At 40.6% G+C, this 64643-nt stretch overlaps 6 protein-coding genes across 18 annotated transcripts; 4 read left to right on the top strand and 2 right to left on the bottom strand.

Annotated features, from left to right (window-relative positions):
- The first annotated feature begins 590 nt into the window (after positions 1-590).
- Positions 591-7458, top strand: LOC135584619 (BEL1-like homeodomain protein 7). 6 transcript variants are annotated; one of them, XM_065083704.1, is made up of 5 exons: positions 591-1224; positions 2582-3649; positions 5402-5775; positions 5866-5926; positions 6509-7458. In XM_065083704.1, the coding sequence occupies exons 2-5, from the start codon at positions 2720-2722 to the stop codon at positions 7148-7150; spliced, it is 2007 nt and encodes a 668-aa protein (XP_064939776.1). In that variant the 5' UTR covers positions 591-1224; positions 2582-2719; the 3' UTR covers positions 7151-7458. The 6 variants fall into 6 exon arrangements, with proteins under 6 accessions (XP_064939776.1, XP_064939778.1, XP_064939774.1 ...); XM_065083706.1 differs by having other exon boundaries at positions 2602-3649; XM_065083702.1 differs by having other exon boundaries at positions 592-1224; positions 2585-3649.
- A 374-nt stretch (positions 7459-7832) lies between these two features.
- LOC135584623 (serine/threonine-protein kinase/endoribonuclease IRE1a-like) lies at positions 7833-15928 on the bottom strand. 5 transcript variants are annotated; one of them, XM_065083709.1, is made up of 8 exons: positions 15460-15928; positions 14435-14523; positions 14322-14359; positions 11603-13179; positions 10551-10723; positions 10200-10446; positions 9808-10105; positions 7833-8195 (listed from the first exon to the last, which is right to left on the bottom strand). In XM_065083709.1, exons 1-8 carry the CDS (start codon positions 15720-15722, stop codon positions 8049-8051), a joined length of 2832 nt encoding a protein of 943 aa, XP_064939781.1. In that variant the 5' UTR covers positions 15723-15928; the 3' UTR covers positions 7833-8048. The 5 variants fall into 5 exon arrangements, with proteins under 5 accessions (XP_064939781.1, XP_064939784.1, XP_064939782.1 ...); XM_065083712.1 differs by having other exon boundaries at positions 14322-14364; positions 15460-15512; XM_065083710.1 differs by lacking the exon at positions 14435-14523 and having other exon boundaries at positions 14322-14364; positions 15460-15927.
- A 2633-nt stretch (positions 15929-18561) lies between these two features.
- LOC103998616 (beta-galactosidase 5-like) lies at positions 18562-25957 on the bottom strand. Of its 2 annotated transcripts, none has more exons than XM_009420129.3 (19): positions 25464-25957; positions 25248-25343; positions 25008-25120; positions 24834-24900; positions 24563-24655; positions 24242-24385; positions 23394-23482; positions 23053-23158; positions 22866-22953; positions 22274-22431; positions 22002-22166; positions 21603-21781; positions 21307-21416; positions 21102-21211; positions 20888-20998; positions 20684-20797; positions 20397-20602; positions 19603-19939; positions 18562-19070 (listed from the first exon to the last, which is right to left on the bottom strand). In XM_009420129.3, exons 1-19 carry the CDS (start codon positions 25626-25628, stop codon positions 18939-18941), a joined length of 2583 nt encoding a protein of 860 aa, XP_009418404.2. In that variant the 5' UTR covers positions 25629-25957; the 3' UTR covers positions 18562-18938. The 2 variants fall into 2 exon arrangements, with proteins under 2 accessions (XP_009418404.2, XP_009418405.2); XM_009420130.3 differs by having other exon boundaries at positions 22274-22392; positions 25464-25955.
- A 2198-nt stretch (positions 25958-28155) lies between these two features.
- LOC135593568 (uncharacterized) lies at positions 28156-33103 on the top strand. Of its 3 annotated transcripts, none has more exons than XM_065083714.1 (8): positions 28156-28431; positions 30248-30328; positions 30411-30499; positions 30622-30696; positions 30795-30922; positions 30995-31183; positions 31446-31514; positions 32731-33103. In XM_065083714.1, the coding sequence occupies exons 1-8, from the start codon at positions 28306-28308 to the stop codon at positions 32826-32828; spliced, it is 855 nt and encodes a 284-aa protein (XP_064939786.1). In that variant the 5' UTR covers positions 28156-28305; the 3' UTR covers positions 32829-33103. The 3 variants fall into 3 exon arrangements, with proteins under 3 accessions (XP_064939786.1, XP_064939787.1, XP_064939785.1); XM_065083713.1 differs by having other exon boundaries at positions 28157-28431; positions 32725-33103; XM_065083715.1 differs by lacking the exon at positions 31446-31514 and having other exon boundaries at positions 32725-33103.
- Positions 32908-34826, top strand: LOC103998619 (thaumatin-like protein). Its single transcript, XM_065083716.1, has 4 exons — positions 32908-33035; positions 33666-33844; positions 33953-34248; positions 34354-34826. The coding sequence occupies exons 2-4, from the start codon at positions 33796-33798 to the stop codon at positions 34774-34776; spliced, it is 768 nt and encodes a 255-aa protein (XP_064939788.1). The 5' UTR covers positions 32908-33035; positions 33666-33795; the 3' UTR covers positions 34777-34826.
- A 315-nt stretch (positions 34827-35141) lies between these two features.
- Positions 35142-36305, top strand: LOC103998620 (non-specific lipid transfer protein GPI-anchored 14-like). Its single transcript, XM_009420135.3, has 3 exons — positions 35142-35603; positions 35678-35746; positions 35903-36305. Exons 1-3 carry the CDS (start codon positions 35195-35197, stop codon positions 36067-36069), a joined length of 645 nt encoding a protein of 214 aa, XP_009418410.2. The 5' UTR covers positions 35142-35194; the 3' UTR covers positions 36070-36305.
- Positions 36306-64643: the final 28338 nt, after the last annotated feature.

Consider the following 64643-nt stretch of genomic DNA (forward strand, 5'->3'; position numbering starts at 1 on the left):
TCCTCTTCATGATCGAACTACCATGGCCGAATGATATAGTCCTGTACTGTAAATTTCCTGCTGGTTGAGTTCAAACGAGGAAGGTGAATCTAGATAACGCAATCCCTCCAATTGCGGCGCGACACGCGGCCATTTCATCACCTAATTCCAATGATGATCTGCCAGGAAGATTGCACTCACAGTAGTAAAATATTAATGAGGCATGCAGAAACAGTTAGCACGGTCATATTCTAAGCAGCTGAGCACAGAGGAGTAGGTTGAGACAAAGAGGAAAGGGAGGGAGGGAGGGAGGGAGAGGGAGGAGAAGGGTGGATTGTGTCAACACATGTCACGACACACACAAGCAACAAAGCTGGGGGACCAAGGAAAAGGGTGCCTACAGTGGTGGGGAAACCCCCACAAGCTCACCAATCAACCTGATGGGGTGTCATTATTCTACATCAAGCGGTCACACACCATATTGCTTAATGGAGATGATCACAGAGGAAAATGGCTTTTATCTTCTGTGGTCTGGACTGTGAGATGTCAGCATCTTCCCCATGCTTAGGAACCCAAGATGGCATATTTCTACTTGCACCAAAGAAAGAAAGAAGGGATCAGAGTAAAATGGTGGACAAATTGGTGTTTGGGAGATTTAAGTGCAGGTTTAGGTCTACCAACTGGTGGTTAGGAGATTGAACACCTTAACAATCCTCATCACCAACTCCCAGGAAGAAGAAGAAGGAAGTAACCTCTGAAGACTTACAGATAAAGAGATAAGGAGGGAGAGATGGGGAGGGGAAGAGAGAGAAAGATTTGTCATTTATCATGGCTTCCTTTTAGAGGGTGAGGACTGGAGGGAAAGAGGGGGAAGTACTCTCACGTGCAAGATGGAATTTTGGGGTCTGATGATGGTAATCTGAGATGAGAAGGAGAGAGAGAGAGAGAGAGGGAGGGAGAAGGGTTTAAAAACTGGTCGTCGAATTTAATATTGGCAATTGGGGAAGCTGCCGAAGGAGGCGAGGGAGAATTAAATATGCATGTAAAACAAGGGAGGAAGGGAAAGGGGGGAGCTTTGTGTATTTTGAATTGAGGCCTTGGGATCGGTTTGTCCCCGAACTGGGAGGATTTTGCTCGGCCGATCGGCTGCGAGTTCTTTGCTTTCTTGCTCCCCACGAGGCGCGCAGCAGGCGGCGGTAGCTGCCATCCCACCCTCATCTTTCTTCCTCTTTCTTTATCCCTCAGGTACTAGAAATTTGTTCTCACTTGTATCCCCTCTTTCTTCAGCTCTCTCTCTCTCTCTCTCCGTATCTTTCTTCTTTCAACCAGCACATATATGACTGTTATGTAGTGTGTGTCATTCTTGGTTCTTCGAGTGAACCAGTTCTTCTTCCTGTGCGTCTCCCTCCGCCTCTCTCTTTCTGTCTCTATCTCTCCATCTGATTTTTAGTTTTGACGATTTTGGAGTTGGATGGTGGGTTCAAGAAGCGGTTTTTGCCTTGTTGTTTTCTGTTCTCCACAAAAGAAGCTCTGTTCTGGAAAATCCATTGCCTTCTTTGTTAGTTTCATTAGCTTGGGTAAGATATTAGTTTTGGATCGTTCTTCTGTTCTTCTTTTTCTCAGGTTTGATGAGTTGTGGCGTGCTCTTTTCTCTATCCATATCATGCTTTAATTTCGGGATGCAAGATCCTTCCTTTTCCCCCTCTCTTGTTGGTTGGCTTTGTGAATTATGCTATGTTGAGATCACTTGTTGGTTGGCTAGGGTAAAGAATATGGAGATTTTGTTGTTGGGTATTGGATTACATGGGTGCATATGGGGGTTCTATTTTGTTCTTCGGGATTCTGGACCAAAGTCCTTTTCCTCACGGATCCTAAAGAGATCAACAGGGGACAGCTGTTTGGGTTCTTTTTATCCTTTTCCCTTCTTTTTTATTGCCCCTTTTGCTGTGGGTTGGCATAAATTGGTTTTGTTTGTGGTTCAAAGAGCTAGAAAAGTAGAACTGGATTCACATAATAAAGGTCTATTAGTTATCTAATCTTTGGACATTGGCAAACATGTAGCAACAGAACAAAGCCATGGTTTTATTGATTATTTGTCCTGGTTGATTGAGAATGTGTGTATTGCATGAGTGGATAAACAAAGAAATCCTAGCAGGGTATCACTGGTTACTGCTTTCATCGATCAAGTAAAACGTAACTCTGAGCTCTGACTGTTGCCCTTTCTATTCGTCCATTTTGATCTCCATCTGTTTTTTTATTTACTTTTAACTTGTTTGCCGTTCTCCAGATTGTGTGCAATTATATCCTCACAAAACATCAGTTTGATGAGCAGTATAGGTTGATAAGTATGAATGATCAGTGGTATATAAAGAAACTTCACGTAAATTTTCGGTGTGAGCCTTGCTTTGTGTTTCTATTGGTATAAAAACATATTTTGATTCGGAATGCAGCGATTTGAACGCATATGTGTTCCCATTGCTCTGCTATTGCTTCTTCTGATCATTTGTTATTCATTAATTGTTCTCGGTGGAAGCATTTGATCTCTGTTGAATCCTTCCGATTGTTTATTTTCGTATCTTCGCTGTATTCCTGACTGTTGCAGCAGACTACATTTCTTCTTAGGGTTGGAGCTTTCTGTGTCAAGTTCGTCCAGTTACTATTTTGTAGCAGAATCTGGCAATGAGTTATCATCCTTCCACTTCCAAAGACCTTGCCAAGTTTAAAATCAAGGAAAAGAAAAATGTCCACGTTCTTTATGATGTCTAACAACCAATGCGACACAACTCCAGATCTTTGTCTGAAGGATCAAGGACATCCCCCATATTCTGAATCATCAGTTCCTGCCGACATGATGTACCTTAGTTTTTCGAATTCTGGTGCGTATGCAGATGCATCAGCTGGCAGTACTCAGACACAGCAGAATCACAATGAGCTTCCTGTTGCCACTACCATTATTTCGCAAGGCTTGACTGCAGGGAATTCTGATATACTCAACTCATATCCTGGGGATCATGCTTATAATGCTTGGAAGGATGGAAGAAACGAGATGTTATTTATGCAGACAATTGATGGGTCCATAAATGTTATGGAAGATCAACAACATGCTGATGATCCTCGGATGAGTCTGCGGTCACAGTTGGGCATCATAAATAGGCAGAGCTTGTCTCTACAGCAGTCCAGTGTTTCAGCCATGCAAAATCAAGGATTATCACTCAGCCTTAGCACACAAATGCCAGTTCCTTCAATCCAGTACCAGCCTAATAGCTCAGATATATCTTTCATTGGTTCTCATCAGTCAACTTCTGGAAATGTTAGGCCATTCAGAGAGGAAGGCTTTCAGAATAAAAGTGTGCATGGAAATATCTCCCCTTATGGACTTTCAAGTCTTGCAAGCTCAATTTCAAATTCTAAGTACCTCAGGGCAGCACAAGAATTACTTGATGAAGTCATTAATGTCAGGAAGGCTCTGAGGCAAAAAGCAGAAAAGAACCAATGTCTCTATACTTCTGCTGGTTCCATGACGTGTAACGATGCCACTGGGGGATCAAAAGGTGAAGGGATGACTCCAAACCCTCAAGACGCCTCTGCTAATTCTTCCAGTGAGCTCTCACCTTCTGAAAGGCAGGATCTTCAAAACAAGGTCTCAAATCTGTTGGGGATGTTGGATGAGGTTCTTTTCCTTGCCTTTTCTTCTTGTTTCATTAAGCCATATTCGCTATTGTAGTTAAAGAGTTTAAATGAACATAAGATCATTTACAGAAAATTTATTTTGGTTGGCATGACTCAGCTTGGTGTTTCTGGTCACCTGTACCTTGATAAAGGTGACTCGAACTGGAAGTAAATTTCATTGAAATCAGAGCATGGTATCTAGAATACCTATTGAACTGTAATCAGTTCAGATCTGTGAAATTGAACTTATAAGGTAAATTACTTCTGTGAACATCTTTTGCTCGTAAGAAATGAATCCTGTCGTTCACCACCTGTAATTAGCATTTGTTCAAGTGACTACAAATGGTTTAATGTTTCTTCAGAAATTTACAAAATCATAAGCATACCTGTGGATCACAAAATTAAAAGAGAAAATTATGTTTAGTGTCTGTATTCGTCAAATTTTTAATTGATGGAATTTTTTGGAAGAGAAGATTTGTCTAGCATTTCCTTCAATAGGAACCTCTTCTTGTTTTACTTTTGTAGTTAACTCCTTTTTCTTGCTATGATCTAAAAATAATTATAGAGATAAAGGAAAATATCTAGTTGACTTAGAGAAAATTTCTTCCTTTCTCTACTATTATACGATTGTCCTTGAATTCTTTGAGAAAAATATAATAAACTGGGAAATCTATGGTATGATTTCAGTCAAAAGGAGATGACACTATACAAATTATTAGATCTTAGAAGCATGTTATTTGATGGACCTTTCCAAATACCAGCTGTTCTGTGCTTCTGTCTCAACTTCCATTGATTTCTTTGCTCCTATGGGCTTCTTTTCCTGATACACTCGCAGATTTGCAGAGCTCAACAGCAAACTGCTGTTCAGAGCTTCGGCTATTATCCTCACACTGAAAACTACGGACATTATTTATTAGTACATCAATGCATCTAAATTCTCTATACCCTGGTACCATTTTCTGCCGTTTTTCATTTTGCTGAATAAATGTTTATGAAATCGCCTTAATAGCATTTAAAATATATCATGTTCTAGCAGCTTCTGATAAGACACTAAACCTAATAATTGCTAATCATACATGGATGATTGGCCTGTGACTTCTATCATTTTTCTCATGATCCTTAAAGTCGTACATATGCTAAGAAAATGATATAACTAAAATCATTACTGTAATTGGCCCCTTAGTAGTGATTGCTGCTCTAGATTCATGGCAGAGTGCTTGCTTAGATATATTTGAGGAAACCATTTGTTGATGGTAAATTATTTGATGTGACCATGATGTGGATGTCCAAGGTGTTGTCTCTTGGGTTATCGACAAAGATCTATCCAAATAAGTAAGAGAAGTTTTGTTAACTGTGAGTATGATGGTGTTGATGATATTTGACATGGGAGGAGCATGTAAATAAGATGAATAGGTAATAAATATGATGGTGCCATAGAGGAAGCAACTATGTCACTTCTATGCAGTAAAGGATTGTTTGGTTTCATATAGACATTGTGTTATGCTGAAAATTATTTAGAATTTATGAAAACAGCTATGGTCATTTTCTTTTTTCTTTTTTCTTTTTTTTTACATCTGATGCATTATACACCTAAGATAGAGATAAAAGTTTCAATAGTATTGGTTTGTTCGAGTGGAATAATGGCAATAATGGCACTATTATGCGATCAGCTGTATCAATGACAAGTTATTTGAGAACTGATACATCATCTTTCATCTTAACACATACATATTTCATTTCATTTCAATTGCAGGTTGATAGACGGTACAAACAGTACCACAATCAAATGCAGATAATAGTGTCATGTTTTGATGCAATTGCTGGTTGTGGGGCTGCTAAACCATATACGGCCCTTGCCCTTCAAACCATTTCTCGGCATTTTCGCTGCCTGAGGGATGCCATCAGTGGCCAAATTCGAGCTACAAGGAAAAGTCTTGGAGAACCAGACAGTTCTAGTAAGAGTGTTGGGCTGTCTCGCCTTCGGTACATAGATCAGCAGTTAAGGCAACAGAGGGCCATGCAGCAATTTGGTATGATGCAACAGCATGCTTGGAGACCACAGAGGGGTTTGCCAGAGTCATCTGTCTCAGTTCTTCGTGCTTGGCTGTTTGAGCACTTCCTTCATCCGTAAGATCCTACTACATTTCTTTTTTTCACCTAGTACTTTTATGTATACAAAGAATAATTCTTCATACGAACACTTACATGTTTTGCCAGCTATCCAAAGGATTCGGAGAAGCTAATGCTTGCAAGACAGACAGGCTTGACAAGAAGTCAGGTATACTTACTATTGTTTTTAACTATATGACTGTTGCTGGTCAGCCATGGTTGCTCTCTTTTAATGCTAATGACAGCAGAACTTACATTGCTTAAATGGCAAGCGAAACTATGATCTTTTTTTTTTTTTCACCCAAAAGGTATCTCTTGTGACTCTCTTTTTGTTCCCCTTCTCATATTTTCTCTTTCAAGTCTCATCATCTCATGTCCAATTTTTGTTTCTTTCTCATCTTATCATGAAGAAATTGTTACTAAGATTGGAATGCCATATGCTTCAATATTAACTATCTTTCTGATTGAAACTGATAACAGGTTCTGGTAAATCCCATGTCTTGCTTGATGTTTCTGATATGTAAATGTATGGATATGCATAGAACTTTTCCTGATTCAACTTGGGTCTTCCATGAAGCAAACTTTGACATTCACATAGTATTTATTATTTACACAAAGGGCAAATCAAATCTGCATAGCCATAAAATTTTTAGGCTAAAGCAGTCTGCATCCAAGAAACAGGTTACTTTAGTGCATATACTTTAGTGTTTGTTTATTGTATTTTTTCCTCATTGAATGTCCTAACATTCAGGTTTCGAACTGGTTCATAAATGCACGAGTTCGTCTTTGGAAGCCTATGATCGAAGACATGTACAAAGAAGAATTTGGTGATGTTGAGATTGACTCAAACTCTTCTTCAGAAAATCCACCAAAACTGAAGGAAGACATTCAATCCTCGGAGGATCATGAAGACTTGCAAAACCATGCAACTGGAAGATGCCAAACAAGCCAGATGAGTGACTCTTCAAGACCCAATATCATCCCAGCCATGGATGTGGATGAGTCAGCTGCTGGTTTCCAGAATGGAACAGCTACACAAGACTCCTTTATGAATCTGAAAGCCAATGACCAAAGATCAATTGGACAAGATGCCAGCTTCTTACAAGATGCTCTTGCACACCCAGACGGCAATGGCAGATTTTTAGCTTATCAGATGGCTGAGTTAGGCTGCTATGGAAATGGCGGGGTGTCCCTCACACTGGGACTGCAGCACTGCGATGTCGGCCTTCCTATATCGGACAATCAGCAGAGCCTTCTTGCCATGAGAGGGAATGATGCTTACAGTGCTGCTGCTCCAGCTGGGGCTGATACAGCTGATTATGATTACGCGAACATGGGAGATCAGCGACACCGGTTCGGGTCAGCACATTTGCTGCATGATTTTGTCGCTTGAATTGATTTGTGTTGGTGATGATTGCTAATGAAGTTTCTGAACCAGAATAATTTGTTCCAAATTGCCTTCCTAGGCATTGCTTGCAACTCTATAGGAGAAAGTGAGTTAGCATGGTGATGTAACATAAGAGGTGGTGGGATTATAGGGTAGCATATTGTAAAGATAGAAGCATAATTTTTGTGTAATCTAATTAATCCTTGTGTTTTGTATACTATATGGATGGCTTTGGCTCTGCATACAATTACACAATTGTAAGAATATTTGATTGTAAGAATTGTGAGAAATGTGGTATTTTATTTAAATTCTCAGTAGCAGTTCACCATGCTTTGAAAAGAGGAAGTTAATCTGGTTTTTTATGTGATTGCAATGACACTTCCTATCTTGATTGTCATCTTTTTTGGTTAGAACTTAATAATTGTTGTAAGCAATTAATCATATTATATAGTCCACTATGAAAATCTAAGTCTTGATTTTCCTTGTGGAGAATGTGAGCTTGATTTGCTACCATTGCAAATTTTGCAAACTTGACACTTGATAGCAAGGCTGATATAGATATCTATATATTTTGTACGAGATGATGAAGCTTTCTGGTAAAAAAATAATCCTGCTTTTCATTGGATACTGGCATTTCAACCATCATGAGATCCAAACAGGATAAGGCATTGTTTCAACATGCACAAGATTACTAAACCAGTATGCATTGGATTATAGAACATGGTGATTACAAGTTTACAACTTTAGAGGGGCATATACAGGGTGAAGTCTTTTTGTTGTATAATAAGGTACAGAACAGACTTAATTCATATTAGTTTTAAAACATGAAGTTATTTACAACAATGATCAGCTTTGTCAAGTCAATCAGTTGCATCGAGATTCCGGAGTAGTAGACCTGACAACACTATAGAAGACTGCTTCTAAAATATTTGCCAAGAGAGTCCTCTTCCTTACAGTATCGGCAAACCACTTTGTAGACTTCGATCAGAAGCTTTGGGAATAGACTTCTAAAGTACATATCAAATCCTTCAGGAACAGGTCCAAGTGTTTCCTGGAAATGATGGGAATGACTTGAGCAAGATATTGGGGTAATAAAAAATACTAGAGTATAAAAAATGACCAAACTTGCTTTTATTCAGCACTACTGTTTATCTGAGACTGGATCCATGAAGTACACAACACAATATAGAACAATGTCAACTAGTTTATCACCATTAAGTGATTCAGCAGAATTAAAATTAGTATAAAATGATAAAAGATATAATGGGATGATGAATGTTACCCATTTCTGAACCAAGCATAATACAATGTTCTATTTGAAGGTGGAATTCAAGGGACAATTAAAGATGTTATATTTGAAGGTGGAATTCAAGATAATAAGCCAAGAGACAGTAAAAAATAACTCCCAGTGAGATACTACTCAAGACAAGTCAATCTGCCAGACAATGGAAAGGCCATCATCTAATATTAATGCACCATCCATTTTCCATTGTAAAAAATGGAAATATATAAGCATTAGCTATGAGATGCACGTGCAAGAAGCACAGCTTATCAAGAATGATAATAGGTAAAAGATGGGAAAGTTCAGCGTAACAGAATAAAGAACATATTTCCTTTCACCAAAATAGCATCCCAACTATGAACCAAATACATAAAACCAAAATGCTAGAGACAAGTCATTTGTACACCTACGCTGTTCTAATGAAAACTATGGCACCAAATAAGAATATTTTTTAAATACAACTCTTTATGTTAAGCTAGCAGACAACTTGAGAATGAAAAATTTTCAGGGTCAGCTGTAAGATTTTAAGATCAGAAATGACCTTTATATTTCAGAGCCAAATACAATCATGGGATCAGGCTGGCTAAAAAGATTAAATTTGCCAAACAAAATCAACCAGAAGAAATAATAGGACTAAGCCACAAATTAGCTGAAATTGGGTGGAACAAGCAGGAATCAGCCAAAACCAGTCAAAAATAGCAGCAATCAGCTGGAAATCCTCTGGAATCAGCAAGAAACATTAAGGACTTGACCAGAACAGACTAAAACTACTTTGAGGCAGGATCATATTCCCAATTAAACTTGTCTGTCTGATATAGCTAGCCAGAACCAGGCACACCAACCAAGGATCAACAGAAATTAGTCAGAACTGACTGGTATTTACCGACCATAGTTGTGCTAGATGAACCAAACCTATAGTTGTGTTGCACCATATAAGTGGGCCTATCACCAACCACCATATAATTGTGTTGCACAACAAGAAAAGATAACAAGATAACAAGAAAAGATATAGTTGTGTTGCACAACAAGAAAAGATATAGTTGTGTTGCACAACAACCAAACCTATAGTTGTGTTGCACAACAAGAAAAGATAACAAGATAACAAGGAAGTCAAAAGTGGCAAAAGCATAATGAATTTTCTGCAAGACACATGCAATCAACAAGCTATATTGCTGCATCTAACCTGGAATGAAGTCTGGAGCAAGAAGTACAGTTTATATTGATTGCTTCAGTAAAGGGATAATATAAATAAATTGTCTACATAAGATAACCATAAAAGATATTAACTGAAGTAAGTTATGCACACAGAACATACTGATTTCAAGGTTATAAGAAAAATATAACATTATTATATCTAAGAAAAGGGATGGGAGAAGCAAACCTGGAGTTCTTTTGGAAGTTCCCTATAATGATTTAACTTGTTTCTTATTACTCGTAGGAGGTCACGAACGCAATTAAAACGATATTTTCTATAACGACCCATGTCTGTAATGAATGCAGCATCTAACTTTTCATCCCATTTCCCACCAAATGCAAGAGGTGCAATATTTTCTAACGCTTTTAAAATATCTGATCCTCTGTCTTCCAATTCAACTCGATCGCTTACATCTCGTAAAAATGAAAGCCGTGTCTCAGAACTCCAAAAAAGTGGTTGATGCAATACTTCTACTGCATTTGGCCTGTTAACATATAATATGCATGTACTTCATAATGCAAAGAGAAAAAGAAGAAAAGAGGGAATGACACTGCAAATTATGAAAATGTTTTGCTTGCCTCATCTTTGGGTCAGGTTGCAACAATTGGCAAAGTAGATGCTCAGCTTCTGGTATATGATCCACCAAGAACAGGTCCATGCAATTGTTAATAATGTTTGCATCTCGTTCAAAGAATTTGCCAAATGGATGTTTCCCCTTGGTAATACAAAAGAATAGTATGCATCCCAAACTGAATAAATCCACAGCTCGTGTTTGGCGTTCATGAAGAATTTGCTCAGGTGCTTGCCAACCAGAGCTACCATATCCTATGGAAAATTTAGACGAGCTTGAACTTAGTCCATTTCTATTTATAACAATAAAAAGGTTTTTTATTGGAGGGGATCAATTATTAGTGTTAGGAAGTCATTACCAGTTGCATTACAACTCAAAGAAGACATGTCTTCAAGGAGGCGTTTGCTTATACCCATATCAGAAAGTTTGGCATAAAGATATCTGTCATTGCTTATTAGCACATTTTGAGGCTTTAGATCCCGATGTATGATTCCAAGTTCATGTAGATGTGCAACGCCAGAAACTATATCTCTGTATATAAACAAGAGCAAAGTTTTAAAAATCACAGATCCACATTATGACAAAACAACAATAGCTTGCAAAACTGGCAGATTAGAGTAGCCAATTCCAAAATGAATAGAGAACACAAGCGACTTAAGAAGAAGCACACACTTTAAATCTACACAATATATACTCACAGCATTTGCCAATCCTTTTATATCCAGTGCCAAGTTATACTTGTTTTAAATCTTAAAACAAGTATTTTTTGAAGTATAAGATCAGCAGATGCATGCCATTAATGCATTAGGTATGTTGGAGCCTAAGTTTGGCCAAATCAAATCCAAGCCTCAACATTGACTAGATCAAGTTGGATCACACTAAGGTCAGGCATTTTCCAGTTATACTTGTATTCTATAGCTTTTGTTCTATACATAATCAATTCTGATGTGTTTTGGGGTTTTCTTCTATTTTAAAACTTATGTCACTCTTAAACGTAACATTAGTCATATCTTTGCTATCCTCTGTTCTCTGGACCAATGTACTTTGGGTTTTCTTGAGTTTAAGAACTATGTTACTCTTGAATATGCACATAACCTTTCACTACTTCGGAATCCTCTGTTATACAGCGCCTGTTCTGATGTAATTCAATCAAATCGGACTCATATTGTCAGTTGCAAAATAGGTTACGTTTGCATTCTTAGGCAGATTATGGCTGCATAAGAGAACTAAAAGTTCCTACTTGTAAATGAGTGATTCTTAAGGATTCAGTATGCACACTGTGCCAAAAAAAATGGCTTATAAGTTTTGTTGACAAAAAGCTTAGAAACATATACAAATAAGGAGACAAAAAGGTAGCAGAGCAACATGAGAACTTTAATAAAGAGATAGAAGAAAAGGATAACTACCAACCTCATTAGTTTTAAGAGTTGAATTGATGGAAGACCATTTGGTCTCCACAAGTTAACATCCTTTCCAATATTTTTCACCATGCCTAATTGAAATTTGTGCTCAATAGATGAGTCCGATATTGGATTTTCCACAGATACTGAATATGAAGAATCTGAGCATATGTGTATTAGGTCACTTAAACTGCATATACATCGCTCCAGTGAGATATAGACAAAATCTAAATCTTGTTCTACTCCATACCACCGAACAATATTAGGGTGCCGATCAGATGCAATAAGATTCTGAATCTCTTTACAGGCCACATCATGATGCGCACGAAGAAGCCGTTTGACAGCGACAGGACGAGCATCATAAAATCCTTCAAAAACAACTGTACCATTGCTCCCATGACCGATTTCAGAATTTGATACAAAGAGTCTTCCAATCCAACGTCCATCACTATCATCATTCAGTTTCATAAATGAGCTTCCATTTTGATTATGTCCATTAGTTTTGGTGTTCTCTCTCATAGATAACAAATGACTGTCATGATTACCACTGATGGAAACATTTTTCATGTTTGGAGCCTTCCGAGATTTCCTCTTTTTAGCAAGCACAGATTGTCGTTCCTTCAAATCATTGCATTCTTTATCATACTTGAATAGCTTTCTCAACCAAAGATAGCAGAGCACAAAGAATATAGGCAAAGTTAGAATCAAAAGCCAACCATAACCTTCATAAATAGATTGCAGTGACAACACATTGTTCTGCTGAGCATCAGAATGTTCATCCACTGAATGATTAATCTGGTCATCCAATGAGTTATGGGATGCATTAGAAATTTCCTGTCCATGATTAGGCAATTTCATGTTACCTCTGGGTCTTGTTTCTGAGTTAACGAAATTAGAATGTGTAGTATGAAATTTTGGTCTAGCAGAAATGCAGTTTCCTGGCTGGCATCCACTTGGAACAGTACGTAAGACTTGTGATACATATAAAGAAATAAGCCCATCATCTAGTCTCTCGAACATCTGGTCAGTATCCCTATTGGAACTGATACAAATTTCTAAGGAACAGTTATTAGCAGATTGACATTCATATGATTGCCTGTCACCTTGGCCAGACCTCATCCCATTGTGTGATTCATAACATGAGGGGGGGAGCATAGCCTTCAGCTTAGGTGGTTGTCCGGCCTCACTAGTAAAGTAGACAGGAATATTTCTTCCGGACATGGATGGTATTCCCATCTCCTCATTCCTGGCAGGTGGCAATCCAGGCCCAACATTATGAGCACTGATACGAGAAATCATCACACTCCATAAGTGATTATTTAAATCATAGCTATCCAGAAAATAATCTGTTCTTATAATGGTTATACAAGTAGCATTGCCAGATTCCAGCTTGGATGAAATGTACTGCTCTTCAGCCGTAGGCATCCCCACAGTTGCCCAACTAAAAGGCTCCTTATCATGATATATTAACTCTCCACTATCAGCATCAACAACATAAAAAGTTGATGTCTTTGTCCCAGTGGTAATAACTGATCCTTTAACAACAGGTGCTTTCTGGACATATTCCTCAACTGTCCAGTCATGTTTCTACAGTATGAAAACGAATAAGAAAAAGATAAATCAGTTGAAATGAATACTAGTACAGCATAATAAGTAATTATTATGTATGATGAGAAGAAGATCAATGATTTATATACACACAAATAGTGTTTTTAAAAGGCACTCAAGCACTCGGGCGAGGTGAGGCCCGAGCACCTTGCAAAACCCCAAGCGCAGCGCTTCAAAAAAGCGTTACTTGGGTACTCGCCTGAGCCCTGGCAACGTGCCTTGGGCAAGCGCCCAAGCCAAATTTGTTTAGGTTCAAACTTTGGTTTGATTGGACTTATAAGTTGGTTCAATTGAACCAACAAGCGTAGTTACCCTAACACCTCCCAACCCCCTCCTTTGCCCGACCCAGTGAAAGAGAACAGAGGTGAAAGTGAAGCCCACATCCGTCGCCTTCGTTTGCTCTACTCGTCGTTGTCAGCAACCTTGTTCAATCTCGTCCGCTGTCACTACAACTTGTCTATCGCTGCAACTCGTTTGCCTTTGCAGCTCATATTAACCCTAAACCTCATTCACAGCTATAGCTTTGTCTGCCGCTGCAGCTCTATCTGTCGCCATCAACAACCACTTCCATCGCCTTCATTCGCCGCCTTTGTACGCTTTGTTGCCTTTGTCCACCACCCTCTCCTTCCTCCACATTCTTCCACAGTCATCGATAACTCCTTCCCCCACCTTTCTCAATTCCCTCTCTAGAACAATTTAGCACTAGTTAGAATTGTTTAACACCATATTGATTCACTCTTTAGAACTGTTTAGCATTGGTTAGACCTATTTAGCACCATATTGATATGATCCTCTCTTTAGAACTATTTGCACTGGTTAGAAACCTGTTTAGCATGCCCTTTTAGCATATTTCTATTTAGCCACATATTTTTTTTAATTATAATATTCGAGAGCACCTCGCTTCACTTAGGAAGGCGCATAGGCGAGCACGTAGCACCTCAAGTGTTTTGGAACCTTGGCGTCTTTTGGCACTTAGCGCTTTTAAAAACACTAGGCACAAAGCTTCCATGTCATTTCTCAATTCTCTGTTTTCTACATCTTATCACATGTACATTCAAAGTGCATGCTAGAGAATACAAACGTGATTTATATACATGCATATATGAGACGTGTGAGAATACCTTTATTCCAGCAACCTTGCTATATTCGTAGAGTTCCCCTTCGCTATCAGAAAACACAATATAATCAGGATCATTAATTGAAGGAGTTCGCCATGAATATGAAAGTGGCTGACCTATCAAAAGCTTCCACTGAGGTTTTGTAGATTTATTCATAAAATAAATAGTGCCATTTGGCAAAGCCAAAAAGAACCTCCCATGCTTACTGATACCCCAAAAAAACAAAAAATTGTTACTAAAAGTGTTGAAATAATAGCAACATCAAACTCTGACCCAAACATCACACGCATATATAATTCTAACAAGCAAACGAATATACATAAAAGTATTATATTTCATAAATATACAAAAACGTCCATGAATAAACTCAAAATAACCATGTTGTTTCTTGTACGTCAAATAAAGCTTTGGTATGTTGAATTGGTACATGTAAAATAACAAAATATCAATTTGTCTCTAAAGCAGCCCAAATATATATCACATGATAGCTATCTGCCTGAAAAAAAATGATTTACATCAGACATAAAGATGACAAAGAAATCATAAATCCAAATTTACCTCTTTAAACATGAAGACACCTAACACTAGTTTTATCCAATTGAATGTATCTATATACAATTGAAACCAGTTTGTTTTTTTAAAATATACAACATCAACTCAGAGAAAATACCAGAAAGCTACATGGTCACTAAAGTTTATCAATTTGCAAAATACAAAAAAAAGCAAAAACAAAAAAGAAACTCAATTAGATTTGATACACAGCTGTTAACATGTCAAACGAAGTAAAGCCTTCACAAAGATATGTATCATCAAGCCAAATGAGAATGTCAGCAATTACCCTAATCATATTATGAATTTGAAACACTTGTTCAGACAAGTCGGCATGCTTAAAGAAACGACTATCGCACCTAAAATATCATCGGTGTTAAAGCAGCTTAGTCTCGATTAATTTGCAAGTAATGTTGAGCTTCATCAAGAGTCTGATAATTCACGACAATTCTCTTAAGATTTGTTTCTTGAACTCATTAAGGTGGATCTTTTCCTAATCTACAGAACTCAAAAACACAACCAACCAAAAACTACACAAGGATGAGCAGAAAAACTTATCTTTCTTGCATCAGACCAAAAGCGAAGTACTTACTTTTCATCCAAACTCATGAGAGATCTCGATCCGGCTCTTAAAACACCAGGGGGAGACTTCTCGACAGGTACCAAATCGGTCGACAAGAGCCGACCGCTCCATTTTTCTGCAGCGGATATCTCACCAGTAGACGCAACAGGAAAAGAAAGCCCAGGATAAGGAGAAGCAGACGGATCAAGCACCACGGGCGTCAACACGCCGGAGACGAGGAACCCGATGGCAAGGACGGCGTAGAAAACGACGGATCGCGCAGAGGGGAGCATCGGAGAGCATCGAATGGAGGAAGGGGAAGGGGGCGATTAAATTGGCCGGAAGGGAATCAAAAGAAAGCGAAACCCCTAGGGCAAGGTGGTGGATTGAGGGAGAGGAACAAGGAGATACCCTTCTCGCTCCCCTTTCCTTCGTCCTTCTCCTTCTTCCTCTTCTTCTTCGCCTCCTCAGTCTGGCCGCAATGCGACAAAAGAACACGATAAAAGAACCTCCAAATAGAAGCCCGAAGGCATTTAGATATAACGGGCCGTCATTTTCATTTTGTGATATAACACTGCAATTATAACGAGCATATGGCCAATACCGGAAGAAACATATCGTTATTTGGTGATATCTGAAACGTTATGTTGAGCATAACGGATTTTGCCTTCCTCTATTTGAATCTATTCAACATGTCTCAAATATTTAATATCGGCTGCATATATCTTTTGACTCCGTCATACAAAATAATATTCTTAATTTATTAAAAAAATATTTAAGTGTATATTTATTATTTTTTTATGAAATTATCTATTTTTACACACAATTAATACTGATATATTAATCTCAAATATGATTCTTTCTCATTTTATTGTTCAATAGAACTAACTATAAGAAGAGAAATATTTTAGAAAAGGTTACTGATATTCTCATATAATCTACATAATTTTTATTTTTGTATATGAAAGCATAAGATATAATTTATTTGACAATTGCCTTATATTATTTTCAAAAAAGTGACCACTTTTATATCTGAGATGTTAAAATTCAAAAGGATAAAGAAGATTAATCTCCAACAGAAATCATTTAAAGAAAGGAAAAATTCACCTAATTGGCTGTGAAGTTGTTCGAGTCAAAAAAAAAAAAAAACCCATATAATGAATGGTATGTGAGAAGGCTTGTGATGGATAGCTCTTTTTCACTTGGATGGGATTTGTTCTGTCATGACCCAAGTCTGATGGACTAACTGATCAATCAACTTCGTTTGCTTTAAACCACTGATCAAAATACTTAAGTTAAAGCTAATAATAATACATTCATTAGATCCTTATAAGTTAATCTTAATCCTATTCACTTTCGATGTGGGACTAATCAGGAGTGTTACATGTTCTTGACCAGATAATTTAGTATTTTTTGTTCTTCAAAGGAAGAGCATAAGACTTGTGATCTTAGTCAATTTTTTGTCTGAACTTGTTCAAGAATATATTGGGAGATATGCGAGGCTACAGTTATATTGGACTTCAATCAGGCTGCAAAATGGACATATTAGAGCTGGTTTTGGACTAAATATTCAGTTTCAAGCTCAATCTTAATTTGTAGGATAAAATCTCCATTTTTCTTTTTTAGAGTAGAAACATATACAATTATCATCAGAACAAGAAGAAGAAGAAGAAGAAGAAGAAGAAGAATCATATCACCCATGGCCTGCAAGCCCTGGCAGCAAAACAATCATATCTTCACAGGCTCAAACAAGCCAAGCCTTCAGCACCAATTTGAGTGAGGAGACACTGTAAGGAAAAGATTCCATTATTCACACAACTTTACAAGACAACAGCCACATCCAAGAACACAGCTTCAGTCATATGTCAGCAGACAGCATCAGGAGAGACAAGATCTAGTGTTATTGTCCTAATCCTTTACCCTGTTGGAGTGTGAGATTGTCCAAGCAAACCCCAGACACTTGGCAGATCTATCAACTCTTCTTCTTGCAGGACCGACACCAATAATTCACCACTTTAAACCTAATCATCTCTCCCATAGCTGAAGTACTCCCATATTGCGAGCATAATGATTGCTGGGATCATTACACTGCTGCACTTTTCTTCAGATCTAAGTTGGGGATGAGCTAAAAGCAGTGTGTTCTGCTAACGATGCTCAGAGAACAGTGATGAAAACGCATGTCATGCTCAGCCCTGCTGAGGAACAACATTATATAGCTTCACATGGATCTGCATGCGAGCGCATGGGATGCTCTGTATTGATTTCCTGCGCTCAGTGGGTGTCATGCCACCAGACTCGGCAAGAGGTAACCATGATGGATATCATGCCATGCTCACTTGTTCTTCTGTGATCCGAGTGCTGTTACGAGTCTCCAAGAACACACGAGGGTCACTGAGTCATTCAACTTCTTATGCATCCATAACCAATGCCATCTTTCACTTGCTGAGATATCATCACCAGCATTTCTGAAAACTTTCTGACATCCAGTACGGTAATTCTAGAGATGGAATAAGGTTCATTAGTGTTGAAATTAATCGACATCGTATCTTGAGAATTAGATCTTCGAGAAGGTGGATGTTTCCTTATGGCATGAACGCTGCCATCCTAATCCTCAAGTCAATTTAAGGTCTTATGTCTGGATGAAAATTAAAGTTTTAGATCCGTATCTCTACTTGAAACACTCAAATAGAGTGATGAAAATACCGAGGTTTGCAATGCACCAACCAATACCTATTTTTCTTGTTCTTCAGTATCAGTCATCATAAAAGTAGAGGAAAAAGTACATATCAGTATTGGAGATGGCTTTTTGATACTTTGCTTGTGATGAGCTTTGCCTTCAGACAACAATGTTGAGGTTTATAGGCATTTGGCCATATAGACTTTGCTTAGCCAAGTTGGAAATTGCAAACATTAAGGCATGATGAAGAGCATGCATGCTGAGTTAAGGCTTTGTGTTGGAGACTGCATACACAAAGAACTTTGCACATCAACACAGTTGAAATGTACATATTTCTTCTATGATTTCCAAATGAAAGAGGATCATTCTCATCATAGACCAAGAAGATTGTTTTGATCACTCAAAAGAAAGAACAGAGAAAGGAAAAGAAATGAAAAGAGTGTTAACAGAGAGCATGACAACAATGACAGCATTTAAAATTATGCAGTAAATACAACTGTATCAAATTACAATATCCTTCCATAGCAAAAGAAAAGAAGCATATATGAAAGCAAATTAGCAATTATCCTTTGCTTTCCTCTTGTTCTCCATTCTGGCACCAACTTATGATTAATGCATCATCGGTGGACCAATGAAGACCTCAAAACTCAAAGATAAGTTAGAAGAATAATGCATGACACATACTATTTTCCTTTCACTCTACATGTAACTCCCACACACCAAAAACAAACACCTACTTTTGGTCGACGCAAGCACTTTACAATTATGCCGAACATTTCTTGTCATTCTTTCGCAGCAAATAAGAAGTTCACACGATTGCACTCTATGATGCTCATGATATTGGCTGAGCAGCTGAAGAGCATATAGCTTCTACTGCAACTCTTTTCATGACATTTGGGCATGGGTCCCCGCCGAAGTTGGTGGTGGAGATGGCAACTGCACATTTCTCTTGTCCAATGCAGTTCTGCCCAAATGGAACAAGGAATCAGAATTTTCCTTATAGAAGTACAAGAATCTACATATGAAATATGCATCCTAGTGTTCATAATTGATATATGCGGGAGAACACAGGAGGATTTACAGGTATATGCCTAGAACCAATGTGTACTAGATAAGAGTGTAGACATGTATCGGTCGAGACAACTACTAACTATTTCGGTCTGCCTTAGCCTCCCAAGATACTATACATGAAAGCAAGGGAGACACTCTACAGCACCTCATATTGAGCAACTAATTCTTTTTCTTCTTTTTCTTTTTTGTTTCTTGCATGAGGAACTTCAAAATCTGATTTTATAGGATGCAAGAATGCCTAAACAGCAGCATATGGTTATATAATTATGCATGCTATAGTTTATCTTTATCGTCAATTACTGCATGTGAGAATCTCCAAGAAAAAGGACAACTGATTGTATAGAATGCAACAATGTAAAACCAGTAACACATAAATAAATATTTTTGCATATTTAAGAGAGAGATAAAAGAGAGGCATAGAGAACCTTTTCCAGGATGGTGTACGAATTCGGCGAATGACATGCTCCCTGTTGGAAATTTCCACATGTTCCAAGTGGTGTCCCATAGCTGGCAAATTTGATGGCCGATATAGATTGTCCTGGTGCGCATCGCAGGTGTACTTTTGGCTTGTGGTACTCTTCAGGTTGGCCATCGCTCTCAATGTCCCAATTCTTTATTGTGGGATGCCATTCAGAAACATCAGCACAAACACTAGAAACAGATCTCTTCATCATGGAAATCTTTGTTGCATCACCTCCAACCTCTTCAAATATTACCAGTAGATTTCTTGTGGGTTGTAACCAAGACCGCGGCACATGATACCTGAGTTTCCAACAATTAGCTCATACCCGAGGAGTTCTCCATTTCCAAAACTCCTAAGCACAAAATCCTAATATTATTCCATTTACTACAAGAGACTGCTAATGTATATTTTACCTGGTCTTTGGTTTATTAGATAAATTTATACTAAAATTCAGACAAATCACCAGTGCCATGATCATTTTGTTTCGCCAAGCAAATATGTAATATAAATAAATAATTAAGCTGCCATGTCATAGTTTGAAGAAACAAATATTTTTAAAAGTATATCTATATCTTGCCAACCCTGTGTATTATGTTGCTCAAATCAACCGAAAAGAAGAGTTTCAGAGAATGATTTTCCTTTGATCTCAGCACTACAAAGAATAAAATTTTCTGAGTCAGGTTATTATTAGTTTGAAAGAATTCTTGTGTAAGTTAAACATATAAGAAAAAAATATGTTTCTCATGCAGAAGTTACCATCGTTGGGTTGGTTGGCCGCAGTTACTCTGACATTTTGGAGACCGATATGTCCCTATGTAACTGCATGAATTGCAATCTCCATTTGGGGCATAGGCAGTCCAGTATCTTCCAATACTTTGTCCGTTTATCCACACCTGGCCCTTCCCCATACTACCCATATCCAAAGCCAATGGGTCATTCCCATCAGGAGCATCAAAATATGCCTGAAAGGAAAAGCCTTAGTGGCTAAAGCAGAGATGCTAAATTATTAGCGTTATAGTCCACAGTCGAGTCTGTGTCCCTACCCTATACCATGTCAATGGTTGCTGATCTTGAACTGCTAATGACCCTTGCATCCATTCAACAGAAGAAGCACCCTCCAAAGAATTTAGGTTCATAGCTTCTCCTTTTAGGCCAACCTGTAAACATTAGAAAAGAAAATATTTAACGATTCCGCCACACAAAATATTTCAACAGTGGCAAAAACTATGGTGATCAAACAAAGTAACCTGATATGACCATTTCTGCCATGTTAAGTCTCTACTTCCTTCATCAAGCCCATGTAGCACCACAGGACCAAGGACTCCAGTGCTCCAGAACTCATAATGCACACCTGCATTCTTCACCACAATAATAGCAAAATTATCAAAAGTTCAGTGTTGATATTTCATTTATTAGGCAATGCAATTTAAGTAGTTCATGGAAGATGATAAAATAACTTACTGGCAGTCCGACGGCGACACTCAAAATTGCAATTTTGTTAGTTCCAGCACGAATGTTGACATTACCAGAAAATTTTATCCTCCTATCTTCCCTGCTCCCATAAGCAGAACCTACCGTAGAATACTTAAACTTTAGTTTCTTGGTTAATGAAGCTTCACCTAATTATGCATACACCAAAAATAGAACAATGGGTACCCAAATTTACCTGAGAGCTGTCCATTAAGAAAGATATGCAGAGCATGACCAGCTGACTGGACAGTAAGAACAGGAAGCTGACCTCCATGTAAAAATCCTTCAGCTGGGCTGACATCAACACTGCAAAAGCGAATAAATAGAATTCATGTTATTTAGTGTAAGAAACACTGTTCTAGTAGTCAATACTAGTTTTAGTATGAAAAGAAACCTAACATATTTCATCATATACTAAGAAGTTCTAAACAACAGATAAACTGGATCTATTTTGTGCTTGAATTGAGATAGCAAAGTTAGTCAAAATCACACCTAGTAATGTACCACAAGTAGTCACTTGTATCCCTGGTAACATTTATCTGTTCCAACAGCCCAGTTGTGGTGATCAATGAATTATCTTCCAATGAAGCGACAACCTCATCATACCTCTCCCACATAAGTGACTGAGTATTAGCTGGGTACATTTGCATTTGTGATGTTTGAACACCAACCTGTAGTGAAGAAAGGAAACTGATTCTCAGATAGAGGATATGACCATTCTACATACTTTCTGGATAAGTTGTAAGATTATTTTTTGATGATTTAACTTGAATGAAAGCATTGGCTTGAAAGAACTGGCTCCTTCAGTATATATTTGAATATCAAGATCTTTAAGCGAGTCCAGCAACATCTGATAAAGTTGTCGAAGAAAATGGAAGCAAATTTACTTACTTTTGCAGTGTTGAATACTACATTACTGCAGTCAGGTAAGATGCTGATTGACCAAGGTGGTATGTTGTAGTGCACGTTATTGAACATTACCCTTGCGAAGGAATCTGGGTTGTAGTTTGCAAGGAAAGCTGCACAACCTCCAGTCTGGGAACTGAAGACATGAGCCTGAAGTTTGAAGAACAGTCAGATCCAAATTGAGGATTCATGTCAGCACCCGAAAGAATGGCACTAATAAACATAATTAGTTATTGCCAATGAAGAATCCAACACACCTGTTGGAGACTTCCCAAAGAAGTAACTGTTGGATCAGCTGAAACTAGAGCTTGTTCACACAGTTTAATTGCCCTATGAAGCTCTTTTAGATGCCCGTATTTTGGTTCTCTGATCAGCCCTGCCATTTGGTGACAAAAAAGTTGAACAATGCATATTCCTGGTTTAATCCAAAACGCAGATTCAATGTACACCAATTTAAAACCACATTTTTGTTAGTACTACATTGGGATTGATAACAATTATGAGATTTGACAAGAAGCTTAACTTATGATAGTCCCAATTAAAAATCTGAACTGACACTGGACCATCTGCAAAGAAGTTTGTTTTTCTCTAACAAAATCATGCCCATTAACAAATATTCCGAGAACTCCACAAATGTTATGAATCTGACAACTTGCTTTAGTGTAAAATATATATTTAAATACTTCCCCCATGTATGTGTAGAGAGAAGAAGGCATACACAAACACAGAAACAAAGAGGTAGGGGAAGAGGGAGAGAGAATATGTGATATAGTACGAAAACAGATAAATGGGGGAAAACACTCTCAATAATTTTGAGAAATAAAATGAAATGTTCATTTTCCTTCATACCATATTCATCAATTGGAGCATCATAATCATAGCTGGTTGTGATGAAGGGACCTCCAGCTGTACGCCCAAAATTAGTTCCTCCATGGTACTTCAATGTGTAAGCAAAGATGAAAGATATATTTCAGAAAGTATTCTTTGGAGAGGCCTCAGATCACTAAGATGAAAAGGCAATTTAGTGAAGTCTAACCATGTAATAATTGATAAATGAACCACCCTTTTGTATAAAGCGTGCCACAGCGAATGCCAGGTCTTCAACTGGTCGGTGATGGATAGGGCTCCCAAATTCCGTAAACCTATAGTGGTAACAGAGAGAGGAAAAATCTTGCACAGCTCAGATATTTATGTGGCCATGATTCAACTGTATGTATAATCTAGCATTTTCCCAAGAAAATACATATAAAAAGTACAAAAGTTGTTTGAAAAGCTAAGCATCCTTGAAGCTTGTCATTATACAGCTATAAAAAAACTGGCATGACATGCGCAGATCTAAAATTTCAGCTGAAATATATTACCGCATAAGCAACTTACCAGCCACTCCAAGCTTCAGTCCACATTATAGGCTTATAAGGCATATTGGGAGTAAAAGTATCACAGTAGAAGCCATTGCATGTATTTATCTGTTGGCAAACATAAAGAGATTCACAAGAAAATATTGAAAACATCTGTTATCAAGAATAAAGAAAAAGAATCAGAAGGAAATTCCTATCATATGTTTTAAGAGAAATGACCATGCAACAAAGATTGCTCATGTTGACTTGCAACTTTAGGATACTCTTATGTTCTTTACATTTAAGGATTCTGTGAATAAAAATGATAGATGAAATAAGTAACAGCAATCTATTGTGAGCTAGAAGTCGGCATCAATAGTTCATGTAAAAGAAATAGATTATTCATTACAAATTTTGCAGAAGCTTTCCTCAAAAAGATCTCCATGAACATGACTAGAGTTCAAGTTTAATCACAAAGTGGACCATTATTATTTAAGTCAAATACATTGGGTAAACATAAAAATTTTCTATCGTACAATCAAAGGCTAATTTGAGTTCTAAGCTGGATCATATATATACATATATGGCTCTATTTTTGAAGAAAATATTTGGAGATATTAAGGTCCATCAAATTCTGTATAAGAACAGTATAGAAGCTTAATCCTCACACTATGTGCAAAATATATCAAGTAGCAAATCAGCATTTTGAATTAGCATCAAACCACTAAATTACAAAAAAGAGCCATCCAAGAAAAGACACGAGCATAATATATTTGTTAGCAATGAATCCAAAATATGTGCCTTCAACAACACAGCACACACCAAAAAGACGCACACACACACACAAAAAAAAAAGGAACAAGTTTATGTTATATTAAAATAGCTTACCACCGGATCAGGGGCATCATCCTCCTTGCACATAACCCATGGTACGCCGGTCTCTAACCCGACAGCCATTTCTGCAGCCCAGTTCAAATATGAACGACCAGCAGGCCCAGATGCCCTACTTATGGGCCCGTACTCATTCTCAATCTGCACCCATAAAACTTTAAATCAGCCAGTGGAGACAAAAAGATTACTTCCACTTTCTTTTATTCTAATCTCCCCATGAAAGAAAGGCATAGGAGCATAACCTTACATCAGGCTACCACAAGGTGAATAGATAGTGACAGAATCTAAGGTTTCTTTGGTTGATGACAAGAAACATGCCTGTGAAAGGATGATTGGGCCACCCTGGGAAGCAAAAAGTGATTCACTCTTCAACATCTGAACAATTTTTTGGGTGAAACCTTGCATAGCCATCTGCATTTTAAATAAAAAAGAATAAACTTGTCACATACGCATTCAGAACCAAATTAGGGCTGCCATCTATGAAACAATGAAGCTGCTTGGTAAAACAGAAAGCTTAGACCTTGCTCTTTGCATCAATAAGAAGAGAAAAAAGAGGTTAGAATTCAGAACACCGGGATAAGGAATGAACCTTGAAAGGCTCATTATCTGTTCTGAAGCTGATTCCTGGAACATACTTCAACCAAACTGGAAATCCTCTAAACAAAAATAGAAGAAAAAATGAGGAAGAAATGAAGAAAAAAAAGGCTTAAATTATTTACAGCAAGAAATCAATGATTAAATTTTAGCTAAGTTGGAGAAGCACCCAAAATTCCACTCTGCACAAACATAAGGCCCAATCCGAAGGTGGACATACAGCCCTAGATTCTGGACTGTCTTGATAAACCTCACCAAATCATACCTCCCCTCAAAATCGTACTGCCAAAAGAAGGAAAAAAGAAAGCTCAATCAAGAAGATCCATTTATTATTCTAGTTCTACAACAAACAAAAGCACAGTGAAGGGAAGAAACTAAAGAAATGTGCACAAGAAGGTGAGAGAAATACGGTGCCAGGTGAAGGCTCATGTCCATTCCAAAAGACATAGGTCTGTATAACATCCAAGTGCGCATCCTTAGCCTTCTGAATAAGCCCTTCCCACATCTAACACACCAAAACAACAATGCCCAACCAAAATTCACCAAGAGATTCCTCGTCAACCGTGACAAATTAAAAGTCTAAAGATGCAGCAAGAAACTGAGATGGATTTTCTAGAGATGGTACTTCTGGTGTGCTCCTGGGGTAGTGAATGGAGCCAGAGATGAGGATCCTCCTCTGTCCATTGATGATGATGGCCTTCCTGTCATAGGTCACGCCACATTGTGCCACAGGAAGAAGAAAAAGAAGCAGCATTGAAGCAAGGAGACATGCTGAGTTCTGAACAACCATTTTCAGGTGGTGAATACTCCCACTCCACCCTCTCAGATCTCACACTCTTCCTCTCTTCCTTTCCACCGATGTTATAGGTAGAGGAAAAGTTGGAAGTGTGAAGCTGGGGAGGGCAGTGGGTGAGTCCAAACCCTCTGAGGAAAGAGATGGGGAGGTTGAATGTCTGTGGGGTGGTCTCCCTAATATGCCAGAGATAGAGAATCCATCTATTGAACACACAATCCAGCGAGCTGAACAGAGATCCGGCACAGAGAGGGGTGATTATTCTTGTAGTTCAAAACCACTTTATATTGGCAAAAACATTGCCTGACACCTCTTTACATGGGTGAAGTGTGTTCATTACTACACAAACAAAGGTGAAGCTCATCATGATCATGCCAACCCCTTTTCCCTTAACCTCTTGGCTTAGTGAAACTTTTCTTAGATTTCTTGTCTGGAATGTGACATGCTTGCATCAGATACCATCCCTGACCGACATCCTTACATGACTGCTGCCATGACAAATTCTGCACTGGTCACTCGATAAATCTGTAGAGTGGTCTGTATGCAAGTCATTATGGCTTTGACTCAGTGGGCCTTATCAGTAAACCTCAAGATTTTTTGGCGGAAACATCCTAAATTTGCAAGAAATCTCATTATATCAGTGACTGTTTCTACAGTTGCATGCCAAAATACGACCATTCATCAAAGTAAAAGGCTGTATCTTTAGCAGATATAGATGGGAGATGCTGACTACAGTATTATCATATCTGCATAAATACATGACAGCATTCACCTCAGATGTCACATCATTTCTGAGAATATCAAAAGGGATTCATTGTTGTTATCTATTATAACTCAATTTCTGTTAAAATAATGTATGGCTTAATCTCAAGTGATTTGGCCAACAGCACTCATTGTGCTCTGTTGCTCTCCATCATAAAGCAGAGAAAACAGCTCCCGTCTGAGGATGAAAGCTGATATCAATCTTTTGCAACTGCTACAAGGAATTATGGCCATAATACTTTGGATAGTGAGGATTGAGATGGAAACCACAAGGGATATGAGTGCAAGTGATGGGAAATGGGGGCATTTAATTGAGATGGCAAAAGTAAGCACACCATGAATGAGCTTTTTGGAGACGATGCCACCAAACGGCATGGCCCTCGAAGTAATGTATCCTAAAACAAATCTCTTTCTTTCTCTCCCTTCTCTTCCCACTTCCTTTACCCTTGAAAAGCTCACTCTGAGTCAGATGACTGCTCCACTTTATTGGTCACCCCGTGACCAGTGAGTACAAGACAAGCGGGGCAACACATGGAGACTGGGGCGGGTGAGTGTTGGTATCCGAAGTGAGTGTTTTGACCATCCCATTGGCTGCCTCCTCATATCAAGAAAGATCTCCAGGAACTGGTTGTGGCCATCATCATTTATTTGATCACAGTAGCCGGTTGAAATCAAGGAGATCTGCAAGGAGTTGTTATGGACATTGTTGATGAAGCCCTTTCTCTGCTCATGGACAGATGTTTCAGACTATAGATTGGTCATATCTGCTCATGCTCAAACAGGCTCAAAAGACTCCATCGAGCCGAGGCATTGGTCCCCTTGAGAGAGAACTGGAAGCCGGACGTGGATTCATCACACGGCGCTCTGCATGGATGTGCCAGTGGACAGCTATCAATATGTCCTGAGACAAATCTACTGAAGAACAAGACGATTTACCTTGAAACCCCTGAAGTGGCCTTCTGTCAGTTGTGGTCCTCGTAGTGACGACGACTGTGCTGCGATCCCGCAGTGAGCATGCCGTGCCTCCCGGCGCAGACGACGGACTGTTACGTGCCAAGCTACGTGTACCTCGAACTGGCTGCCCCACCCATCTGATGGGCCCGCGATTACACCGTCGTTTCGAGGCCCAAAAAGCCCTTGCATCTCACATGGGCCCCATTCTACCTCCAATCATAAGCAGGTCATTTTGTGGGTAATGTCCATCGAAAAATGGTGAAAAGGACTTCAGTCGTCCCAATGGCAAAACAAACGGAGTTAATTGAAATAATCACAAATAATACACTTAATAAAATGGCTATACGTACAGCATTGCCTAAAAGACACTCCATATATATATATATATATATATATATATATATATATATTTGTGTCGGTGCTGAATACATATATGGTAACAGTTGATACCAAAAGCGCGTCCTCTGTGTCAAGTATTGTGACCAAATAAAGATCAGGTAACGCGTTACTTTATATGTATATACCTGTTAGTTGAGTCGAGGCTCATACGAAGTACCAAAAGCGGGTCCCACTTTGGGTCATGTTTTGTCGCCAATTAAAGATCGGGTCATTCCGCGGGTAAATCATGTCTTTATATGTACATAGAGGTTGTTCGAGTGGGAGACGGAAGCTTGTACGAAACACTGTCGACCTGTCGAGTATTATACGACTTCGTAAAATTCATGATATCCGTTGGATTTAAAGGCATATCTTCCATCCACCGTTCGATCTTGATGCGTTCACTTATATACCGATCATTTCCTCTCCGCCCTTTACCTCCCTTCTAGGGTTTAAGATCGGTCAGCGAAGCTTCAGCCTCTTCCCGCCTCCTTCTTCCGCCTATCTAATCGTGAAACCCTAATCTTCCTCCTGATACTTGCGTTTGGCTTGTCTTCGTGGGAGGAGCGATCCGCGAGGCATGGATAGATACCAGAGAGTGGAGAAGCCGCGGCCGGAGCCGGCGGCCATCAACGAGAACGAGATCCGCATTACCTCCCAGGGCCTTATCCGCAACTATCTCAGCTACGCCAACAGCCTCCTTCAGGTATATATCTCGCCTTTCTTTCTACTTTTTTCGTCGATGTTCATATATTCCTTGGTCGTCTTAGATATTTCTACGGGGAATTATGTGCCGGGTACATTGGTTATTTGGGCAATGACGTGCTTTGGTTGTTCATGTTAACGTGAATGTTGGTTGGTTTGATTAGCCAGTGACTTAGATTTCTCGTCGCGGGCTTTGTCGTTCACATCGGTGGTGTATTTGCATGCAATGGACATGAACGAAAAGAAAATGGGGTCGAATTAGTGTACACATTTGACTTAACTTTCTATCGGGAGTATCTGCGGTGGTGCATTGGACTTTTGATTGTCATTTGGCCTCCTGCATCATGTTTTTGGCAGTGTTGCAACTTGGTAACTTGGAGCTGTCGTTTCTTTACTATGTTAAAGCCTAATAGAACTGACATCAATTCGTAAATGGAGAGCAATTGATGGTTTCCATTTGTGGGTAATAAGGAACCTGTTTGACATTACCTTGATTTGCAATAACTTATATGTTTCAGAGTTTAGATTTTACAGACTCATTTTCTGGAGCAAATCTACCAAATGAGAAATAAGGTTTTAACTTTTGTGAATAAAATACTTGATCTGGTAACAGGGAGGGGGGAATTTGTTTTGTATTTTTAGAATCATGAAGGTTCTGGGATTTATGATGAATGAGGATGATTTAATCTTCCTACGTTACCAAAAAGTAGATTAACCATCATGTATAATGAATTTCATGGTGTGTATTTAGGTTGTTAAAAAGCTTTCTTTGTTTGTGTCACTCAGTTGCTCTTTATTGAATGAGAAACATGAATATCTTTACTGAGTTCTTGCAATGAGTTTTGATGCACCAACAACCAATGTTGTCAATGTACATATGTTTCTTGCTTTCCAGTGTGTACCGAATAAGGAGTCGTCTGTAATTGTTGCTGAGAATGATTTTTGGTTGAAATATTGTCTCATATATGTGTGGGTTTGTCTGTTGCTATAATCCAATTTTTTAATCTGCACATGGCTTTGAGGACATTATGTAGGTTCTGGACAATTGAACATGTTGGGATGCTTCAAAAGGATAGATTGATCTTTTTGATAGCAGAAAGAAGTTACCTCAGAGAGTCCGACAACTACAATTAGTCATCTTCTTGATAGCATCTCTACTAGGTTACTACACAATAGCTTAATTTAATGTCTTGGATTTATATCTTGCAGTTGGGGAATGAGAATTGTTGATCCTAAGTTTGTTAGCTTTCAGAAAAGGATTCACATTAACCATGTCAGACATACTGTCGCCAAGGGACGTCTTTTCATGGCCTTTACTCTTTCTTCATAAAACTGGGATATGCTGTTCACTTTTTAAATTTCTTATTGCGATGATCTGAAGTTTTGTTGAGTTGAGGTTGTAGTTAAGGAAGCTAATACCGCTTTGTTAATTTCTAGTGTTCTGTCTGGATAAATCATAGATCAAGCACCAGAAGCTTCCTTTTCCATACAGGTTAATAGCACTACACCAAGCTTATTACTTGTCATTACCCAGTATTAAGTCTTTGAAAACTCAGTCTTGGTGGTGTTATTTAAGTCTTTGCTTATGAAATACCTTTATATTTTCAAGAGACAGGGGAAGCATTTTGTCTAGTAAAATTGGTATACAGAAGAATATTGGCGGATTTACTTTTCATGCTTGTTCTCTTCTAGTTCATTCATATGATTTTGCTCATCTCTATATTTATATGCTTGTGAATTTTATATCCATATACCTCAAACTTTGTTGGTCAACAGAATTTACTTTTTATAATTATGAATATGGGTGTTCCATGCAGGAGAGACGTTTGAGAGAGATCGTCTTAAAGGCAATGGGACAGGCAATCAGCAAGGCAGTAGCTATTGCTGAGTTTATCAAGGTTGATATCTTACTCCTTATTTATGATTTTCTTAACAAGGATATCAATTTGTAGCTTTTCTCAACCCATATTTTGAGTGTAGAAAAGGAATCCTCATTTACATCAGGACATCTCAATCAGTTCCGTCAGTATCACTGATGTTTGGGAACCTATTGAAGAAGGCCTTGTACCGTGAGTTCTTTGGTGCTTTTGTTTTCTGTTGCGAGTAAAGTTATTTTGATTGAGTTGTTGGTAAGATATTCTTACATGTTCCTCTCTCCTCTCTGCCCTGTGCGCCCCCCTTGTCTGTGCAGGTTGGAGATGACACGCCATGTTTCAATGATTTCAATAACTTTGTCAACCAGAGAGCCCACCAAGAAAACCCCAGGGTAACATTTGGCATTTTCTAGAAGCATCTCAATCATTGATTAGGGAGCTGGCTGTACAAGCTAGTTTTTGAACACATTGTTGAGTTCCTCCCTTGTAGTTATCAAGCTCCACTACATGTAGAGCAGCCAAAGCGTCAACAGAAGTTTCAACAACCACAACAGTTTCAACAGCAACAACAGCAACAACAGCATCAATATAGACAAGCACTAGGTCAAATTAATGAAGGTATTGTATATGACTTCCAACTATTTTTATTACTGAAAGTGTCAGTTAACTTTTTTGTTTTGCTTGTTAAAGAATCATATGGACGTGGACGTGGTAGAGGTAGAGGAAGAGGAAGGTTCTGGGGAAGAGGAGCAGCATATGGTGGGTATGGCGGATATGGCAACAATCAGGGTGGTTATGGTGGATATGGCAACAATCAAGGAGGATATGGTGGTTACAGCTATAATCAAGGTGGATATGGTGGCTATGGAAATAATCAAGGTAGCTTTGTCTTTTTGATGGATTACCTTACACAGATATATGTTGCAATTGGATACTTTTTCTAATGGACTGGGGCATAGGACATATTACATGCTATATATGACTATTAGATGCTTGTTCTGATGGATAGTTGCATAGGCTGTATGACAGTTACAACCAGTATAACTAAGGATCTATTATGGAGCATTCATTGATTTTGTTTCCTTCTCTTTTGATTTATTTATTTTTTATAGATCTACTTATTCATTCTGGTTCATGTTAGAAAATGGTGGATGGAATTCAAATTGGAATCGAGGTGGTGGACGTGGTAGGGGAGGTTGGAACTCTCGTGGTAAGCTCATAATGATTATGTTTTTTGTCCTACACTTGTTTCTAATTCATAATACATTTATCTGAAAGTTTCATAGAATCGAGTATTGGATCAGTAATAGGATTTAGGATTTTGGCATTTCTCTGGATTTGCCAAATCAGATCATATTATAAGGTTTTACTGAATCAACCTAAATGTCGACTGGCATTGGCCAAAAGTTGAATGGAGTTGTCCAAATGCGTCGAAAGGGGTAAAAATAGGTGTGGCTGGCTGGTAAATAGGTTGACACTGAGATTGGCCAAGGCTTCATGATCAGGAGATTCCATCCATTCCTTGAAAATTGGAGATTTTCGTGTGGACTAGGATAATCATCATCTAGATCAGGAGTGGGTTCAGTTTGGCAAATTATGGATGACTTTATTCCGAACCATGCACCTAAAGATTGTAGACCAAAAACAAAGCAAGTATTTTGAGTCTTATAAATAATCATGCACCTAAAGTTTGGGCTTGTTGTAATTTGGCCTTTTAGCAGGCTTTGGGCCATCCTGGTTAAGATTTGCTTGGGCTAATCAAATGTTGACATCTGTTTGGTGAAGCATTCTTAATTAAGGTGCAAGCACACAATTTTTACTGGTTTCTCATTTTGGTATGTTTGTAGAACTACCTGGTGTGTAGATGAGACCAGATAGCATGGTGAGAGGGGTCTGCCTAAGAGACTAAATCTGTCAGGACATAAAATAATCCTACATTTGCAGCACATGGTATGTATATTTACTTATCTTCTGCGAATGCACTATTAACGGGGGGACCTGAGGAGAACAGAAAGTTTCCTCATTTTCATTGGAAAGAAAGAGGAACATTAGAGAAAGATAAATGATAGTGCAGAAACGAGAGATGCTAGTCAAGAAAGGAGATGAGTTACTGACTTACCTATGGTTCCTTACATCGTGAGGGCAAGATGATTTGCCCAGGTGAGATTAGTCAACTTATAAAATATTTTCTGTTCATGTTAAAATGCAAATCTCCACTCCACGGAATTCCACAGAAATATACAGATTGGGCTTCTGCACGAAGCAAAAACTTCATATTAACAAAACTTGCAATGACCTTATGTTATTTTTTGAAACTTCAATAATATCACGTAGCAGTATCCTGCATAACTTATCCTTTGATGCATTTCTTAGATTCTTATTCTGATCTTTAGCTTTAACTAAGCTCTTTAGTGTTATAGGTGCAGGTTACGGAGGAGGAAGAGGATCTGGTGGCGGAAGGACCGGAGGCAGAGGTTATGGCCGTGTACAAGGGAGGATGGGTGGCCATGGGAGAGGAAACTAATTAGTAGTCTTGGTTCTGGCATGTGGTGTTGTTGTCCATGCCAATCCAAATTTAGGAAAATGCTCCGGTAAGCAGACTGGTTTTCCATTTGGACAAAATTGCATGTAAGATTGGCTGCCCAATACAGCTTTCGGGTGCACAGTTATTACTCCAGTGTTAGAGCGAGCTGTAATTCTTGTCATTTCTTTCAGTTCCTCTGTTGTTCAGGTACCCAAGTTGTTGTTCTTCAAAGTCTGCTTTCAAGTTTAATTTCTCTTCTTGATTATTTACTTCAAGCTCAAGTAATAAGATGAAGGTTTTGAAAATAAGATGAGAAATTTCTCTTTTCTTTATTGGGAAAAAATTGAGAAAAAAATTCTTGAAAACAGTGCTGTTGTGTTAAAGTTGTAGAGTCAATAATGAAATTAGTGTCCAAATTAGAATTCCTCAATGATCCATATGGTTCATAATTCATTGTGTGTAGTAGTTTCTATCACTTATGGCGTCATGCAAAACATGGATTTCCAGTTTTTGGTTATTCCTGCTTAGTATAACTGAAACTGGTCCTTATGTTATGATAGCAGGAATTGATAGAAGTTACCATGATCAAATATTACAGGAGAATGACTTGATAAGACTAAAATTATATGATCGTTAATAATATTAAATCTGTGTGAATCTCATATACTATCAGGTTCATTTTTTGCTTTTGGTGTGTGATTTAGCTCATGACGGACATCCAAATTGCTAGATAGATATATCACCGGATGGAACACAGACGTCAACCCAGGAAATCATAGAACCAACTCAGTCTCCATCTGCTCATACTTGTAACTCACTCATGCTTTTGATATCCAGACACTTGCATTGCAGTCCAAGAAACAAAGCTCAAGCTTTCAAGCAACATAAAGTGTGCTTCACTCACGGCAGTACAAGAGCTATCCCGGGTGGCAGCTTCCTCCCATCAAACTCAGAGAAGCTCCTGCTCATGGATCCTCTCCCTGCCTGTGCTCTTCTTTGCTCAATCTTTATACTCGGTAATAGCATCAAACTCTACTTCTAACTCACTCATCATTCGATATTTACTTTTAAATCTAGTCATGCTGCACATCAACTTTTCTTTCTCAAGGTCTTCATAATCTCAGGTGAACTTGTGAATGGGCAAATGGTTATATTCCACTTGAACAACAAGTGCCCTTTTCCAGTGTGGCCTGCAGCCGCCCCCAATGCCGGCCATCCTGTGATTGCCGATGGTGGCTTCCTCCTCCCACCCAATCAGACAAAGCGTGTTCATGCACCTCCGACGTGGAACGGCCGGTTTTGGGGTAGAACCGGTTGCGACTTCACCACCACCTCCAAACCAGGTTGTCAAACTGGCGACTGCCAAGGCCTGCTCTCTTGCAATGGAACCATTGGCACGCCTCCTGCTACCCTTGTCGAGGTAGCAAACCATCATGCTTACAGTGCCATTTCAAACGGATTCTGATCACAGCATGCAGCATGAAGGAAAAAGTTCAGTAAAAGCTGGATGGCCAAAACTCTGCAGGTTGCATTACAGGAAGACCAAAGCAAGCCGAGCTTCTACGACGTGAGCGTGGTGGACGGCTACAACCTCCCGATCGCCGTGTCGACGAAGCCAGCATATCGCAAGTGTTGGATCGGAGGATGCACGAAGAGCATCAACAGCGTATGCCCGCAAGAACTCCAGGTGTTGGACCACAGCGGCGCCGCCGTGGTCGCATGCAAGAGCGCGTGTTTGGCCTTCGATCTGGATGTGTTCTGCTGCAGGAATTCGTACGGGAAGCCGGAGACATGTAAGCCCAGCGTGTACTCCGCCATGTTCAAGGATGCTTGTCCGAGCTACTTCAGCTATGCTTATGACACACCACCGCCACTGGTGAATTGCTACTCCAGAGAGTATGCCATCACCTTCTGCCCCTCGAGATGGGGTAGTCTTTTATCCCAGTAAGAGAAATCTATCTGCTCATGAATGTGACATGTTTCGGCTATCTTCAGATACATCGGTGTTAGTATCATATATATATATATATATATATGTTCGGATCTTTTAACATAACCTAAAAAGATTGCCTTCTGAGTTAGTAGCCTTACATAGTTCTAATCACGGTTCGATTTGAACCGGTATCGAATCGGACTTTAATCAGAATTGAACCTTCTCAGTTCTAATCACGGCTCGAATTGAACCGGAATCGAATCGGACTGGAATGAGAATTGAACCGTCTCGGTGGCAAGTTTTCGTCCTATGGAATGAGAATTAATCCACAGGGCAAACACCGTAGAAGCCATAGTTATTGGTCACAACCACCCCCCGTCCCCCATTCTTCCTTCGCTTCGCTCTTAAGAACAGCACAGGCACAACGGGGATCATGACTGCAAACCTTCCTCGGTCTCATAAGCTGCACTCTAAGCTTCTCATGGCGGCCGATTCCTCCTCCTCCTCCTCCTCCTCCTCCAACGCACTTCTGCTGTCAATCTTTTTAGCCTTGAGCTTGCTGATCCCCGCCGCGAGCTCGGACATCTCGAGCGACGTGGCGGAGTGCGGCAGCCACCTGCTCGCGATGCAGACGTGCATCACGTTCGTCCAAGGGACCGCCGAGGCTCCCACGCCCGACTGCTGCGCTGGCCTCAAAACAGTCCTCGCCAACAGGCCCAAGTGCCTCTGCATCCTTGTCAAGATGCACGACGACCCCCAACTCCCCATCAAGATCAACGTGACTCGAGCTCTCGCGCTGCCCACCGCGTGCAGCGCCCGTGCCAACATCTCCAAGTGCCCGCGTACGTTGCTTCATAGTCCATCTTTATCTTCTGCTTGCACTTGTCACGATTCATCTACTTGTTTCTTCCCGTAGAGATTCTGAAGCTGCCACCAAACTCCAAGGAAGCAGAGATCTTCAAGCAGAGCGGGAGTCCAACTCAAGGTGAGTGGCTGTGCTAGTTCTAATGAAGCCATAGCCAGAGTAATGCCAGTGCAGGAGATCATTACGGTGTTCTACACTTGCTATGCATACTTTGTCTACTGATCCATCTTTTGTGCTACACTTTGCTGCTTGACTTGCTGATTGCTTTTGTTACAGCTAAGGGAAACTCCACCATTAACACCACCACCGGCACATCTCCCCGGGCCTCGTCTGAGACCAGTAGTGGGAGGAGCGATTACTTGGAGCGGAGAGGGTGGTTGGCAAGGAAAGCTGTGGTGGCTTGTGTTCTTTTCTTGGTGATGCCGCTTCCACTTTCCACTTGATCCTTTGCAGCACAAGGTTTCCTAGACACAGTGTTTTGCTTTGCTCGTCATGTTTCCCAACCTACTCTCTCTCTCTCTCTCTCTCTCTCTCTCTCTCTCTCGCCTGTGGAAACAATTAATGTTGTTGTAAGTTTGTCATTAATATGTTGGACTGGATGCCTCTACCAGTGATATGCCGAAATATTTAATGGTTTGTACCACCAGGAATAAATCACTGATCTACTTTGGCCACTCAATCTAGAATTAAGGTATAAAGCTTATTATTGATTTATAAGATTCTATTTTTGATTAATAATCGATTAATGGGCACTCAAAGTGGTTTTACTTGATTTTTAAGATTAGATGAGTCTATTTCTATTAATTTTGACACTAATATTTTGAATCAATTGTTAAATCTCATTACATTTTTTTTATTAATTCTGAATAAATGGCAGAGATTATGACATCTCAAATTAGCCTTATTTCTAATTCCTAAGAATAAGAAAAAGCTTTTGTCATGAAAAGAAGAGTTAATGGTGAACAGTAATATTGTTCTGAAGCTAAACATTGTTGCAGACATAAAATTAACTACAATTAGATGAAGATAGGGTGATTCTATGCGCTTCATAATTCTAAAATTTCACAGTAATTTATTTCTGTAACTTCTGAGAGAGCATTAAAGTGATTCTGCCATTCACAAGTCCTCTCTGGAAGACATTGAAGACTGACATCTCAACATCATTAACTCCACAGCAGTATTAATTTCCTCGATGCTTCTCCTTCAATTTTGTCTGTCAATCAATGGCATTTAATTCAAAATTAAATAGTACACTGTTGAAGATATATATATATATATATATATATATATATATATATATATATATATATATATATATATATATATATTATCTTTGATCTTTCCTTTAAAGACCAAGAACTAGCAAGCCCTTCTTGTAGCAGGTAAAGGTTATGGCAAATTATATAGAATGGTGTTGACGGATCATTACAAAAATATGGCTAATTTAATTATAGTTAAAGATAGGCTCTTGTCAATATAAAAAAGGAGTTTACTATTTTGATCCCCTTCATATTATTCATAATTTTCTTATTATTTATATTTTTTAAATTAAAATAATAATATTTTACTATTTATATCCCTTCTCTTTTTATTTTTATTCTCTTCTTTTTAATTTTTCCTTTCTCACAACTCGCTAATGCACCTTCTTCTCACCAACTCTTTCCATCGCTTGTGCATTATACTGAGTAGTTTGTAAAAGTTTGAAATATGATATTTTTCAAATTAATGCAATTGGCCTTGATGTTGTTTGGGATATTAAATAATATATATAACTTTAAAAATATTAAATTATTATAAATGTCAAAAAATATTTCTTACACCCTCATCATAGTCTTTAATTTATCTTATTTTATTATTTATATTTTTTATTAATTTATTTCTTTTTGAACATTAAGAGGAGAAGACGGAGGAGGAGGAAAAAAAAGAGTTGTAAATAAGGAGAAAATAAATTTTATTAAAATTAAATTATAAATTGAGAGTATATATGTTTATTTATAAAGGGATAATTAATGATATTTAAAAATTTTAATATTAAATTATAAATATAAAATATAAAAAGTAATCTTCGTATAAAAATGGTATACAACATCATTTTATGATCCATTTAAAATCTGATTAGGATGGTGGAAAAAAGGATAGTTAATTAGTATTGAAAGAAGTCGTTGACATTCTAGTCAGCCCGACGTGCTCCTAACCCATATTTGCAGGATTATTTAAGATGTCTTTGAGATGGAAACGTCGAGCTCTCGAAGTACCACCTACATGAAGACTAAGGTCAGAAGATGTTTTCTAACTTAATCCCTTTGACGCCTAAGTTACTAACTCAAAATGTATGAGTGCGAATGCGAGTGGTCAATGAAGGTAAGATCCCCTTTTCATTATGTTGAAGATGAGCTTTTATACTTAGTCATAAATAATTATAATATTCTATAGAATATTCTATAGGGAGACAAACTCTAACCGCCACCAAGAGTCTCCCCTTGTCTCTTGTCTACGTGAGCAAGAGAGGGGTGCAACTCATAACCACCTGCCTTGGACTCTTGCTCACGTAAGCAAATGAGTGAAGAGTGGCCTCCGTCCTCTCCTTCTACCTCGGACACCACGTGGTAGATAAAGAATGGTTGATGATGTACTCATTATCATTTGTCATCCCCTCCCCCCAAGGCATATTTCATGACTCTCATAAGAGGGGTCCAAAGACATGCTTCAAAGTTTCTAGGGTTTGGAGCATGTCTTCTTGGTTTTGACATATGCGAAGCATTCTTCTTACTTCGTATGATTATATATATATTATTTTATTTATTATTTCTAGGGTTTGAAGCACCTTCCTAGCCTATTTTTTCGTCATGATGAATTTCTTCTTACGTGAGTTGGGCATGCCCGACTCACGTGCCTTGGCAGGATGATCCCAAGAAGATACTCTATCTTGGTTATGGAAGGTGGTTTCCTAGGGAGAGTGGGAGGCCATCTCATCTTGAGTGGGGTCCAAATGTCATGAGTATTTTTTTCATATCCTCTAGGTTAGTGTTTTAATAAATGAAGATGAGAAAGAAAGGAGAGAGAGAGAGAGAGAGAGAGATGGGTATCCTAATAAAGATTTGCTCAATTACCTTTTTAATAACGAAGGAGAGGAGAAGATTCCTCGTATCTTCCTCAGTTGATGCCTTAATGTCTATAGGATTTTCATAGATTCTCCTATTTTCTAATAGTGGCTAGGACAACTCTTTTTTTTTTGCGCCTTAGTGGCTGGGCGATGTTCCCTTTGACATGACCCCAAGGGGAAACTTATATAAATCTCAAAGAGTCATCTTGTGTTTTAAAGTCTCCTTTGATTAATTTAGTGGGGTTAATTGTTAGTTATAGGTACCCTATAAGCTAATCACATGAGTGATGATACTTGTGACATGCTGCGACGATCTCTTTGCTTATTATTACTAGCATTTTATCACATATTATCTATATGTATATTGTAATATCCTTGGATCTATGCAATATAAATCTGATCGTGATGAGATCATGATAATAAGATCAATTCGCCTTCAAATACAGATCCTAAATCATCCCAGTCATAGGTCACTCGAGAAGGATATCAAAATAACTAGATAGATCGGTGTGCTATATACTTATCTATATGATGGAGGCAATTTGTCTCATAGTGATTTGTGTGGGACACCAGAGGTATAATGTATGTGCTTATTAGAGAATGGGTTTACTGATTGATCCGCTTACAAAATATTGAATGATTAATGATACCTAACGTCAGACAGTGATTTTGTAGTCATAGTTGTGTATCTGGTTCTTAGACTTGAGACATTAAAGATGCATTATATGAGTACTTCATTCTTTGACATCGGAATTATACGTTTGGAAATTCTAGATCTAGTACAATTGGTTCTCAAGAATGACAACTAATCTTACGTAGTAATTGAATATCAACAGAGGATCATCCACTCTCAATATTGCAAGAGGAATATCTTATATTTGCTTGCTTAGATAAAATCCCTAGTTAGGGTCGTTCGGATTGAGAGAAAAGTGTTATAATCAAAATCGATACTAAGAGGGGGTGGGGGGTGAATTAGTGCTTTCTTAAAATTACGTTGATTCGAAAATCTCATTTAATAAAGCTTATACCGAAAATGCATTTGACTTAAAAGCATCCGTAAGCGTAGTGAGCAAATAAGAGTGTTAGTTTCGCAAGTCCAATAGTCCCATATCGGGAAAATCAGGCTTGTTATCTCCTATTGGAACTATAAATAAGGGTTTGAGCTTTAAAGTCAGATGCACCATAAGAAAACCTAATTGTTTGCTTTAGGCTTTTCTTGTTCAATAATTTTCGGTGTTTTATCGCTTAGGAACATCTTCCTAATGCATTTATAATAGTCTCCATTTTATAATGGTAATTTGCTCCTCCTTCGTCCGTAGATGCAGGTCAATTGGCCGAACCTCCTAAGGCTAGCTCTAACCTTCGGCATGTGGCAACTCAAGATAGAGCCATTCTGGTTCAAGACGGAGTTGATTTGGCACTACAAGGAGCTGAGAAAATTCCAGATGGTACGTCAAAGGAATATCTTGCGGGTATAGATAAGAAGGCCCGATCAAACATTATTTTAAATCTCTCTTATGAGGTTTTACGGGAGGTAGCTACGGAGACTATGGCTAAGAGCATGTGGGACAAACTTAAAGCTTTGTATATGAAGAGGACAGTGGAGAATCGTCTCTACTTAAGGCAGAGTTTGTATATGCTTCGGATGACTAAAGGTACATCTATAATCTCACATCTTAATAAATTTGATTCCTTGGTTATGGATTTAGAGAATATAGATGCAAAAATTGATGATGAGGATAAGGCCCTGTTACTTTTGTGTTCTCTTCCTCAATCTTTTAAGCATTTCCATGATACTATGATTTATGAAAAAGAAACAATTTCATATTAGGAAATTAAATCTATACTAAAATCTAAGGAGCAGATAGACAGAGATATCACTGGAGAAAATAGAGGGAATCAGGCTGAAGGTCAGGGGTAGAACAGATAAAAGAGAATTTGACAGTAGTAGATCTAAATCCAGACATAAAAATTTAGAATGCAGATATTGTCATAAAATGGGGCACATTAAGGCTGATTGCTTTAAATTAAAAAATAAATTAAAGTAAAAGAAAAAAATTATTGAGAAAACTATTGAGTCTACTGAAGCTAGTGCAGTAGTTGATAAGAATGATGAAAATATTTTCTTTGCTACTGATGATAGGACAAGGTCTAAAAATGAATAGATTTTAGATTTGGTTGTTCTTATCACATGTGTCCTAATAGAGATTTATTTTCCATATATGAATCTTGTAATTGTGGAATTGTTTTAATGGGCAATAATGCAGCATGTGATGTTGTTGGTAGAGGAACAATCCAAATTAAAATGCATGATGGTATTATGAGGACACTCACTAATGTTAGACATGTTCATGATTTAAAAAAGAATCTCATCTCTTTAGGTACCCTAGAGGCCCTTGGGTATAAATACACAGCTGAATGTGGAGTTATAAAAGTTTCTAGAAGTGCCCTTGTTGTTATGAAAGCTTGTAGGTCTAATAGCTTGTATATTTTGCAGGGAACTACTGTTACAGGCTCAGTTGCAGTCTTGTCATCATCATTGTCTGATTCTGACATCACCAAATTATGACATATGCGTTTGGATCATACGAGTGAAAAAGGTTTGAGCATATTGAGCAAAAGGGATCTACTTTGCGGACAAAGTACTGGGCCATTGGATTTTTGTGAACACTGCATTTTTTGAAAGTAGAAAAGAGTCAGCCTCAATTCTCTGACAGTTTACAAAACAAAATGTACTCTTGACTATATTCATTCAGACCTTTGGGGTCTAGCTCATGTTCAGTCTAAGGTTGGTGCTAGGTATATATTGACTTTCATTAATGATTATTCCAAGAAAGTTTGGGTTTATTTTCTGAAACATAAAAATAATATTTTTCTAACCTTTAAACAATGGAAGGCTTTGATTGAGAAGCAAACAGGTAAACAAATTAAGCGGCTTCGAACAGGCATGGAATTTTGTGAAGGTGACTTTGATGAATTCTGCAAAAATGAAGGAATCGTTCGGCATCGCACTGTTAGGATAACGCCTCAACAAAATGGTGTGGTCGAACGTATGAACAGAATACTCTTGGAGAGAGCAAGGTGTATGATCTCAAATACAAGGTTGACAAAGGACTTTTGGGTAGAGACGATTAATATGGCCTGTTACGTTATCAACCGCGCTCTGTCTGCAGCACTTAACTTTAAAACTCTGGAGGAAGTTTGGTCAGGTACTCTTGCTGATTACTCTGATTTAAAAATTTTTAAGTGTCCAGCATACATGCATATATTTTCCTTGGGTATGCTTTTGGGTTGAAAGGATACAGATTATAGTGTTCTGATCTTAAATCCCCAAAATTTGTAATCAATAGAGATGTTACTTTTGATGAATTGTCTATGCTATGTTCTAAAGAAGAATCTACTAATTGTACAAATGATAGTGCGCAGAACCAAGTGGACCTTGAGATTGGTAGTTCTAATTCTTTTCAATCTAACTCTTCTATTCAAAGAATGCCGGTAGATGGTCTCGAGTCTACTAACGAAGATGATCTAGAGGAAGAGCAATATTCCATAGCCAAGGATAGACCACGGAGAAATATTCGACCACCACAAAGATATGCAAATTTGGTTACATATGCTTTATTTGTTGTAGAAGAAACAAGTAAAGTTGGTGAGCCTACTTGCTACTCAGATGCAGTTTCTTGTGATAATTCCGCTAAGTGGTTGATCGCGATGAATGAAGAAATTGAATCTCTCCATCGGAATAGAACTTGGGATCTTGTAAAGCCGCCTTCGGGTAAGAAAATTGTTGGATACAAATGTTATTGTTGAGGGAAAGATCCTTATTTAGAAAATTCATACAAAGGACAATCAAGCTGATATGCTTACGAAGCCTCTTCCAGTTTACAAGTTCAAGTAATGCTTGGACTTGGTTGGTGTTTATTGTTGGTGATTGCCCGTTGGGGCTTTTATGAAGAAGGTGGAGCAAGTTTTATTGGGATATGCCAAGGTAGAGATGTGCTAGTTTGGCAAGTCTCATAGTCCCACATCGGGAAAATCAGGCTTATTATCTCATATTGGAACTATAAATAAGGGTCTGAGCTTTGAAGTCAGATGCACCATAAGAAAACCTAATTATTTGCTTTAGGCTTTTCTTGTTTAGTAATTTTCGATGTTTTATGGCCTAGGAACATCTTCCTAAGGCATTTGTAATAGTCCATCTTTTATAGTAGTGATTTGCTCCTCTTTCATCCGTGGATGTAGGTCAATTGGCCGAACCACATAAATTTGGTGTTCTTGCCACTTTTATTTTTTTTACTTTATTGTCTTTGTTGGGTTACCAAAATTACCCTTTGGTAAATTTCCTAGGGCTAGCTCTAACAAAGAGTAGTAGACAATTAAATAAACAAGTAATGAGAATGAAAAGCATAACATAAATACAAATCGAGTTTATAGTGGTTTAGTCATCGTGACTTATGTCTACTCCCGATTTCTTCTCTGTCGGGGCCACCAGCTTTCACTATCAATCTTCTTTCATTGGACGAAGATCAACTATCCTCTTACAACTTTTTTCTCATTTTCACTAGTTTAGGAGATAACCTTTATAAGTTACTCACCCCTTCCTTAAATTAAAATCAAACTTAGAGAATAGGAGGGGAATTCTCACAAGATTACAATAGCGTTTTCTCAAGTTTTTGTTCACAATTCTTGTGTAAACCGAGCAGGGATGAGTGGGGTATTTATTGTTAGGATCAAGAGCACTAAGAGGGGGGGGGGGGGGGGGTTGAATTAGTGCAGCGAAAATTTTTCAGTGATTAAAACGAAAGCTGCGTACGTTTGATAAAAACGATTTCGATGTGAAAGCCGATTCTAAGATTACTTTAACTTGAGATTAAGCGAGATAATGTTAAAGTAGATCTATGAAGACAGTTTGCAGTTTATGATGGAAAGCATAATACAAGCGCAAATTGAAATGCGACGTTCGTATGATAAAAACCGATTTACGTCTAAACGTAGATTTAGAAAGTTCTGAACTTAGAAACTTATTCGTAAGATCGCAGAAGGTAGTAAACAATTATGATTGAAATCAAAACGTAAACGTAAACTGAAATATGATGATCGTACGAAAAAAGCCGATTTACGTCTAAACGCAGATTTGGAAAGTTCTGAACTTAGAAACTCGTTCGTAAAATCGTAGAAGGCAATAAGCTATTGAGAAGTTTGCAGTGAAGGTAAAATGCTCAAAGGAAATGCAAACCGAGATTTAGAGTGGTTCGGTCAATCTTGACCTACTCCACTTTTGGCTTCCTCCACCGACGAGGTCACCGACGTCAACTAGAGGCCTTCCTTCAATAGGCGAAGGCCAACCACCCTTTTACAGATTCACTCCTTTTGACGGGCTTAGGAGACAACCCTTACAGAAGTTTTCTCTCCTCTCTTTACTGTTGGGAAATCATGGGGGCGACATCATATGCGCAGCGGAAGAACAAGAAAACAAAAATCCCCGATTTCCAGAAAGATGTTCGTCGTCGTGCGAAGATTGGTGCGCAAAATCGGCAAAACACAAAACTGCGTATAGAGATTGTGTTACCTAGGGAGATCGTATATCCCTGTTTCCTTACAGATTCTCAGGAGAGGGTGAAGGAGGTCAAGCGTCCTCCTCTCTAGCGGTGATCCACACAGTAGGGTTGCGACGACCCTCCTCAAAACTCCAGGCCTACTCTGAGGTGGAGAGGGAGAGGAGAATAGGAAAGGCAAGCAAAGACTCTAGCCTATGAGGCTGTGAATCCCTCCTATTTATAGAGATCCCGTGTCAAACCCTAATGGGTCCATCCCTAGTGGGTACTGGATCTGCATCCAATAAGACAAGGGCTCCGTCGGATATCTCATATCCGAACCTCTACTCATCGCAATGCCTACCATATGTGTGTGACGCTCTAGGCCCAATATCGAGCTGGCCGTGAGTCATACCTGTCAGAACTCCTTCTGACTGAGTGAATTATTATCTCTGTAATAATTCACTTGACTCATCAACTACGGACGTACTAGGCCACTACGCCGTAGTCCCCAGACGATACAGGGGAATCCAATCCATTGGACCTGTCTATCCTCAGTTGTCATGTACCTATAGTCCCTCATCCATCTAATATCCCAGAGACCGTATATCGAGCATGGTGCTGTCAGACCCATACGGTTTCTACTCGAGTCTCTCTCTAATCGGATTCTCCCGGAGAACTCTTTCTCTCTCAACCCGAATGACCCTGGCCAGGGATTTGTCTGAGCAAGAACACATGGGATATTCCTCTCATGACGCCGAGAGTGGATGATCCTCTATCGACACTCAATAGCCCTCGTAAGGTCGACTACCACTCCCAATGACCAACTGTACTAGATCTGGGACAGCCAAACCTATAAGTCTGGTATCAAAGAGTGGAGCACTCATACAGGACATCCTTGGTGTCTCAAGTCTAAGGACCAGATACACCACTAGGACTACGGAATCGCTATCTGACAATAAGGCATCATCAACCATCCAGCATTCCGTAAGCGGATCAATCAGTGAACTCATTCTCCAATGAGCACCTGTACTGTATCCCTAGTGTCCCTACACGAGCAGCTATGAGACCAGCTACATCCATCATATGGATAGGTATACAGCACACCAGTCTATCCGGTTATCACGATGTCCCTCTCGAGTAACCTATGACCGGGATTATTTAGGATATGTGTTTAAAGGTGAATCGATCTCATTATCGTGATCTCATCACGATCCGATTCTCATTGCACAAATCCAAGGACATCACAATATATATATGCATTTATGCAATAGTTATAAAGTGATATACACCAAAATATAATAAGCAAAAAGATTCTGTATCAAGTCACACGTGCCATCACTCACGTGATTGGCTTGCTGGGCACCTATGACTAGCAATCTCCCACTTGACCTAAAGCCAATCACCTATGTGTCTGATCCCCATCAGACCCCTGTGACGCTCAAAGACAATCTGAGACAACGGCTTTATCAGTGGATCTGCAATGTTATCTTCGGATGGAACTCTTTCCACTACTACATCTCCTCGGGTTACGATCTCTCTTATAAGCTGGAACCTCCTCAGAACACTTCTGATGAGACCCGGGTTCCCTTATTTGAGTAATCACCCCATAGTTGTCGCAATATAAGGAAGTCGACTTGTCGCTATCTGTATCGACTCCCAAATCTGTGATGAACTTCTTCACCCAGACTCCCTCCTTTGCTGCATCTGATGCAGCAATGTACTCCACCTCTGTGGTCGAGTTAGCAGTGGTATCTTGCTTGGAACTCTTCCAGCACACTACTCCTCCATTCAAGGTGTACACATACCCTGAATTCGACTTGCTATCATCGATATCAGACTGAAAACTTGAGTCAGTGAAGCCTTCAACCTTAAGGCTATTACTTCCATATACTAGTAAAAGATCCTTAGTCCTTCTCAAGTACTTAAGGATACACTTTACTGCTTTCCAGTGCTCCAAGCCTGGATCCGCCTGATACCTGCTCGTGACACTCAGAGCATGCACTATATCAGGCCTAGTACATAGCATGGCATACATGATATACCATATTGCTGAGGCATAAGGTATCATATCCATGTTCGCCCTTTCTTAGAATTTTCAATGCCAAACCTTTTGACAATGGTTTCTATATACCTGGACTGGGACAAGCCAAGCATCCTCTTGGATCTATCTCTATAGATTCTAATCCCCAAGATATAGGATGCTTCCCCTAAGTCCTTTATGGAGAAGTGTCTAGATAACCAAGTCTTTATTGTGGATAGCATTCCTACGTCATTCCCAATGATGAGGATGTCATCCACATATAACACCAAAAAGGTGATAGCGCTCCCACTTACCTTCCTGTATACACAAGGCTCATCTTCGTTCTTTACGAAGTCATAAGATCTGATTGACTCATCAAATCTTATGTTCCAACTTCGGGAAGCTTGCTTTAGTCCATAAATGGATCTAAGCAACCTACACACCTTATCTGGGCAGTTCTTGGACACGAATCCCTCAGTTTGCATCATATACACCTCCTCCTCGAGGTTCCCATTGAGGAATGCGGTTTTCACATCCATCTGCCAGATCTCATAATCATAGTGTGCTGCAATAGCCAATAGAATTCTGATGGATTTTAGCATTGCTACGGGTGAGAAGGTTTCGTCGTAGTCAACACCTTGCCTTGACGATACCCTTTAGCCACTAGCCTTGCTTTATAGGTCTCTACCTTTCCATCTACTCCGATCTTTTTTCTTAAAGATCCACTTGCAACCGATGGGTACAATACCTTCGGGCGCATCAACTAGGTTTCAAACCTTATTGGAGTACATAGAATCCATCTCAGAATTCATGGCTTCTTGCCACTTCCCGGAGTCTATACTCATAATAACCTCCTCGTAGGTCTAAGGATCAATATCCTCAGCATCCTCTCCACTAATATGTCCCACATATCTCTCAGGAGGATGAGATACTCTATCAGACTTGAGTAAAGTTGAAACTTGTGTATTAGGTACCTGAACAGACTCGGGTTATAGAGTGGTGCTTGAGCTTGGTTCTCTAACTTTGCTCAACTCTATCATTCTCCCACTGTCTCCGCCAAGAATGTGTTCCTTCTTAAGGAACACTGCTCTCTTAGCTACAAAGACCTTTTTGTCCTCGAGATGATAGAAGTAATACCCACAAGTTTCCTTGGGGTATCCCACAAATTTGCATTGCTCTGTCCTTGATTCTAACTTATCGGGGTTGTGTCTTCTAGCATGGGCAGGGCAGCCCCAAATCTTAACAACCTTAAGATCAGGCTTCTTCCCTTTCCATATCTCATATGGTGTAGACACTACCGACTTAGTTGGAACTCTATTCAGAAGGTAAGCTGCGGTTTCTAGGGCATATCCCCAGAATGAGATGGGTAGGTCAGCGAAACTCATCATGGACCGTACCATATCTAATAATGTACGATTTCTCCTTTCAGAGACACCATTGAGCTGAGGTGTATAAGGAGGTGTCCATTGGGATAATATCCCATGGTCCTTGAGGAACTGAGTAAACTCTGTACTTAAGTATTCACCTCCTCGATCTGATCGAAGAGTTTTGATACTCTTTCCAGTTTGGTTCTCCACCTCATTCCTATACTCTCTGAATTTCTCAAAAGCCTCGGACTTGTACTTCATTAAGTACACATATCCATACCTTGAGAAATCATCAGTAAATGTAATGAAGTATGAGTAACCTCCAATGGCATGAGTTGACATGGGTCCACATACATCACTATGTATGAGTTCCAACAACTCAGTAGCTCTCTCTCCAGTTCCACTAAATGGAGAGTTGGTCAATTTTCCACGAATGCAAGGTTCACAAGTTGCATATGACACGTAGTCGAATGGATCTAGATATCCATCATTTAGCAACTTTTGAATCCTTCTTTCATGGATATGACCTAGCCTACAATGCCATAGGTATGCACTATTCACCTCATCTCGTTTCCTCTTAGACACTTACATTCATGATATGTGGAGTAGTGTCTTGCATAAACAAACCTTTATGCAATATTCCTCTCGTCTATCACAAAAATCTAACAATTGGAGATTGATCATGAATGTACTTGAAGCTTCACCAAGCTTCTTGTTTCGCCCTTTCTGCAAGGTACTCTTTGCAGTTCCTCTTCCAGTGCCCATCTTTACCACAGTGGAAGCATGGCCTTTGTCCTTTGTTGGGTCTTTCTTAGCAACCTTTACTTTACCTTATTTGCCCTTGCCCTTTCCCTTCTTAAGGGACCTTTCTGCTTTCCTTTTCTTTCTGGTCTCACCAGTATAGAGAACTGGCTTCTCTTTCTTAATAGTACTCTCTGCCTCCCTCAACATATTGAGGAGCTCTGGGAGAGTCACCTCAAGCTTGTTCATATTAAAATCCATTATGAACTATGAAAAAGGAATCTGATAGGGACTGAAGTACAATGTCCACACACAAGTTATCCTCTAGGACCATTCCTAGACCTGTGAGTTTCTCTATCCACTCAACCATCTTTAGGACATGGTTCTGAACCGGTGTCCCCTCAGTCATCCTAACGCGGAAGAGGCTCTTGGATATCTCATATCGCTGAGTCCTTTCCTATTCCTCAAACAATTTGCGGACATGTAGGAGAATGGATCTGGCATCCATCTTTTCATGTTGTCTCTGTAACTCAGGAGTCATAGAGCCCAACATATAGCATTAAGCAAGAGTGAAGTCATTAATGTACTTCACGTAGCGAGTGATCTCATCCTCGCTTACCCCTTCTTCGGGCGTAGGCATTACTGTATCAAGGACATACACGATTTTCTCCACTGTGAGAACAATTCTCAAGTTACGGAGCCAATCCGTATAATTTGGACCAGTGAGGCGGTTGACATCAAGTATGCCACGTAAGGGATTTAAAAGCGACATTTTCTGAAAATAAAGATACAGCAGAAATGAATAACATGCAGATTTTGCAAGAAATAAACTATCAAGATATGGACTTCTATCTTAATATGTTCCCACTATTTTACTAACGAGTCACGCGACACCCTCAGCACGTGAAACGGAAGTCTCCGGTAGACTTCTAGTGGGGATCAGGATCCAATCAGCGTCTTAGTGTAACCTCGAGGGACTCGACCAATCACACTAAGCCTAAAAGGTAGGCAACTCTTGCCGATCACAACTCCTTGTGATTCCCGTCCTGTTCGGCCTCCGAATCACCATGGCCTCGAGGGACTCGACCAACCATGATGCTCGGTTAAGTCAACACCTTCATTACAAGATGAGTCTGATTTGATGATATACCCTCGAGGGACTCGACCAAGCATACCATGCCCTCAGGTCACCGGTGACATCTCTATATCGTAAGCAAGATAGCGAATCGCGATATAGGTGAGTCTCGAGGGACTCGACCAACTCAACCTACACCGGGAATCGGTTCCTACTCATAACGATGGAAGGCCACGTGGGTCAATCTAATTGCCTCACGTTTACCGACTTAATATTATCGAGAGATGTTTCTATAATTTAGTCTCCTAATATGACATGTCACACATATACATATTTAATATATATCTACATCGCATGCAAATATATATACATATCTAGTATGTGTATAAGCAATCACATCAGATGATCATGGATCACAACCTAATATGATTAGGCCCGAGCCAGTAGGCCTAATCACTCACATCAAGATCTATGTGTGCAACGGTGCATCTCCATGCCCTGTGATCGTCCATCTCGTCCTCGTCGGTTTCGTCGACATCTTGATGCATCTCCATGCATCACGATCGTCCGTCTCGTGGGTCCCGCTATCGCATCCACGCTCCCGCTGCGCCTCCTCATGTGATTACAACTTAATCATAGGCACGCAGGCCCGACAATAAACGAGAAATATAATGGAGGTTCGCAGACCTCAATAATAATAATCACAAGTACACACATCACACGGTCCATGATCATCCGTCCACACATCATACATCACATGTATAAATAATCATCATCATGTAGGACTACTAGATAATAATAAAAATAATAATCAACTAAACCTTTTAATTAATTAATATTTTCTGAAATCAGGAATATATAGGGAATTTCTCAATTCCTAAGGGTATTTTCATAATTTTGACAAAAGACAGAAACTGGAATTTTCAAATTCACAGGGGCAAAACTATCTTTTTGCCCAAAACCCTAATTCCCTCTTTCTGCTGCCGCTGCCGCCGCCACCACCCTGCTGGCGGCGGCCTGTGCGGCGGGGCGAGGGCGCTGCCCTCGCCTGCAGGCGGCACGCCCGCTGGCGGCGATGCCGCTGCGGGTGGGCGCCCCCTTCGGGCGCCGCTGCCTCCGCAGGCGATGCTGTACCGCCGGGCGGCCGCCCCTGTGGGGGGGTTTTCGCCCGTGGGAGCAGCGGCGGCAGGCGTCGCTGCCCTGCGGCGGCAGGCGCCGCTTCCTTGCGGCGACATGACACGGACTTAGCTGGTTTTGCCTAAGTCGTGCGGCACCCTTGCGTGTCCGTCCGCAAAGGTCAGCCTCCCCGAAGCCTCCCATTGTCCCTTAGGACCATCAAAAGAGAGAACGGGTTAGAGAGAACGCCTCAAACGGGATCCACAAGCAAACATGTCCGAAAAACACTTCATAGACAATGCAAATTACAAACAGACTTTACAAGCTCTGAACAGTGGCACAACAAAGGGTAAAATGGTCCATTACAGACCGAAAAGCTCTTGCACGTGTCCACATGACACAACCTTTATTTACAAGCCTAAAGAGGCCACCAACCCAACTAAAATGGGACTTATAAGCCTTCGGCTGCCCCTCTACATGTTTTACAAGGCATGAACATGCCAACAGACACAGACAGATATAAGCATTACATCAAACATCCTGTTTCAAAGTTTGTCCGTGACATTCTCCCCCACTTATCCCTTCGACGTCCTCGTCGAAGCCTTTGTGAACACTGCAACTCTTCGCCTTTGCTGAGTCTTCAATCTTCTGCTCCAGCTGCAATGCGCCTCCTGGCTCCCAGCTGCTCTCCGCTGCTGTTTTTGAGTAGTCGAACCTTTGATCCGCCATGCTTCTTCAACTCGCCAATGTCTCTGACTCTGGTGTGGGGTTGGTTGAGTTGTGTTGATCCTCGTTGATTCCTGCGGATCCACCAAATGAAGGAAAAGACCATCCTTACTGTGCCAGTCTCTCAAAATTTCCACATGCTGCTTGAACTGGGTGGATGCTTGTTGGAGCTTTAACGAGCATCGCCTCGCAAACTTCTGAAATTTTGGGTCCTTCCTCCACAAAATCTGCTCATTGACTCTTCTTTCAGTTAGTTGTCATATCCAAGTAGGTTCGCATCACTTCCGCTTTCGATTGGCATTTCGTTGGGAAATGAAGCGGACAATCTACTCTCAGTAACACTGATCACCGTTGGTGAGGATTTGACAACTATTGTCTTCCATTATCTTCGAAGGGTCTTTGAACTTGTGCAGAGCTCCTCTGCTGGATAGATAAGAGAACTGGGGTACTCGGTTTCGCCCATTCTCTTAAGAGTTGAGAAGGCAAAGGTTACTTGACTTCGCCCGCCTCCTCGAGGTTGTACTTCATGCATCGAGCTGGTTACTGGCCTTCGCCTGCTCTTTGCTCACACTTCTGAAGCACATGAAGTGTTTGCACTCCTTGCATTGAGTTAGTTACTGTGATTCACCTTCTCAATGCCATCGAACTTCTGGAATGCGGGAAGTTTTCACCCCAACTTGGAGTAATTCTCTGATAGATGAGGTCGCCTCTGGGATTGTACCGTCTTCTCCATCAACCCTGCCGCCTACTCCACTGAGTAGCAAAGGTACAGCACCGCGTACTGCCTGCTTCGTTCCTTGGTCGTGCACTCTTGCATGACCCGAAGTCCTTCACTTACGGCCATCTTGATGAGAAACTTGTAGACACCGGTCTTACGAAGTTTCTTGGCCTCTGCCCTTCAGCCTTGTCTCGGTACTTGGAGATTGCCTCTGCATGCTCCACCTCCTCAGCCCCTTTCACGACCAAGCGCTCTCCCTCCATGAGAGCAAGGGATCAATGACTTGCACGGAAGTCCCGCCTCTGCGGTACCATGGCGCTGCAATGCCCATGGCCCTACTATCCGTCGCCTCGCATCTGCATCCCTTTTCTTCACGATCAGTAGACATGTCTCTATGGCACTCCTCTGAGTCCACCTCCATTCTAACTGATGCTTGATTTTGGGTAGCTAAGTCCCTCTGGACTCGTCGTCGCTTCCTCGCCCCTTTCGACCCCCTGCTTCAACACCTCTGTGTTCTCCAAGCAGCTCCTTCTGGTCGATGGAAAGACAGACTGCACTCCCATGCATGGCCTCTGCCATCGCATTGTAGGGTTTGCACCAATTCTGTTCTCCATAGCTTCCTTGGTAGCAACGTTCGCTTACTCGGCCTTGTCCTCTGACTTGCCGGGCTCCCTTAAGCGAATAAGAGCTCTGGAGCAGTCCAACTCTCCAGCTGCTTCGATCATACCTCTGCATGATCAAGTCCCTCCCATGGAACTCACTGGTACTTGCATTCGAACTTTTCCCTTGGTGGAACCCAGCCCCCATATGCTGATGACCAAGGTTTTCATCCGATGCAAAATTCGATGCACGCCCGGAAGACCCGCCTCTGCGGTACCATGGCCTTCACTCCTTGAATCCATAGCCCTTCTTGCCGTCGTGTTGTTCACCAAAGCGGAGCTCCCAGTAGCTCCCGATCATACCTCCATATGATCTCATCCCTCACGGGACAAGGTCGTGTGTATCGCATTGCCATCGAACTGTTCCACCACGATCCGCTGCACCATGTCGCCTCCTGGTGACATCTCCATTGCATTCTGATCCTTGTGGAATAAACTCGAATTGTGAACCCTCCGCTGTGTGGCCTCTGCCAATACATCGCAGGGTCTCCTCCACCTTCGATTTTGTTCGCTCCTTTGGCAATCGATCTTCATCCACCCACTCTTGGGTCACACCTAGATGAAGCACCGCTCTAGGACAGTCCGTCGCCTAGTAGCTCCCGAAGTCCACTGACTTCACTGTAATTTGTGCACCATTGTCTGGATCCTGGGTCTCTGCCCCTACCAGCACAATTTCCGCTGCGCACCGCTTCCTTCATAGCAACTCGAATGGCAACACTGTGGCATATTCTTCAAGAGTACCCGCCTCTGCGTCCTCTTGCCCCGTGCTAAGGCCTTCTGAACCCAACTTCGCCTCCGCAAATTGAGTCGCCTTAGTTCCTCCATCAAATGCTTCTCCGAGATAAGGTGCATGTGCCCCGAAGCTCCCTTCGTCTTTGGCACCATGCAAGATGAGTCCACTCCGTCAGAATGAAGGACCCATGGAACAACATGATCCTGCTCTTGCCTCTGCAAGAGCTCATGTCCTTGACCTCTGTCTAAGAAAAGCACTGTGCCTCTGCTCCATGTTCCAACTTCTTTGCTGGCTCCCTTCATGCGGCTTGGGTACTTCACCAAGTTACACCCAAGTTGCTCGCTCCTCGTTGTTGCATTGAGTCGATGGTGGCCCTCGTGCCCACCATTCCACGGGTCAGCCCTCCCTTGAGTCCGATCTCATATCGACTCCAAGTGTGCCTTCATTTGTGTTGCTCCAGGTCGCTCCCCCACTTGATCTCGCAATGCATCCACCAATGCATTCTCTCGAGCGAGATCATGCGGCAACTCCTCGCTGCTTGCTCGGTCCATTGAGCTTCGTGGAGTTGTTGTTTGTGAGGTACTCCTCCTCAACATGTGAAGTCCGTCTCACATGATTCTCCCTCTGGAGTTCCGAGACTTATCCCTCCTGGATAACTATCCCGTTGGAGCAACATCTCTCTTCGTTTCGGAGACCACCATCCCCTTGGACTACTCCGATCTGCTAAACAAACTGTGCATTGTTCTGCCTCCTGCAAACGCACTTGCTAGATTGCGACTCCCCGTCAATACAGCCCCCACTGCACCCCTCGAGGTCTAGCAACATGCTGAACTCATTGCACACTTCAGCCGCCTACGGACGTATCCTTCACATGCCGAAGAGAAAGTTTCAATGCTCCATGGCGCCGAGTCTCGACCGCCTTGGGATGGCCACGGACATTCCATCGTCCGCATACAAGCCCCTGCATGAGTACCAAATTCTTCGAGTTAGCAATTCCTCTCACCTCTGTGAGCTTTGGCCTAACTCTTTTGGTCGTTGAGCAACTCATTCCACCTTGGATGGTCTCATTCTTGCCAAGCGCCTCGCTTGCCTAGAGCACCATCAAGTATAGTTGTCAACGTCGAGCCGTAGCTCAAACTCAGCCATCCCAACCTTTGTGCGCTCCAAATTCTTCCAAGCTTGCCTATTCTCGTGGTGCCTCTTGCGCGAAGGGTTGGCCATTCCTGTGAATGCCAATCTCAGATGCCCGCTCCTCTGAGCGACTCTTTTCCCTACATCTCCATGCCCGTTTTCCCCCAAACGGTCGCGCGTGTGCTGACTGCCCTCAACGCAGCCCCGCTAGGTCCCCCACGTTTGCATGCTAAGTGTTTCTATGAGTGCTTGTCCCGCTCTGATACCATATGACACGGACTTAGCTGGTTTTGCCTAAGTCGTGCGGCACCCTTGCGTGTCCGTCCGCAAAGGTCAGCCTCCCCGAAGCCTCCCATTGTCCCTTAGGACCATCAAAAGAGAGAACGGGTTAGAGAGAACGCCTCAAACGGGATCCACAAGCAAACATGTCCGAAAAACACTTCATAGACAATGCAAATTACAAACAGACTTTACAAGCTCTGAACAGTGGCACAACAAAGGGTAAAATGGTCCATTACAGACCGAAAAGCTCTTGCACGTGTCCACATGACACAACCTTTATTTACAAGCCTAAAGAGGCCACCAACCCAACTAAAATGGGACTTATAAGCCTTCGGCTGCCCCTCTACATGTTTTACAAGGCATGAACATGCCAACAGACACAGACAGATATAAGCATTACATCAAACATCCTGTTTCAAAGTTTGTCCGTGACAGACAGGCGCCGCTGCCCCTGCGGCGCCTCTGCCCGTGGGCTGCCAGCCCCGCCGGCAGCAAGCCTGCTGCAAGCAGACCGCCGGCCGGCTGCTGCAGACGCAGCCCCTGCGCTGCCCGCCTTCGGCTGCGCTGCACGCACGCAGATCGAGGGCAACAACTGTTGCTGCCCTTTCCCGCTTTTGCGTCAACGATTTTGACGTCAATATTCTTCCTAAACACAACACACGCAGTTCAAAACCAATCATTCGCACGAACAACCTGGCTCTGATACCACTGTTGGGAAATCATGGGGGCGACATCATATGCACAGCGGAAGAACAAGAAAACAAAAATCCCCGATTCCCAAAAAGATGTTCGTCGTCGTGCGAAGATTGGTGCGCAAAATCCGCAAAACACAAAACTGCGTATAGAGATTGTGTTACCTAGGGAGATCGTATATCCCTGTTTCCTTACAGATCCTTAGGAGAGGGTGAAGGAGGTCAAGCGTCCTCCTCTCTAGCGGTGATCCACACAGTAGGGTTGCGACGACCCTCCTCAAAACTCCAGGCCTACTCTGAGTGGAGAGGGAGAGGAGAATATGAAAGGCAAGCAAAGACTCTAGCCTATGAGGCTGTGAATCCCTCATATTTATAGAGATCCCGTGTCAAACCCTAATGGGTCCTTCCCTAGTGGGTACTGGATCTGCATCCAATAAGACAAGGGCTCCGTCGGATATCTCATATCCGAACCTCTACTCATCGCAATGCCTACCATATGTGTGTGACCCTCTAGGCCCAATATCGAGCTGGCCGTGAGTCATACCTGTCAGAACTCCTTCTGACTGAGTGAATTATTATCTCTGTAATAATTCACTTGACTCATCGACTACGGACGTACTAGGCCACTACGCCGTAGTCCCCAGACGATACAGGGGAATCCAATCCATTGGACCTGTCTATCCTCAGTTACCATGTACCTATAGTCCCTCATCCATCTAATATCCCAGAGACCGTATATCGAGCATGGTGCTGTCAGACCCATACGGTTTCTACTCGAGTCTCGCTCTAATCGGATTCTCTCGGAGAACTCTTTCTCTCTCAACCCGAATGACCCTGGCCAGGGATTTGTCTGAGCAAGAACACATGGGATATTCGTCTCATGACGCCGAGAGTGGATGATCCTCTATCGACACTCAATAGCCCTCGTAAGGTCGACTACCACTCCCAATGACCAGCTGTACTAGATCTGGGACAGCCAAACCTATAAGTCTGGTATCAAAGAGTGGAGCACTCATACAGGACATCCTTGGTGTCTCAAGTCTAAGGACCAAATACACCACTAGGACTACGGAATCGCTGTCTGACAATAAGGCATCATCAACCATCCAGCATTCCGTAAGCGGATCAATCAGTGAACTCATTCTCCAATGAGCACTTGTACTGTATCCCTAGTGTCCCTACACGAGCAGCTATGAGACCAACTGCATCCATCATATGGACGGGTATATAGCACACCAGTCTATCCGGTTATCACGATGTCCCTCTCGAGTAACCTATGACCGGGATTATTTAGGATATGTGTTTAAAGGTGAATCGATCTCATTATCGTGATCTCATCACGATCCGATTCTCATTGCACAAATCCAAGGACATCACAATATATATATGCATTTATGCAATAGTTATAAAGTGATATACGCCAAAATATAATAAGTAAAAAGATTCTGTATCAAGTCACACGTGCCATCACTCACGTGATTGGCTTGCTGGGCACCTATGACTAGCATTTACAACTCAAACTTTGAAGAACATAAGGAGGAGAACTTTTGGTCTTTACAACAGTTTTGAGCTCTAAGAATCACAGAAAGATATCAAGATTTCGAGTGTAAGTTACTCCCTTTCAGTGCTGAATGGGTGGGGTATTTATAGGCCCCAACCCAGTTTAAATTTGGAGCTCAAAACTGTCAATTCCCGGAATTCCGGGATCAGGCGGTTGCACCTCCTGACTGGGGCGGTTGCACCGCCTGGCAGAGCTCGAAGACTGAGCCTCTGGGCGGTGCCACCTCTGTCAGGGGCGGTTGCACCTCCTGACTGGGGCGGTTGCACCGCCTAGCAGAGCTCGAAACTTGAGCTCAGGCGGTGCCACCTCTTGTCAGGAGAGGTTGCACCGCCCAGTCTCGCTCGAAGACTAAGCCCAGGCGGTTGCACCTCCTGGCTGGGGCAGTTGCACCGCCCAGTCTCCCTGGGAGACTTAGCCCAGGCGGTGCTACCTCCTGGCTTGGGCGGTTGCACCTCCCACAGCTACCAGGGTCCGAATGGGTTGATCCATTCGGCCCAATTTGGGTTTTTCAGGGGCCTAATTGCCCCAAGATTAAGCTAATGGGATCACCTCCCATTTTCAACTTAATCATTAGTGCTAACTACGATAAATCCTAAGACAATTTCTGCAGCTTGCTCCGGTGCGTCAATCGCTTCTTCCGGCAAGTTTCCAGCGAACTTCTGTCGATCATCCGATGAACCCTCGGTGATGCTCCTGCGGACTTCCGGCAAACTCCTGGACTTGCGACGATCCACTTGGCAAGTTCCGACGAGCTTCTTTGGCAAGCTTCTGGACTTCTCGGATTTGTTCCCGCAGAACCTCCGACGACTGTCCGAACTTCCGTCGAGCTCTCGAACTCCCAACGTGATCATTGTCATGACTCCGGCGCAACTCCTACTGCATGTCTTACTTTCATCGTAGTTAATCCTGCACACTTATCTCAACACATAGATTAGACAACAAATGACAATTGACTTCATCATCAAAATCCGAGATTCAACAATCTCCCCCTTTTTGATGATGACAATCAATTGATAATGGAGTTAACCTTAACTCCCCCTATCTATATGCCATACTTGAGATAAGTCATTCTTGAATTTAAAACCTTATAAATTCAAGAGACATATTCCCATCATGATTCCTTTCATGATGTATCTATTTGAAGATGATGTCAAGGCTTGACATTCATTTTCAAATTTTACATTACAAGTTTGAATGATGGTAATAGTAGCAATTCATCATATTGTAATATATCAACATGTAAAGCTGTGAAGTAAGATTTTAATATCATTACATGATGCACACATTTCTTATATTTTAGCAAGTGTTGCATTTCTATATATGGCATCTTTTCATATATCTCTTGATGATGTAGGCATGGCATAATCATAGCATCAGTGTTTATAGCATTAAATCAATTCATATATTTCTCCCCCTTTGTCATCAACAAAAAGCATGGTAGATGTGATACCAGGAGAACAATATAAGCAAGTTATCAAGCATATAAAGGAAGGCATGATAAGTATAATGCTTTGAATACTTCTTCTCCTTGTATGTTATAATTCTTTGTGCATGAAGGAGGAAAGTCATTTTATCAAATCCATTTCGAAAAATATTTTTCATAAGAGTGTGTTTGATTTTTGTCATTCCAGCTGTTAAGCGAGTCCGAAAATGAGATGAATTCTTTCATGCATTCGGACCAGATTATGCTACAAAAACATTTCAACACATGGCAATCAAGTGATTTGATCATTCAATAAAGTCCGAAAAATAATTTTAACTAGTTTAAGTATTCGGACACATCAACATTTCTAATTCTCTTTTTATAAAATCAAATTGTTCTTCACTTAGAGGTTTTGTAAAAATATCGGCTAGTTGATGTTTAGTATTAATGATAATGACTTATCAACTGCATCATTTTTTCAAACTATATTTATCAAAGCACAAGGTTTTCAAAACTTTTAGTTTCAATATAAAATCTGAGATAACCATTTAGTTTATATTTACCACAAGGCACAGGGCATATATTCACCATGATAGATGTTTACAACTCTACATATGCTCAAAATATATCAGGTAACCATATCAAGGATCAAGTCAAAGCACATCATGGTGAGTAACATAAGGAGTTTACAATAACAACAGATGATTGTGTTCATACAAGCTCATTCATGAGGTGGAAAATTAAAGTGCCTAAACAAGGAGTCAAATTGACGATGAATTTGCTGCAGCTCAGATAGGATTTGATCTTGTCGTTGTTCAAGTCGTTCTTGTCTTTGTTCGAATCGGTCCATCCGAATCCCAATATCTTCGACAAATGATGTATGAGTTTGCTCAGATGGATGTGTTTCCTCAAAGGGACAGATAGAGGAGATTGGGTACCCCTAAATACTAGTGTTTTCGGTTCAGGTTCAGGTTGAGGAGGATCAGTTCTTCTTGGCATTCTAACCCAGTTACCGTTTCTACAAAAACATCTTAATCGGTGAAGTAGATTTTTATTAATTATGCTAAATCTATCTACTTTTATTACTTCTTCTTCCGGTGGTATTAGAATATCGTAGGCTTTCATTATTCTTGTTATTATACCACCATATGGGAGCATCATGTCTTTCGTATATAGTTCTAACATGTTTTGTTGGATAAGATAACCAAGACAGATGTCATGTCCTTTCATGATCAAATACATAGTTCCTAATTTTAATTGGCTTACTTCATCATGATGGTATTGTTTAGGGAGAATGATGCTAGTTAGGATATGATGAAGTACCTTAGTGTTTAGAGACAGTAGATGTTCACAACTTTTAGGAACAAATGCTAAATTGGGATCGGCAAAAATTGTTCCTAGGGCTTCAACGTATGTTGTTCTAACAGTTTCATCATCCCATTATCCTCTAAAGTAAAGTCCTCTACTTTTCATGGGAATGCCTATCATGTCACAAATGAATCTATCCGTAATTGAGATGTGTTGTCCTAAAAGATAGGTGGACATTCTTTCTTTTTCATCTACTTGTATGTTGTTGTAAAACAATCTAACAAGTCTTGGATATATGGGTTCGTTAATTTACAAAATTGGAAGTAGATCTAAGTTTGCAAACCATTGGATTGTTTCTAAGTCTCTTAGTTCATTTAAGTCTACGTATTTTCCCTTATTGACACTCCTAAGTTCGAAAGAGGAAAATTTTTCAGCATGGTATTTTGAATCAAAAAGGGTGAGATCAAAATCTTCTACTAATCTCCTCTTTCCTTTGTCCCTTAAGGATCTTCTAGATCCCATAACTACTACTGTTTAGAACAATAGTGATGAGCAAGAGTAAATGAATCAAAAAACAGAGTTTAAGGGCTTCTTAGAGAGTACCTTAGTGAGATCTTCAAGAGAGGGAAGGATTGTTGATGCTTTGCTTCGAAATGAGGGGTTTTTGGGATGCTAAGATGGGAGAAATGGGGATGGAGGAGGCTTGGAAGAGCAGAGGAGGGAAGGGAGTGAGTTGGGGTCGGTTTCACCGTCGGCCCTAGCTTGGGTTAAAAAGGGGTAGAGTTGCGGGCGGTTGCACCTCTGGCTGGAGCGGTGCAACCGCTTGCAACATGTGACAGCTGGAGGTGCTACCTCCAGCTGGGGCGGTGCCACCGCCTGCAGGCGGTGAGCACTTGTTCTGATCAATGTGATCTGATCTGAGAGTTTTTTCTGTCTTGAGGAGAATTTTCATTTAGAGCAATCAACCTTACTTACGTAATTACGTAAGAATTTTTTATTTTAAGATAAGGACTTTTGCACGATCAAGATAGATTTTTAACGTGCATACTCTCAATGTCGTACACGTGTTTGTGATAGTTTCTTCAAGTTGGTAAGTCTTGCAAGTTCATGACAGACTTAGTCACTTCATGATACAGAGTTAGATTCGAAGGTTATGAACGGATGAAATTGATGGGTTCGAAAATCCAAGGGATATGTGAATTTGGGAATCATATGTTTCTAATTCTGAAAAGTCAAATAAGGTTGTATCTAAGTCGCATTTGTGATTTTAAATTTATAATCTCCGTCTGTAGTTAAGGCTAGAGAGCATTGCGAGTTCCTTTTTGGATCTTGGGTTATGAATATCAAAAATCAAGGAGCAGAATATTATTTCTTGCTCCAGCCTAAAATTTTTATGTTTTTAATGTTTTTACAGGAAGGGATAATTTTTAGGTACCCATTTGCTTTTGGGTGCCTCACAAATAGATCTACATTGTTTATCATGTTGCATAGCATTTATCATGGTTCCTTTAGGAACCCAAATCAATTTGTTTGGACTAATTTTCTTGAATGGACAATAGTGCGTATTGTGTCCAAGTTTGCAACAAAAGTTGCATTTGGTTTGGTGTTGAACATGTAAGATGGGGCCTTTTATGAAGGTGGTTGGATTTTGGTGAGAACTTCTCACAAATCCAATTCCACTCCTTTTTGGAACATGACCCTTGTTTGCAAGGATCATGTTTAATGACTTGCTACCAACCTCGAATTTCTTCAAGGTGTCTTTAAGTAGCAAGTTTTCTTTTTGGAGAGTTTCTAGATCATGGCATTTGATGCATGGATCTAAACTATCATGATATTCAGTTTTTAACTTATCAAAATCACAAGTAAGACTATCATGCTCCTTTTTTAGCAATTTATATTTTCTATTGATAATCTTGCATTCATCAAATAAGTCATGGAAGGTATTTAATAATTCATCGAAAGATAAATCTGTATCTAATAAATTTGTTACCTCCTCTCCGATGGCCATTAAGGCATAATGAGCAACTTGCTCGGTATTAGACTCCTCTTCTTCGGACGCGCTCGAATCATCCCATGTTGCTTTGAGCGCCTTCTTCTTTGTTGTTCTCTTTTTGGCTTAGGGACAATCACTCTTGTAGTGTCCCGGTTTTTTGCACTCATAGCAAATAACTTGGTCCTTCTTGGGTTCAAGTTTATTTTTAGTGTCATTCTTAATCTTATTTCTTTTAATGAATTTTTAAAATTTTCTTGTTAGAAGTGCCAAGTCATCGTCCCAGTCCTCATCACTTGAGTTTTCTTTCAAGTGATCTTCTAAAGTTCTAAGTGTCATATCCTTCCTGTTCTTTGGAAGGATGTCTTCTTGCTCTTCATGAGCTTTGCAAGTCATCTCGTAGGTCATTAATGACCCAATTAGTTCTTCAAGAGGGAAGTTGTTTAGATCTTTCGCCTCTTGAATAGCAGTGACTTTAGGATCCCAACTCTTAGGAAGGGATCTTAGAATCTTATTTACGAGCTCAAAATCCGAAAAACTTTTTCCAAGTCCTTTTAGACCGTTGACGACATCCGTGAAACGGGTAAACATGTCGCCAATAGTCTCACTCGGTTTCATCCGGAAAAGTTCGAAAGAGTGTAACAAAAGATTGATTTTTGACTCTTTCACTCTACTTGTGCCTTCATGAGTCACTTCGAGTGTGTGCCAAATATCAAATACGGTTTCATAAATCGAAACACGATTAAACTCGTTTTTATCAAGTGCACAAAATAAGGCATTCATAGCCTTTGCATTAAGAGCGAAAGCCTTCTTCTCCAAATCATTCCAATCGATCATTGGAAGAGAAGACTTCGAAAAACCATTCTCGACAAGATTCCAAAGTTCAAAGTCCATAGAAATAAGAAAGATCCTCATTCGGGTCTTCCAATAGGTGTAGTCCGTCCCATTAAACATGGGTGGACGTGTAATAGAATGACCCTCTTGGTTTCCGGCGTAAGCCATCTCTCTTGGGTTTTACTCCATTTGAGAGTTAACCGAGCTCTGATACCAATTGTTAGGATTAAGAGCACTAAGAGGGGGGGGGGGGGGGGGGGGGTGAATTAGTGCAGCGAAAATTTTTCAGCGATTAAAACGAAAGCTGCGTTCGTTTGATAAAAACGATTTCGATGTGAAAGCCGATTTTAAGATTACTTTAACTTGAGATTAAGCGAGATAACGTTAAAGTAGATCTATGAAGGCAATTTGCAGTTTATGATGGAAAGCAGAATACAAGCGCAAACTGAAATGCGACGTTCGTACGATAAAAACCGATTTATGTCTAAACGCAGATTTACAAAGTTCTAAACTTAGAAACTTATTCATAAGATCGCAGAAGGCAGTAAACAATTATGATTGAAATCAAAACGTAAACGTAAACTGAAATATGATGATCGTACGAAAAAAGCTGATTTACGTCTAAACGTAGATTCGGAAAGTTCTGAACTTAGAAACTCATTCGTAAAATCGCAGAAGGCAATAAGCTATTGAGAAGTTTGCAGTGAAGGTAAAATGCTCAAAGGAAATGCAAACCAAGATTTAGAGTGGTTCGGTCAATCTTGACCTACTCCACTTTTGGCTTCTTCCACCGACGAGGTCACCGACGTCAATTAGAGGCCTTCCTTCAATAGGCGAAGGCCAACCACCCTTTTACAGATTCACTCCTTTTGACGGGCTCAGGAGACAACTCTTACAGAAGTTTTCTCTCCTCTCTTTACAACTCAAACTTTGAAGAACATAAGGAGGAGAACTTTTGGTCTTTACAACAGTTTTGAGCTCTAAGAATCACAGAAAGATATCAAGATTTCGAGTGTAAGTTACTCCCTTTCAGTGCTGAATGGGTGGGGTATTTATAGGCCCCAACCCAGTTTAAATTTGGAGCTCAAAACTGTCAATTCCCGGAATTCCGGGATCAGGCGGTTGCACCTCCTGACTGGGGCGGTTGCACTGCCTGGCAGAGCTCGAAGACTGAGCCTCTGGGTGGTGCCACCTCTGTCAGGGGCGGTTGCACCTCTCTGCCAGAGCTTGAAAACCGAGCTCAGGCGGTTGCACCTCCTGACTGGGGCGGTTGCACCGCCTAGCAGAGCTCGAAACTTGAGCTCAGGCGGTGCCACCTCTTGTCAGGAGAGGTTGCACCGCCCAGTCTCGCTCGGAGACTGAGCCCAGGCGGTTGCACCTCCTGGCTAGGGCGGTTGCACCGCCCAGTCTCCTTGGGAGACTTAGCCCAGGTGGTGCTACCTCCTGGCTTGGGCAATTGCACCTCCCACAGTAACCAGGGTCCGAATGGGTTGATCCATTCGGCCCAATTTGGGTTTTTCAGGGGCCCAATTGCCCCAAGATTAAGCTAATGGGATCACCTCCCATTTTCAACTTAATCATTAGTGCTAACTATAATAAATCCTAAGACAATTTCTGCAGCTTGCTCCGGTGCGTCAATCGCTTCTTCCGGCGAGTTTCCAGCGAACTTCCGTCGATCATCCGATGAACCCTCGGTGATGCTCCTGCGGACTTCCGGCAAACTCCTGGACTTGCGACGATCCACTTGGCAAGTTCCGACGAGCTTCTTTGGCAAGCTTCTGGACTTCTCGGATTTGTTCCCGCAGAACCTCCGACGACTGTCCGAACTTCCGTCGAGCTCTCGAACTCCCAACGTGATCATTGTCATGACTCCGGCGCAACTCCTGCTGCATGTCTTACTTTCATCGTAGTTAATCCTGCACACTTATCTCAACACATAGATTAGACAATAAATGACAATTGACTTCATCATCAAAATCCGAGATTCAACATTTATAGGCC

Source organism: Musa acuminata, chromosome BXJ1-9, assembly GCF_036884655.1.
Source record: "Musa acuminata AAA Group cultivar baxijiao chromosome BXJ1-9, Cavendish_Baxijiao_AAA, whole genome shotgun sequence".
Lineage (NCBI taxonomy): Eukaryota > Viridiplantae > Streptophyta > Magnoliopsida > Zingiberales > Musaceae > Musa > Musa acuminata.

Coding starts and splice junctions, on each gene's coding strand:
- LOC135584619 (XM_065083704.1), top strand. CDS start 2,720: ATGTCCACGTTCTTTATGATGTCTAACAACCAATGCGACACAACTCCA. Junction 5,776..5,865: donor TTTGAGCACTTCCTTCATCC/GTAAGATCCTAC, acceptor ATGTTTTGCCAG/CTATCCAAAGGATTCGGAGA. Junction 5,927..6,508: donor CAGGCTTGACAAGAAGTCAG/GTATACTTACTA, acceptor CCTAACATTCAG/GTTTCGAACTGGTTCATAAA.
- LOC135584623 (XM_065083708.1), bottom strand. CDS start 15,722: ATGCTCCCCTCTGCGCGATCCGTCGTTTTCTACGCCGTCCTTGCCATC. Junction 14,524..15,459: donor CTCATGAGTTTGGATGAAAA/GTAAGTACTTCG, acceptor TTGGGGTATCAG/TAAGCATGGGAGGTTCTTTT. Junction 10,447..10,550: donor TTTGAGTTGTAATGCAACTG/GTAATGACTTCC, acceptor AATTTTCCATAG/GATATGGTAGCTCTGGTTGG.
- LOC103998616 (XM_009420129.3), bottom strand. CDS start 25,628: ATGGTTGTTCAGAACTCAGCATGTCTCCTTGCTTCAATGCTGCTTCTT. Junction 20,999..21,101: donor GTGTCGCCGTCGGACTGCCA/GTAAGTTATTTT, acceptor ATTGTGGTGAAG/AATGCAGGTGTGCATTATGA. Junction 19,071..19,602: donor CGTACACCATCCTGGAAAAG/GTTCTCTATGCC, acceptor CCATTTGGGCAG/AACTGCATTGGACAAGAGAA.
- LOC135593568 (XM_065083713.1), top strand. CDS start 28,306: ATGGATAGATACCAGAGAGTGGAGAAGCCGCGGCCGGAGCCGGCGGCC. Junction 30,329..30,410: donor CTATTGCTGAGTTTATCAAG/GTTGATATCTTA, acceptor TTTTGAGTGTAG/AAAAGGAATCCTCATTTACA. Junction 30,697..30,794: donor CCCACCAAGAAAACCCCAGG/GTAACATTTGGC, acceptor CCTCCCTTGTAG/TTATCAAGCTCCACTACATG.
- LOC103998619 (XM_065083716.1), top strand. CDS start 33,796: ATGGATCCTCTCCCTGCCTGTGCTCTTCTTTGCTCAATCTTTATACTC. Junction 33,845..33,952: donor TTGCTCAATCTTTATACTCG/GTAATAGCATCA, acceptor TCATAATCTCAG/GTGAACTTGTGAATGGGCAA. Junction 34,249..34,353: donor CTCCTGCTACCCTTGTCGAG/GTAGCAAACCAT, acceptor AAAACTCTGCAG/GTTGCATTACAGGAAGACCA.
- LOC103998620 (XM_009420135.3), top strand. CDS start 35,195: ATGACTGCAAACCTTCCTCGGTCTCATAAGCTGCACTCTAAGCTTCTC. Junction 35,604..35,677: donor CAACATCTCCAAGTGCCCGC/GTACGTTGCTTC, acceptor TTCTTCCCGTAG/AGATTCTGAAGCTGCCACCA. Junction 35,747..35,902: donor GAGCGGGAGTCCAACTCAAG/GTGAGTGGCTGT, acceptor CTTTTGTTACAG/CTAAGGGAAACTCCACCATT.